Source organism: Phyllobates terribilis, unplaced genomic scaffold (genome assembly GCF_046119375.1).
Source record: "Phyllobates terribilis strain yellow unplaced genomic scaffold, ASM4611937v1 Scaffold_9__5_contigs__length_417890890, whole genome shotgun sequence".
Taxonomy (NCBI): domain Eukaryota; kingdom Metazoa; phylum Chordata; class Amphibia; order Anura; family Dendrobatidae; genus Phyllobates; species Phyllobates terribilis.
In genome coordinates, this window is record NW_027362769.1 from 385,791,193 (window position 1) to 385,858,986 (window position 67,794).

Here is a 67,794-nt window from a genome sequence, read left to right on the forward strand (position 1 = left end):
GGAGGACTGCTCTGTGAGAGACACCAGGGAGGGACGCTCTGTGAGAGACACCAAGGAGGACTGCTCTGTAAGTGACATACAACGAGGAGCGATCTGTGAGTGACACCAGGGAGGAGCGCTCTGTGAGAGACATCAAGGAGGAGCGATCTGTGAGGGACACCAAGGAGGACTGCTCTGTGAGAGACACCAGGGAGGACCCGTACTCTGAGCATTTGGATACGGGTTGGTCCTACAGTTCTTTCTAAAATGTCCTGGCTTTTTACATCCGTAACACAGTTTCTGTGCTCCTCCTTCAGTCCGTCCTCTGCCTCTGTTGTTTCTGGGGGTCGTCTCTACTATATGTATTCTGGCAGCTCTTTTTGCCTGCGCTATGTCATGCTGTGCCCCCTGAGCTATTCTAGCTAAATCTTCTGCCTTCACTGATCTCCAGTCTGGTCTACTTGCTTTTACCTTCTCTGCAATCTCTTTCTTTAGTCCATTCATGAAAGCACTTGCTAATACCCTCTCACTAGTCTTATTCCCGGGGTTGAACCCCATTTCTGACCAGGTTTTCTTTAGTGCATAGAAATAATCCTTAGGATCTTCCTCCTTCCCTTGCACTCTATCTTCTAGTGTAACTTGCTTTTCTGCTTGCCTGTCTTGACATGCTTTTACCAACGCTGCTGCGAATAGGACTCCAGCTGCTGCATCATTAGATTCTACATCTACGGGTCCGGTCCTATTGGCATACTGTTTTTTTGTCTCATCTATCAACCTATCATAGCGGGCTTCATCTGCCAATTTCCCCTTAATTACCCCTTGCAGATCTATTCTAGTTGCATTGTACGTATCCTGTATGGTGGTGATCATTCTAGCGAAACCCATAGGGGACTGGGATGGGTCTGGCAGCTGGGAGATCACTGACAACTGCTCTGAAGGACTCCATGGTCTATACATTAACATTGTACGAGCTTCCTGACCTGGAACCACTGCATCCCCCCCTGCTCCTGCTGCTGCTCCCGCTGCTCCTGGCACAACTACCGTCCTCATTGGGAATTGTCTAGCTGGGTGGGATCTCGGTCCTCCACATGCCACACAGATGTCTACTGTCAAGGGGTTCTGCTGTCCACATCTGGGGCAAACCCAACATTTAGGTTCCTGGGAATTCTGATACTGGGGTGGGGTGACGTCGGGGGCGGACAGGGAGGAAAATCTGTCATTCCGGTTTTTGTCAGTCTGTAAGGTCCGTCTCCAAGTTCTTCAATTCTTTCCTTCAAAATAAGCGCATGCATTCATCCATACATCTACTGTCCCTAACAGACCCTTATCTTTCAGCCATCCATGATAGGAGTTAAAGAAGGATTTCCATTTCTCTCCATTCATCTCTCCATTCTCATTCATTCCCGCTTTACACAATATTTTGTCAATTCCAATCAGTGCCTGTTTCCCTTCTCTGCGTACTACTAAGTCTTTGGCTATAATGCCTTCCTTGGCATTTTGGTTCCCCATTTTTTTCGGTTCTCCTCACCTAGAAGAGACTCCTCAGTCACTTAGACAATGGTCACTTAGACAATGGGCCACAAAGGTTTCTGAACCATTCCACTACTAGCCTCTCTAGGACTTATACGCCAGCCAGAAAAACAGACCAAAAACATCAATCCCGGGACACATCCACAACACAATCATTGGATCCATACTTTCATTCTTAAATTCTCCAAAGGATAGAAGGCAGGACTGATCTGAGGGGATTCTACTGGTTCAAAGGGACCTGAGCCAGACAACAATCTGTTGAATTACCTGGGGAGACGACCGCTCGGGGGTGAGGGAGTCTCTTCTATGCAGTGATATAATTAGGTAGAATATAACAGTTATTCTTACCTCAGCGCTGTATATATCACCAACAGAGAGCTTCACTCGTCCCACGTCTCGGACCGGTCGAGCACCCCTGGGTAGATTAACTCAAGGTCCCTGTTCGGGCGCCAGCTGTCGTCTCTGCATTCTTGGTCTTCTATCCTTTGGATTATGATATCGGAGAGAAGAAGACACAGGTCAGGATGTTTGTGTCTAAACATACTCTAAACTTTATTACAAAACACAGGGCTAATATACACCCAGAAGGCAGGAAACGGATTTGCCATATATGGTTCGATTATACAGTTTAGCTGAACAAGCGAAAAAAGCTAGTCTCTGTATGCTTTAAAATATTAAATTAGACGTATCTGGTTAGCAAGGCCATTTTATCTTCTTGCAAGAACACATTATTGCTACAAGAAGAAACATCTGGCCAGGGAGTACATGTTATCTTCTTAGCAAGGAAACGCTATTGATACAAGAAGGAACATTTCAGCTTGCTGTTGTTTTTACCTAAAATAACTGTCAGACTTATATAGCATAGATGGGGCCCTTAAACTTGAGGGACTCCATCTTCTGCTATAACAGAAACATCAAGGAGCACTGCTCTGTGAGAGACACCAAGGAGGAGCGATCTGTGAGGGACACCAAGGAGGACTGCTCTGTGAGAGACATACAACGAGGAGCGCTCTGTGAGAGACACCAGGGAGGAGTGCTGATCCTCTGCTGTGATTAGTATGTGTTATGTGATTGCTATTGTGAAAATTCATCTCCTTACAAGTAGTTACATTTTCTTTCTCATTACTCTTGTGTTGCACGTCGGGCCTACCAGTTGTGCCTTCTTGATGCTCTTTTCCATACCTCCCTGCAGCCTAATTGTGTCATTACCACTTGTAGATTGCAGAGCAGGAGATGCCCGAGAACCTCCTGGTGGGAGAAAGTACGACGACCCATCCTTCAAGTAAGAGTCTGGTGGAGGCACTGTGCAGGCGACACGTGAAATCATCTAAGCTCCCACAAACGCTGAGGTACCCACATATTATATGCACGTCCATTTTAGAGAAGGAATATGTTTGATTATTTGGTTAGAAATCTAATTTGAGGACGCAGCACCTGGGAATACTGCCTGCTTTACAGTGGTGTAACATGAAGCTTAAGGACCCCAGTGAAAAATCTCCAACATGGCCCCCATCTAACATGGGTCATTAATAATATTAGTCTTCTAATATCGACCAAAGACCTTTTGGGCCCCCCTAAGATCCATACCCCAAGTTCGACTGCAACTTCTGCACCCACCATAACCCCTGCTGCTACATCGATGCTTACTGTATATTCCAGAAGAGTGGGCAAGTCACCATATAATACTGCCATCTAGTGACAAAATAAAAGTGCCGTATAGGCAGTCAGCATCGCCAAACAGGATGAATGAATATCAGACTAATCAGGTGCAGTCAATGGCAAAAATATCAACAATAAAGTCAAATTACTCACCAGCGAGGTTGTCCCTGACTGCCTGTCTCGGGTGTGTCAGGTGTGTGACAGACAGTCGCTCTGGAGCCGGCTGTAGAAGATCACTGCGCTTCGCATTGCAGACGCCTTCTTGATTCCCTCATCTCTGTAGTATAGTTTTATCCTTCTTCCTTTAGGACCCATTCGGGACCTCCACCCTCTGCTGCTGATTGACACACCCTTGCTGGGTAGTTAAATGATCTCAGTTTCTCCAGAGAGTCGCTGATGATAGTTTTATGAACCTCTGTGTTGGCTTGGAGCACTACCAGTCGGCTAGTTTCTTCTCTGGTGCACTTGGAGGACAGTTGGCGTTACCTCTCTGGTGTCTGCTCAAGCTAAGTGCATTCCCTTTGTTTGTGTACCTTATTGTCTTTAGTTTGTAGTGGGACTTGACTAGTGCTCACCCTGTCCCCTCCCTATGTAGGGCCAAGCTCTAGTGACATTCAGGGCTTAGGTTCCTGCTCGGCGATTGGTGTGGAGCCTATATAGGGACAATAGGGTAGGCAGGGTGATATTAGATCTGCCTGGGGGTTTCCACTCCCCTTTTCCCTAGTGTTTGGGCCTTCTCCCCCTCTTCCCTTCATGTTGCACTTAGTCTTTCCCTCACCTTGTGTGACACTGCCATCACTATTCTTGACCTTTCATCTCCATCTGGCCCCAACCATCATGGTTGCTTCTTCTATTGATGGAATTTTTCACACTGATTTCTTTGGCTCCTCCCATTTCCTAACACATGACCCCATAAACAGTCCAAAATAAGACCGCCTGCCGGAAAATACCCCCATACACTACGCATATCAATTATCAGACCTTGGCGGATAGGGGGCCAAGAAAAATCCTCAAATCCCTTTTAGCCATCCTGGGATTCCCTAGTACTCACCATCCAGTAAGATGAGTGATGTGATAATTAGGAGAGGGGACATCGGAGCCCTCACTGGTCCTATAGGTCCAAAGGTGGTAATGGCTGAGCGTCCGATCACTCATGACTGAAAGTATAGAAGTTTTACATCAGGTCGTAAAGCAATTTCAGAAATAGTATCTCATTGATCATCTCCAGAAATTGGGTGAAAATATCATCATGATCATTTTATTATAAGTAAATGAATAAGAATGTAACAAACCAATAGTACAAAATCGACATTGATCTGGTAAAATCAGGATGACGCCCCCTCCCACCACCCGTTATATTACAGCAGCCAGACATAAACAGTACAATTCCTTTCATTCAGTATTCGTTAATAATATTCTGATATATCTGGCAATCACAGAAAAGTCTATAAAACTCATTATTTTTTTTTTTACTTAAAACAAAAAAACTTTGATCAAAAATGTCCTTTCGTTTTCTGCATACAGCTTCTATGCAAACCTATGTATCTCCTTGGTAACAGACAACAGACCCTGTGTAGTCAGATCCTGCACTTTTTTCCATCTGTCGCCTTATTCTTTCTAATCTTCACGTGGTAGCTCTGTATTACTGCGGGATCAGACTACACAGGGTTTTTCGCCTATTACTACAAATTAAACATTAGTTTTTAGTCCATTTTCCGTTTTATAGCCTCATTCCAATAGCCTTTATTATTATTATTTGTCTGTCGCTATAGCCGTATCAGGGCTTTTTACAATAGGACCATTTTACATACTTATAATAGATGGTATATCTTTCATTATTCTTTCAAGAGCGATCGGAGATAAAATAAAGCAGCAATTCCGCCATTTTCTTAAAATTTTCCTAATTTTTCAAAGTAGAAAATAGGTTTTGTGTAAGTTTATTACAAGATGCAGAACATTTATACATTTATATTATTCTGTTGTTGGAGAGGGGTGAGGGGGGAGGTATGTAGGACGACTTGTAGTTTTCATTGGTACATTTTGTTGCATATATGACTTTGATCACTTTTTATTCGTTTTTTTTTTTGTGTTAGGAAGCAGAATAAACAAAAGAACCATCAATGATTGTATCATTTTTATTTTATAACGGCGTTAAATAATCTCTTTATTTTACCATTATGGGGCTTTATGGCAATACCAATTATATTTGTTAACATTTGCATTATTTTTTTCAATAATAAAGGACTTTTTTTTATATATTTTTATTTTTCTAAACAAATGTTTACTTTTTTATCTTTTTTTTTTGTCCCAGTAGTGCATATGAAAGTGCTATTCTCTTATCACTCAACTGTCAGTGTGATGCTGATATGCCGCCTATCCGGCCCTGACTCTATTATGAGTACAGATTGATGAATATAAAAATAAAAGGATGATAGAGGTTGAACATTCCCTTTAAAGAGGACCTGTCACCGGGTCAAAAGTGACCAATTTTTGCTTTTATTTTCTCCCCGCTGCTCCCCTGAGTATTCCTTTTAATTTTATTTGTTAAAATCTGTGAAATCGAGACTTTCATATTTAGTGCTAATTTTTATGTTCTTTACCAAGAAGGTGTGTCTAACAGGGTGGTCATGTAGAGCAGTCTAAAGACATGCCCCCAAAGAATCCTATTAGCCACAGCCCCTTGGTAACAACCATAGAAATAAAAAGGCTCGTATTTCTAGAATCGTACAATGGATTAAAATAAATAAATTAATACCAACCAAAGAACAGAAAAAGAGCAAAAATTGGCCACGTTTCACCTTGTGACAGATCCTCTATAAGCTTTACAGTCACCATTTTGTTGTAATCATATCATTATTCTTATGAAACAGTTATCAAATAGATAAAAAGCGGCATAGAGCGGCTCGGAGAAGGAGGCGGTGAAGGTGTGTAAGTGTCTGATGGGGTCACACACCTTATAGAAAGACAGAAGCCTGGCCTCATAATCCAGATAGATCCCCACAACCTGCAAAGGAGAATATGATACCAGCTGTTTAAGAATATTGTTATGACTTGCATAAAGATTTTTCTCAGAAACAATGGCCCAGGATTTCTCATTTAAGCCGATATGAGATTCCTTACCATTCACCTTCCTCTCCAGACTTTCCCCGGCCACCCCTATCATCCAATTCCTCGCATGACTGACGTCCACCTCCCAGTAATGTCTCCCAGAGGAAAAGCTGAGGGAACTTAACACCTGACGGCATTTGAACCTCTTGGGCCCATCGGGTCTGTTCTGTGATAAGGCAGAATAAGAAGCAGATCTGAGATCCTGAGATATACTAATGTTATTATTAGCCGTGTCTATATCCAGTAATATGTCTGATTTCTCCATCACTGAGAACTTTCTCTTTATCTTCATATCAATCAGATCATTTGCAAAGTTCCCCAGTCCTCTGTGTAATATCTGTGAGACTAGGCCCTCGTCCACACACGGAGCATCTCTTACATCACCGATGACATCACCGCTTCCATCATTGATGTCACCATGGTTTACATCTTCTAGAAAGGACAATGGATCAGTGATATTACATAATCCTTCAAGACAATTAATGTCCTTGGTCAGTTTGTCCACGTGAAGCTCCACCTGTTCGACCAGGTCAGAGACTGAACGTAAGACCTGATCCTTCTGTCTGGAAATCTCTCCCTGGATTCTCTTTTCTAGTTCATCCAGCTTCTCCCTGACGTGAGTAAACAGACCAGAGACTCTATCAGCAAGTCCGGCTGATTTCTTTCCATGTTCTGTCCCATGGTTCTTCAGATTCTGGACTCGTTTTCCAGCTTCTTCTCTCTTAGACTTCAGTTTTTTCATAACAGACCTCAATTTCTCCTTCACCTTCTCAGAGGCCACATCCAGTGGCTCCACGTCATGTCCCTTGTGGTCTCCGGCCACCCAGCAGGACACACAGATACAGGCGGCATCTATAGGACAGTAATATTTCAGCATCTCCTTGTGTGTGGAGCATTTTCTTTCTTCCAGGGAAACAGTGGGATCAACTAAAGTATGTTCTGGAGACTTACTGTGTCTACTTAGATGCTCTTCACAAAAAGACGCCTCACACTGCAGACATGTCCTTACTGCCGGTACAGGAGACTTTGTACAGTAAGTGCAGAAGATTCTGATCTCCTTCATGTCAGGCTGAGTAGATGAGAAACGCTCCACTATATTCCTCAGCTTCCGGTTCTTCTTCAGGGCCGGACGTTCCGGATATTCTGCTCTGCAGTCAGGACAGGAATACCCTCCAGCCGCCTCCTGGGCATCCAGCACACTCACAATACACGAGCGGCAGAAGTTGTGTCCACATCTCAGGGATACGGGATCTGTATAGAGGCTCAGGCAGATGGAGCAGTTCAGCTCGTCCCTCAGCTCAGCAGACGCCATTGTAGTATTAAAGAACAGAAATCGAAAGATAAAAAGTTTTTCTACATAAGAAAGGCGGAGAGTTTCTGAGAATAAATAATTAAATCCTTCAGACACGGAAACGACTATAACACTATGTTGTCTATCAAGTTGTGACCAGGGACGTGACTGGGATTTCAGTCGCACCCGCACCCTGAAGCATAGGGAGACCAGAAAATAGCTTTGCCCCTTATGAGCTCAATACTCTTAAAAACCCGTGATAGTTGGAGGACCAGTTGTTCATTTTGCTTTGGGGACAGGATCTTCAAGTTACTCCATTGCCTTGTAACAGACATTTTTTAACTACACAAGTCAATGTTCGCCACGCCTAAATAGTTTTGGCTTGCATTCTGCACACAGAATACAAGGGTTGCCGATACTTTGATTCAGGATAAAGCAGAAAAAGAGAAATCACTGTCCTGCATCAATAACAAAAATAGAAAGAGCCTGGTGATTGTACCGAGAAGAGCGGCGCTCCACAGACGCCACTTATCTTATTATACATCTCCCAGTTCCAGTATAAACTCATTACACAAACTTCAGATGATGAATAAAATAATAATAAACTCCTCAACTGCTGCAGACCTTATTTATGGAAAGGCGTTCCCCTCTAACTCTTTAGTAAGAGGTTCTGCAGCAGCTGTGGTGTTTAGTATAAGCAGTAATTCACCCGTTCTAAAAATTATAACACAGAGTTCAACTTGTATAGATGGGCAGCCTTTATTCTGTTACACACGTGTCTCGTCTTCGGAGCCGGTACTCCCTTCCTCTATGGCTGCCACCCTTTGTTATGCTCCACATCAGGTCTTACAAGCGTCCTTGCGTTCCTTAGTGAAATTGACGTGCCCCCTGGGCCAGTGCTGTAGGGGGATACCCGGAGCCGGATCTCGATGGGGGTAGTAGTCCTTGTGGCGGTGACCCGGTCCGTGCCCAGGGTGTCAAACTAAGTGGCAGTCTATGGCAGTAGATGTTAACTTGATTGTCGACTACGCCACCCGTTGAGTGCGGCTTTGAAGCCGCCGCTGCAGAGCAGTCCGCTGAGGCCGGTGGTGTATGTGCAGCAGTGATGGTATAACCCCCAACGGGAGGGGTATGGCCTCAGGGCAGCAGGTGTGGATGATGGGAGTTGTTGTGGTGTAGAAAGGAGACTCCGAGACGGGAGGTGCAGTTCAGGGTTTTTACTTACTGATGTTCTTTTGGTCACTCTGGCCTTGAGTGACCACCCGAGCCGTGCTGCGTCCACCAGGTCCTGGACTCGGCCAACCCCCAAGCAATTCCGGAGCGTGGCCCTGAGCTCCTTTCTGACTTTCCCTTTTCTCTGGCCGTTCTCACCAGGGATCCACTTTTGGCCGGCTCCCTCGGGTCTCTTGGTGGGTAAGCCTTCTTTGGCTTCCCTGACCCTATACTTGGTGTGCTTTTCTAGTGGATTTGGTGAGGGTCGTGGCAGACTCTGACCACGACCTCCGGTTCCTGGCTAAGGTATGTTCTGGCCTCTGCCAGCTTGGGATCCGGTACCCTTATGCGCCAACCCTTCACCCTTCTGTCCTTATTCTGGGATCTTGGGGTTCCTTCTTCTTTCCTCCCTGGGTCCTTCTGACTCCTCTCTCTCTGCAGACTTGGCCTTGGAGCTGGGCCCAGCCGGAGCCACAGCTCCCTGTCAGCCCTCCTGGCTGAGCTTCTCTGCTCTGCTCCTCTGACTCTACAAAGACCCTGTTCTAAGATGGTGCCCACCTTATATACTCCCTCTATGTGTGAGCTCAGGTGACCAGCACCCAATGAGCTCCTATCTTTACCCAGACTACTCCCCCTATCTGCCCCTACACTACTGGGATGTTCCACCCCCCTCCCACTCCAGCCAGGGACAGACGCTGTCGTACCTGCACATAAACTGGTGGGAGTACCGTCGTTCTGTCCCCCGGAAATGGGATGTATGTAGTGCATGCAGCCTACTAGCTCAGTTCCACACTCCATCCTTACCCGGGAGTGGAATACCACACCTCTGGCTTGAGGTGTAATACCCCTGTAGCAGCCGAATCCTCAGGGTGCTACATTCCCCCCTGGTAAATCACAGCACGTCCTCGGGCTGTAAAAGAATAAAAACATCCACAAACATACAAATTTTTTTTTTAAAAAACATCATGAACATATAACACATATAAACATCATAAACCTATAAAACAATATATATATTCTCAGCATAAAACGTTTCATATAAACATTCTTGTTCCTCCGGCCACGGTGCAACTTGTGACCGGGTAAAGTGCGACAGTCTCTTTTAGAAAAAACACAGTTCCTTATAAAACCAGTAGGGGGCGCTTTAGAAAGCGCAACTATATACAAGGGGAGGTATGGCCGCTCTCAGTCCTCGGCCAGGTATTAGGAAAGGATGACCGCTCTCAGTCCTCGGTCAGTGGGAATAGGGACACACGGGTTTCAGTTCACACTTGTCCCAACGGGAACATATTTTAACTATTAACAGTTCTCTGTACCGTACTTCTAGTAACGGCGTCCTCTTGCTCCTGCCTGAGGGTAATCTTCAGACCCATCCGGGTCCTCTTGCTCCTCCTCACAGCGCAGCTCCTCCTCTGTCAAACGGTGTACATGAAGGGCGTAGGGTCCTTTGGCACATTGGTGCCGGGTAAAGGTGACCTCATCACCCAGGTACAGGTCACGACCTCTGTGTCCCTCCGGTAGGTGGGACTCGACATCTCTCCTGGTCACGAAGACGTCGCCGGGGGTGTGATGATCCCTGATGAAACCCCAACCGTGCTGCAGTTGGAATTTAATCACAGTCCCGGTGGCACGGGGACCATGAGCTGCACGGGGGTTCCTTCGGGTCCGACTCTTCTGTTCCGCGCTCTGTATCTGCATCTGCTGCTCACGGACCCGCCTCTCTCTCCGCTCTCGCTCAAAGACTTCCAACTGCTGGCGGCAGCACTCCGCACGCTCAGCTGCGGCCGCCCGAGTTTCTTGGGTGAACCCCATGAGGTCTCCTCCAGTGGGGTCCCACTCAAACTGCGCCTCCTCCAACGAGAGCGGGGTCCTCTTGACGGGCTTCGGAGTCGGAATCAGGGGCTCGCACAGGGGCCTTTCCTTTTGGAGTTGAAGTTGGTGATACTCCGGTGGCCATACAAAAGGCTGCCCATCCGGGCAAGTGTGTTGGGTAAATAGGTCTTCACCCAGGTGTGGCGCTGTGGAAGCTGAGGGCGCGGTGGTGGTGGCGGCGCCCGGGTTCACCAGGCCTTGCGACCAGGCCTGGGGCACCCTGAACGTAAAGGGCACTGTAAAGACGGCGGCGCCCTGGGTTACTTGGCCCAGCGACCAGGCCGGTGGCTCAGTGGAGGTAGAGGGTGCTGTTGGTACTGCGGCGCCCGGGGGCACTCGGCCTTGCGACCAGGCCGGTGAAGTCTCCTGCTTGGCCGCGCTCAGGGTTGAGGCGCGTGACGTCACAGGGGGCGTGGCCGCGGCTTCTGTTTGAGGCCTAGTCGGGAGCGGTGACGGTGCAACGACGGGCACGGCAGGGGAAATTTCGGGCTCTGCGACGGGGAGCTGGGGCAGTCTCACGGCTTCTCGGCTCGGGGTAGTGACGTCCCCTTTACCTGCCTCCGTTTCTTTAGCTCCTTCCTCGGCGTCGTCTCCGGCCTTGATTCCTCTTGCACCATCCTCAGAGGCGGTCTGACTCCTCGTCTCGGGTGGCGTGCTCCGCTGGCGGGTTCCTGCCTGCAGGGCCATCTCTCTGCTCCACTCCGTCAGCGTCTCTCGCTGCACCTGGGCCATCCTCCGTGCGAGGCGCTCCAGCTCGGTCTGCGCACACTCCCGGTCTCGGGGGAGCTGTGCCAGAATCTCCACCAGGCCTAGTGGGGTTGTTGCTTGCAGCAGGCTCCTGACCACAGGGTCGGTGCTGCCTGCCTCTTCCTCCATCTCCGGGTACGGCTTCTCTGGACTCCTCTCCAGACTTCTCATCTCCGGGTGCGCTCTCTCCAGACTCCTCCAGGCTGCACCCATCTTCTCTGTTTTGTTCTGTATCCGCCCATACTGAGGGCGGTCCTGGGGTAACTTGGTGATTGTCAGTTCCAGGGGCAGACCCCTCACGCTGATGGACATCTCTAACATCACAGTCTCTGCTGGTGGGGGCGGTTTCCGCTTTTGGCGCCATTCTTGGTCCTGGCCCACGATGGGGGGTGGCCTCTTGCCACCCTCCGGCACGCCCATAATGGCGTCCGCTTTGCCAGGGCGGGAAATCTTCTGAAATGGCGGGAAGAAGGCTGAAGATGGCGCCGGATGGCGGGAATCTTCACCGATGGCGGGAAAACTTCACGGATGGTAAGTTTTTAAAAGTCTCTTTTTCAGGCACGCAGTACCCGGTGGTTGCGGGCACGTTATCCTGCCGACTACGCCAAAAGTTGACGCGCCCCCTGGGCCAGTGCTGTAGGGGGATACCCGGAGCCGGATCTCGATGGGGGTAGTAGTCCTTGTGGCGGTGACCCGGTCCGTGCCCAGGGTGTCAAACTAAGTGGCAGTCTATGGCAGTAGATGTTAACTTGATTGTCGACTACGCCACCCGTTGAGTGCGGCTTTGAAGCCGCCGCTGCAGAGCAGTCCGCTGAGGCCGGTGGTGTATGTGCAGCAGTGATGGTATAACCCCCAACGGGAGGGGTATGGCCTCAGGGCAGCAGGTGTGGATGATGGGAGTTGTTGTGGTGTAGAAAGGAGACTCCGAGACGGGAGGTGCAGTTCAGGGTTTTTACTTACTGATGTTCTTTTGGTCACTCTGGCCTTGAGTGACCACCCGAGCCGTGCTGCGTCCACCAGGTCCTGGACTCGGCCAACCCCCAAGCAATTCCGGAGCGTGGCCCTGAGCTCCTTTCTGACTTTCCCTTTTCTCTGGCCGTTCCCACCAGGGATCCACTTTTGGCCGGCTCCCTTGGGTCTCTTGGTGGGTAAGCCTTCTTTGGCTTCCCTGACCCTATACTTGGTGTGCTTTTCTAGTGGATTTGGTGAGGGTCGTGGCAGACTCTGACCACGACCTCCGGTTCCTGGCTAAGGTATGTTCTGGCCTCTGCCAGCTTGGGATCCGGTACCCTTATGCGCCAACCCTTCACCCTTCTGTCCTTATTCTGGGATCTTGGGGTTCCTTCTTCTTTCCTCCCTGGGTCCTTCTGACTCCTCTCTCTCTGCAGACTTGGCCTTGGAGCTGGGCCCAGCCGGAGCCACAGCTCCCTGTCAGCCCTCCTGGCTGAGCTTCTCTGCTCTGCTCCTCTGACTCTACAAAGACCCTGTTCTAAGATGGTGCCCACCTTATATACTCCCTCTATGTGTGAGCTCAGGTGACCAGCACCCAATGAGCTCCTATCTTTACCCAGACTACTCCCCCTATCTGCCCCTACACTACTGGGATGTTCCACCCCCCTCCCACTCCAGCCAGGGACAGACGCTGTCGTACCTGCACATAAACTGGTGGGAGTACCGTCGTTCTGTCCCCCGGAAATGGGATGTATGTAGTGCATGCAGCCTACTAGCTCAGTTCCACACTCCATCCTTACCCGGGAGTGGAATACCACACCTCTGGCTTGAGGTGTAATACCCCTGTAGCAGCCGAATCCTCAGGGTGCTACAAAATCATCTCCCAAGGCCTTTTAAGGGCCAACTTTTACACATACCCCTATATCTGAGAATTAAAACAGTAATGTGTTCAGTTGTGGTTTGCTTATCACCATCCAGTGTCATCTGTTGCATTGCATCCAACGTTGCAAACTCCTATGATTTCTACAAATCCTTAGACCTGCTGGTTAACCTTCTACTTGCTACTTGCTAGTTAACCAATTGTTTGCTGTAAGTATCACAAACTGTTATCAGAGTCTGTTCTCATTATGTTGCAATCTGAGGTGGATTCTATAACTTGCATCTGCTTTGGTTAACCAATCATTTGCTATAAGCATCATAAACTGTCAGAGATTCTTTGCATTATGTTACAATCTGCTGTGGATTCTGCTACCTACTGTGCTGTTTCAGACCTGCCATTTTCTTTTTCATCTGCCCTTCTGGTTCTGTGGCTTCCAGTATATACCTGCCTTGCTTATTTGTCTGCTATCCAGCATAGCCTGTTGTCTGGGTCCTTAATGCTCCATGCTTTCCTGCTTGCTGTGTGAATGCCCTGGGTCCATGTACCCATCCTGACTTGCGGCTTCATGAATCCATCTCTCAAGGTGAGCCCTAAGATATTCCTAGTAGAGGGGCACATTACTACTGAGGCCAGTAATATCAGGGAGCTGAAAAGTCACATGAGGTATTACATGATGCCTCATTCTGTCTTGCTTGTTTCTGAGTTCCACACTCTACATGATCACTTGGACTCAGTTCAGACCAGCTGATTGGCTGAGAAGGATCCTGTGAGATATATAGGAACTTTTCCACAGAATCAGGCAAGCAATTGGGAAATAAAGGGGATAACGTTGTAGCCATTGTTATATTGGAGGCCTTTTTATCAATCACTAAGAAATTCTAATTAACCTCTTAATGACACGTTCTGTTTGGGACTTTAGGACAGAGACCATATTTCAGACATGACTCGTGTCACTTTATGTGCTAATAACTTTGAAATACTTCTTTCGATCTCAATGATTCTAAAACTGATATTTCATGACACATTGTACTTTATGTTAGTTGTAAATTTTGATCTATATGAATTTTTTTTATTCATAAAAAAATACAAAACTTACAGAAAAAAACAATTTTTTTTTAATACATTTAAGACCAATTTTTCACATTTTTAAAAACATTTCCAAAATCTATATTTTTAGGCACCAACTCAGATCTAAACTGATAGGCGCTTATCTACTATATAATCGGCTTATCCCGTCTGTCTGTCCTTCTGTCCAGGAAATCCCACGTCGCTGAAGGGTCAGAACAAGATGGCGGCCATTAGCGGCTCATCTGCCGCACGGACGTCAGCGGCGATGCAGCTGGGAGATGACCGGCACTAGCCAGTCATCTCCAGGCTGCTCGCAGCAGAAGTTCCCCGACAGGCGGCGCCGCTGACCTCCATGCGCTGACCTCCGATGTCAAGTGTGAAGGGGGGACCGGGGAGCGGCGCCGCCGGTCGAGGGTACTTCTGCTGCTCGCGGTGACGCTCCTCGGTCCTCACTAATACGGTTTGCTGATTGGTCCGTGTTAGTGAGGACCAATCAGCGATATTGGCGCCAAATTCAAACACCGCTCTGCACGGAGGTCAGCAGCAATGCAGCCGGGAGATGACCGGCGCTAGCCGGTCATCTCCCGGCTGCTCACAGCGGAAGTACCCGCGCAGGCAGCGCCGCTTCCGGTCCTCACTAACGCGAACCATGTTAGTGAGGACCGAGGAGCGGCACTGCCTGTGCAGGTACTTCCGCTGTGAGCAGCCGGGTCATCTCCCGGTCATCTCCCGGCTGCATTGCCGCTGACATCCGTGCGGCAGATGAGCCGCTAACGGCCGCCATCTTGTTCTGAAATCCTGTGTCGCTGATTGGCCGCGGCCGGACCAATCAACGACGCGGGATTTCCTGGACAGAAGGACAGACAGACGGGATAAGCTGATTATATAGTAGATTTTCAAAAAAAAGTTGACTTAAAATGTAAATAAAATTTTCCTCCAAATGAGGGGAACACGGCCCTGATTAGAGGGCGATATAAACTGTGTGGAGAACACCAGGGTACACGAATAAAGGGTTCATAAAATCAAAAATTCAAGGGATGTGTTATAAATTCAAACATTCATTTATACGAAATCCTGTTTTTTTTCAGAGCAGATGTCACAAGATAAGTGGGATCCTTTTCAATCCCCCTCTTGGCACACTTTACCTACTTTACGGTTTGAGGAACTTCACCTGGGAAATGTGGCAATGGGCCGATGCATGTGGCCTCACTTGCAGAAATCTTGGTTTTCCCACCTTCTTGGTTTCCCAAATATCAGGGTCACGATAACCACCTCTTGATATTCCTGGAAACATCAAAATCGTACGTCCACATTGTACAATGTCATCTGTATGATGTAGATCATACATGTCAAACTCTGGCCTGTGGGCCAAATCTGGCCCGTAGGGTGATTATATTTGACTTGCGACACCAGAACCACCACCCCTATGTGGGGGCCATTATACTGTATGGAGGACTTAGTAGGGCCCATTTTACTGCATGGAGGACTATGTGGTGCCCATTATACTGTATGGAAAGCTATGTGGGCCAATTATACTGTTTGGAGGACTACGTGGGGCCAATTATTCTGTATGGAGGACTGTGTGGGGCCATTATACTACATACTGGTTGGGCCTCGACTTTGTCCAAGTTTTTCATTTTGGCCTTCTGTGTTTTTGAGTTTGACATCCCTGATGTAGACGGACAGGTTTTTATAACGCACCAGTGATTTCCATATGGCTCTGTTCAGCTGTAGCTTATCTGATAGATCCACGCCGCTCATTACTTGTTGTAGACCTGAATGTGTCCTGGCTTGAGGGCTTCCATCCTGGTACATTGTGTTGGGGCCGGGTGCTGTCAAAAAAAGGAATTCTCTCCTGTTCTTATACTTGAAACACAATACATGGTCACTGCATAACGTCCAGCTCGTCTTTGCCCAAACAGCAATCTAGGGAGGCTTGGTTTGTTCTTCCATATGGTAAATCTTGCCACCATAGTTCTAGAAATGAGGAACTGGAATAGTGGGACAGTGGTGCAATAATTATTCATGTAGAGGTGGTAGTTGGTTCTGTAGTAGGTGAATGAACTCTCACTCAGTTTTCCCACCAACTTCCATGATGTTGGGTTATTTTGGTGGTGGAATTGTATACGAAATTTATTGGTTATGCTCTGATGCCCTCTCATATTGCTTGTATAATTTCACGCCATACCTTGCTGTGTTATTTGGTGGAATTAAAGCCTCCGAAGGTGAACCGAGGACTCATCAATGCAAATGTTTTACTCAAGGGTAAATGCTTCAAGGTTAGTCCTCCCCCAAAAAATCCTAACCCCTTTCACTTACCCGATTCTTTACCCATATAAAGTCTTATATGGAGCCTTTAATTTTCAACATTCATTAAAATGATGATGACTGCACAGTCCTCTCTGAACATTCAGAGTACGGACGCCGGGGCGCTCACTGATCCCATGAAAGGCAGTCAGTAGGTCAGTACTGGCTCTACGTCTGGTTACTCATTACTGAAATGAATGCTAGTTTTACATAAGATCATAAAGTAATTTCAGCGCTCGGATCTCATTGATTGTCTCCAGAAACTGAACAATATCATCAAGATTATTTTATTAGAAGTCAAGTGAACAAGAAAGCAACAATCCAATAATACAAGATAGATTCTGATCTGGTAAAATCAGAATGAGCCCCCCATAGTAATACATACAAAATATATAGGCAGTAACATTTTTTTTAATCCAGCATCAGACATATTCTGAATTATTATAGAATGATATAATGTGAGAGGTGGAGTGGACCTCCAGGGTCATCGTGTCCTACCCCCAGCTCAATGCAGGAGTCACTAAACCAGACATTATCGGACATAACAGTGTTAAATACTCTGTTCGTTTTAATTTTAGGTTGTTGCAGATATGGCAAAATATATATATTTTTTAATATTAAAATTTGTGTTACAACAAGTGATATTTCTCGAATACTCCAGGTAAAGACTTAAGAATTTAACATGAACAATTTTGTTATAGTAGATCTTTCACCAGGTTTTTTTCCGCATAAACCGTACACAGCAACAAAGAGACCCCACAAGCCCATCCATTCTGGCACACCGGCTCCACGGGCGCACACCAAGGAGGCCAAGGACATAAACGGGTCTTCTCTCTGAAGTCTGCACAAGGCTATTTAGCTGTGGCCATGTCACCTCTGCTGCCTCCAACAAAGATCTGAAGCAGCAGCGTACAAGCAGGACAAGAGTGGCAGGGGATGAGCAATGCTGATTTTATTATATTTACAAAAATAACACCTTCAAATAAAAAAATAATAAAAAATTAGGTGATGAAGAGACTGAAGTAGTCTTGAAATCTTGCAATTTGTTATCATCTTTTCAGCTAGCCATTAAAAAGTATCAACCACTGAGGACTTTTAAATGCCTGTATATCGGACTGCACTGGGATGACATTCCCCACCTCTTCCACCACATCCCTCCTACGTCTTCTGCTGTCCACCTTACCTGACACTACTTTCCCCCCTCGGCTGCCTTTGTCAGTGGAGCAGTCACTACACCTTACCTGACACTACTTTCCCCCCTCGGCTGCCTTTGTCAGTGAAGCAGTCACTACACCTTACCTGACACTACTTTCCCCCCTCGGCTGCCTTTGTCAGTGGAGCAGTCACTACACCTTACCTGACACTACTTTCCCCCCCTGGCTGCCTTTGTCAGTGGAGCAGTCACTACACCTTACCTGACACTACTTTCCCCCCTCGGCTGCCTTTGTCAGTGGAGCAGTCACTACACCTTACCTGACACTACTTTCCCCCCTCGGCTGCCTTTGTCAGTGGAGCAGTCACTACACCTTACCTGACACTACTTTCCCCCCTCGGCTGCCTTTGTCAGTGGAGCAGTCAGTAAGCGCTCTGCCTTCTCAATCACTGCTACACCTGCGGAGAGCAACAGTTGTGATGAGTTTGTCATCAGATTTGATGCTTCCTGCACAAGGAAGAGCAGAGGTGACAACATTCATTACACTGACCGCTTTACCATCTCAGCTTTTGTCTATGAAAAAAGCAGCAACCAGATGACAAACTCATCACAACTGTTGCTCTCTGCACTGGCAGCAGAGATTGAGAAGGCAGAGCACTTACTGACTGCTCCACTGATTCTGCTCCCAGCCTCTAAAGTGATGCGCCAATTCTGGGGCGGCTGCTGGCTGGTATTTTTAGGCTTGGAAGGGCCCAATATCCAGGGACCTTCCCAGCCTAATAATATAAGCACAGCTGTCTGCTTTACCTTTGCTGGTTATCAAAAATAGGGGGGACCCCACATCGCTTTTTTTCAATTAATTATTTGGGGATAGTATACCAGGATGGGGGACTTTATACCAGGACGGGGGACATTATACCAGAATTGGGAAATTATCCCAGGATGGGGGACATTATACCAGGATGGGGCAGATTATACCAGAATTGGGGATGATATACCAGAATTGGGGATATACCAGCATGGGGGCCATTATACCAGGATGGCAGACATTATACTAGAATTTTGGATATTATGCCAGGATGGAGGACATTATACTAGGATGGGGGATATTATACTAGAATGGGGGGCATTATACCAGAATTGGGGATGATATACCAGAATTGGGGATATTATACCAGCATGGGGGACACTATACCAGGTTGGGGGACACTATACCATGATGGGGAACATTATACCAGGATGGGGGACATTATACAAGAATTGGGGACATTATACCAGCATGGGGGACATTATACCAGCATGGGGGACATTACACCAGAATGGGGGACTGTAGCGCTGGCGTCCCTGCCCTCTGCTAGGCAGGGACGCTGCTCCCCTCACCGCTCTGCTCCGTGCCCGGCGTCCTCTCCCCGCTCTGCTGTCAGCGCGCGCTCCGTCCCGGCGTCCTCCTCCTGCTCTGCTCTCGGCGCGCGCTCCTTCCCGGCCCCTGTGCTTAGGGCGCGCGCGCGCTCCCCTCCTCTTAAAGGGGCCGCGCGCGCCGCCCTAAAGAGTCCCCGGCCAATGGCCGGAGGACTTCATCATATAAAAGGCACCTCCTCCAAAATGGAGGTGCCCGAGCAATGTTGTTTGCACCTGTGTCTCACCTGTGCTTCAGCCCTCAGGTCCCGTTGCCAGTTACCTGCCAGTTACCTGCCAGTTACCTGCCTGATTCCTGCCAGTTACCTGCCTGATTCCTGCCTGAATACTTGTTACCTGTCTGCCAGTCTGAGGTCCGACGGTCTGCCTTACTACTCCTGTCAGTCTGTCTAAGGACCAGCCTGCCCGCTCACCTGGGAGCGCATATCAGCTACCTGCCTGCTTGCCTGAGGTCCGACGGTCTGCTTTACTACTCCGGTCAGTCTGTCTATGGACCAGCTTGCCCGCTCACCTGGGAGCGCTTCTCCGTTACCTGCCTGCTTGCCAGCCCAGAGGCTCCGTTGTCACGTGCTGTGACCACCAGCTATCTCTGAGACTCTTGCCCGCTCACCTGGGAGCGCATCTCCGTTACCTGCCTGCTTGCCAGCCCGGAGGTCCCCTTGTCACGTGCGGTGACCACCAGCTATTCCAGAGACTCTTGCCCGCTCACCTGGGAGCGCTTCTCCGTTACCTGCCTGCCTGCCAGCCCGGAGGCTCCGCCGTCACGTGCCGTGACCACCTGCTATTCCAGAGACTCTCGCTTGCTCACCTGGGAGCACCCATCTACCATCTGCCTGCTAGCCTACCCGGAGGCTCTGCCATCACAGGTCGTACCTACCCCTTACCCAGAGACTGCCCTGATCACTTGCCGTATCTCCCTGTCCGTTCACCCAGAGACTGCCCTGATCTCTTGCCGTATCTCCCTGTCCATTCATCCAGAGACTGCCACCCGCTCCCTTACAAGGGCCGCCCCCTTGTATAGTAGCTCAGAGGTTCCGCCTCCCGGACCCGTTACAGGGATATTATATCAGGATAGGGAACATTATACCAAAATTGGGGACATTATACCAGGATGGGGGGCATCATACTAAAACGGGGGACTTTATACCAGAATTGGGGATATTATACCAGAAATGGGGATATTATACCAGCATGAGGGACACTATACCAGAATGGGGAACACTATGCTAGGATGGAGGCATCATACCAGGATGGGGAAAAACGTTTTAGCATTACAAGAAGGAGCCAGGAAGGGGGACATAATTATGGGGGGCGAACACATATGTCTTTATAAGATCTAGAATGCTATATGGGCCCATACATCTGACCAACGTGCAGGTGGGGGCCCAGGTCAAAATTTTACACAGCGGATCATCAGACTATAGTTACGCAACTGAATATATACACAGAGATGAAAATTATTTGAAGCATTAGGGGGAAAAAAATTGCAGCTAAATAATATCTTATCTTGGGGACTAAATATTTTTGTTTTTATTTTTCTAAAAAATTTTTACTTTTATAATTTTTTTTAGTTCCAGTAGGGACCGTAGAAGTGCGATCCTCTGATTACTGAAATAACAGACATACAAAACTTTGCCTGCCAGTGTCACACTGATATGCAGCCCATCGGGCCTAGCCTGCAATCAGGACGGAGTGACTCCATCAGACCTAAAAGTGTAAGGATGATAGAAGCTGAAGATTCACTTTCCTGTTGCAATTTTGTTGAAATTATTTTATGATTTTCATGATGCAATTATCATACAGATGTAAAGCGGCATAGAGCGGCTCGGAGAAGGAGGCGGTGAAGGTGTATAAGTGTCTGATGGAGTCGCATACACGATAGAAGGACAGACGCCCAGCCTCATAATCCAGATAGACTCCCACAACCCGCACAGGATAATCTAATACCATCTGATTATGGATATTGTTATGACTTGCAAAAAGTTTTTTCTCACAAATGACGGCCCAGGATTTCTCATTGAAGCCAATAAAATTTGATTTCTTATTCACCTCTCTTTCCAGACTTTCCCCGGCCACCCCTATCATCCAGCTCCTCGCCTGACTTACGTCCACCTCCCAGTAATGTTTCCCAGAGGAGAAGCTGTAGGAACTTAACACGTGACGGGATTTGAACCTCTTGGGCCCATCGGGTCTGTTCTGTGATGTAGCGGAATAAGAAGCAGATCTGAGATCCTGAGATATAATGATGTTATTCTGAGCCGTGTCTATATCCAGTAATAAGTCCGATTTCTCCATCACTGGGAACTGTCTCTTCTTCTTTACATCCATCAGATTATCGGCAAAGTTCCCCAGTCCTCTGTGTAATATCTGTGAGACTAGGCCCTCGTCCATACACGGAGCATCTCTTACATGACTTTTCACATCACAGTTCACACAACTGATGTCACCATATTTTAACTCTTCTTGCAGGAAGGTCAGTGGATCAGTGATAGTACATAATCCCTCAAGACTGTTAATCTCCTTGGTCAGTTTGTCTACGTGAAGCTCTACCGGTTTGACCAGTTCGATGACTGACAGTAACACTTGATTCCTCTCCCTGGAAATCTCTCCCTGGATTCTCTTTTCTAGATCATCCAGCTTCTTCCTGAGATCAGTAAACAGCAGAGTGACTCTGTCGGCAAGTCCGGAGGATTTCTTTCTCTGTTCTGTGCCATGATCCTTTAGATCCTGAACTCTTTTTTCAGCTTCTTCTCTGTTGAAATGAATTTCCTTCAAGACAAATCTTATTTTCTCCTTCTTCTTCTCAGAGGCCACATCCAGTAGCTCCACGTCATGTCCCTTGTGGTCTCCGGCCACCCAGCAGGACACACAGAGACAGGCGCCCTCTATAGGACAGTAATATTTCAGCACCTCCTTGTGTGTGGAGCATTTTCTTTCGTCCAGGGTAACAGTGGGGTCAACTAAGGTATGTTCTGGTGACTTACTGTGTCTGGTCAGGTGCTTTTCACAAAAAGATGCCTCACAATGAAGACATGTCCTTACAGCCGGTACAGGAGACTTTGTACAGTAAGTGCAGAAGATTCTGGTCTCCTCCATATCAGGCTGAGTAGATGAGAAACGCTCCACTATGTTCCTCAGCTTCCGGTTCTTCTCCAGGGCCAGACGCTCCGGATATTCTGCTCTGCAGTCAGGACAGGAATACCCTCCAGCCGCCTCCTGGGCATCCAGCACACTCACAATACACGAGCGGCAGAAGTTGTGTCCACATCTCAGGGATACGGGATCTGTATAGAGGCTCAGGCAGATGGAGCAGTTCAGCTTGTCCTTCAGGTCACCAGATGCCATTCAACTGTGAAAAAGTGGGAACCTAAACCTGAAAAGTTTCTTCACACAAGGGGGGAGGAGAATATCTCCAGAGCAATTAACCCCCGCCGTTCTGGAAGCAAGTCACATGATATACTGTATATATGTAGTAGAATGTCTCAGGTGCTCCAGAACCTCACAATGAAGAACCTCCACTGCTGCGGCAGCAATTGTTAATATACAGTTAGGTCCATATATATTTGAACAGAGACAACATTTTTCTAGTTTTGGTTCTAGACATTACCACAATGAATTTTAAACAAAACAATTCAGATGCAGTTGAAGTTCAGACTTTCAGCTTTCATTTGAGGGTATCCACATTAACATTGGATGAAGGGTTTAGGAGTTTCAGCTCCTTAACATGTGCCACCCTGTTTTTAAAGGGACCAAAAGTAATTGGACAGAATAAATAATTGTAAATAAAATGTTCATTTCTAGTACTTGATTGAAAACCCTTTGTTGGCAATGACTGCCTGAAGTCTTGAACTCATGGACATCACCAGACGCTGGGTTTCCTCCTTTTTGATGCTCTGCCAGGCCTTCACTGCGGTGGTTTTCAGTTGCTGTTTGTTTGTGGGCTTTTCTGTCTGAAGTTCAGTCTTTAACAAGTGAAATGCGGCTCAATTGGGTTGAGATCAGGTGACTGACCTGGCCATTCAAGAATATTCCACTTCTTTGCTTTAATAAACTCCTGGGTTGCTTTGGCTTTATGTTTTGGGTCATTGTCCATCTGTAGTATGAAACGACGACCAATCAGTTTGGCTGCATTTGGCTGGACCTGAGCACACAGTATGGCTCTGAATACATCAGAATTCATTCGGCTGCTTCTGTCCTGTGTCACATCATCAATAAACACTAGTGACCCAGTACCACTGGCAGCCATGCATGCCCAAGCCATCACACTGCCTCCGCCGTGTTTTACAGATGATGTGGTATGCTTTGGATCATGAGCTGTACCACGCCTTCACCATACTTTTCTCTTTCCATCATTCAGGTAGAGGTTGATCTTGGTTTCATCTGTCCAAAGAATGTTCTTCCAGAACTGTGCTGGCTTTTTTAGATGTTTTTAGCTAAGTCCAGTCTAGCCCTTTTCTTCTTGATGCTTTTGAGTGGCTTGCACCGTGCAGTGAACCCTCTGTATTTACTTTCATGCAGTCTTCTCTTTATGGTAGATTTGGATATTGATACGCCTACCTCCTGGAGAGTGTTGTTCACTTGGTTGGCTGTTGTGAAGGGGTTTCTCTTCACCATGGAGATTATTCTGCCATCATCCACCACTGTTGTCTTCCGTGGGTGCCCAGGTCTTTTTGCATTGATGAGTTCACCAGTGTTTTCTTTCTTTCTCAGGATGTACCAAACTGTAGATTTTGCCACTCCTAATATTTCTCGGATTGTTTTTTTCTGTTTTTGCAGCTTAAGGATGGCTTGTTTCACCTGCATGGAGAGCTCCTTTGACCGCATGTTTACTTCACAGCAAAACCTTCCAAATGCAAGCACCACACCTCAAATCAACTCCAGACCTTTTATCTGCTTAATTGAGAATGACATAACGAAGGGATTGCCCACACCTGTCCATGAAATAGCCTTGGGGTCAATTGTCCAATTACTTTTGGTCCCTTTAAAAACAGGGTGGCACATGTTAAGGAGCTGAAACTCCTAAACCCTTCATCCAATTTTAATGTGGATACCCTCAAATGAAAGCTGAAAGTCTGAACTTCAACTGCATCTGAATTGTTTTGTTTAAAATTCATTGTGGTAATGTCTAGAACCAAAATTAGAAAAATGTTGTCTCTGTCCAAATATATATGGACCTAACTGTAACTAATAAGGCATCCTAGTAAATTATGAGAATATTACAAATCACCAACTATGATCTATATGGATGATCTCAGCCTGGAGCCTTGTACTATTATATGATCATGGAGCCTTTTGATGACTTATAATATTCTTATCTTTTATTTTGTTGGGAAAGTGGCTTCACTAGCGGGAACAACATCATACAAACAACACACTCTGCACATTCTTCACTTTTTACCTACTTTACAGTTTGGGTAACTTCGCTTGGGAAATGTGGCAATGTGATGATGCATGTGGCTGTTCTTCCAGAAGTCCTGGTCTTCTCCCGTTCCTGGTCTTGATAACCACATCTTGATGCAATCCTGCATCGTGGAGTGGAGAGTGCAATCATGGAGTTCTTCCACATATATACGAAGGTTCTGGGTGTAACTGGATGCAATGTCACACTGCTTGTATCATTTCACATCATACCTTGCTGTTATTTGCTGGAATTGAAGCCTCCTGAAATGAACAGAGGACTCGCAAGCACAAATGTTTTGCTCGACGGTGAATGCCTCAACAGATTTAGTACAGAAGAATCAACTACATAACCGGTTGTTGGAAGCCAACATGGACAAAAAATGTATCCTAAGAACACGGAACTCACAATTGAATCCAAGAACTCTGTATAACACCAAAAGACTACACTTAAGGCTAAGTGATCACTATCAGTATTTGATCAGTATTTGCCTCAGACTACCTGATAGTAGCCAAAGAGATAGACCATAAGCTGTAAAGGGGGAAGGGGTCGCCAAACCTGTGAGGCAGGAAGACAATTGTGTGGCAGAACAAAGCGGCAGAACACTGCTGAACCTGTGCCGGAGCCTTGGGCTGTATATACTGAATGGGCGCTTCAGGGGGGACTCATTAGGGAGATCTACATTAAACTCCCACACGGGCAGCAGTGTGGTAGATTACGCCATAACAGACATGGACCCAGCAAACATGAATGCCTTTATAGTCACCCCCGAAAACCACTTGTCAGACCACAACCAGACACTGTACATGAGATCCACGGAAAAGCCACCCACACAAAAGCCCCACATGACTGGTCTCCACAACCTGCCACCGTCCTTCAAGTGGCCCAAACAGTTAGCCACCTAATACTCCTACATGACCATCAGAACCGAGATTCAAGAACTACTTGTAAACTTTAACACAAGTCCCTAAACACCAAACCAGCAATGGGTCAACCTGGCAGTGATCAACTTTAATAACATCCTATATACCATGGCAGAACTAGCAGGCCTCAGAAGGACTAATCTACGAAAGACAACTCCCTAACGGTAGCCTCAAACCAAAAACACAGAGACCCCAACAACAGGGACCAAAGAGCGGCCCTTGACATCCTCCAGAAGCAAATACAAGTGCATCCTCAAGGAATAAAAGCAGAGGCTCATTTCCCACAAGCTACAGCAGCTTGAAGATTTCCTTCAAGATAACTCATTCTGGGAGACCTGGAGGCATATCGGCACAAAGCCGAAGCAGAGCACCCTCCACATTCAGAACGGCAATATCTGGCACAGCTACAGGTGCATCTCACTAAATTAGAATATCATCAACAAGTTAATTTATTTCAGTTCTTCAATACAAAAAGTGAAACTCCTATATTATATAGAGTCATTACAGACAGAGTGATCTATTATATAGAGTCATTATGTGGCACCCCAGGGGTCTGGTTTCCACAGTAACAGCAGTGTTATGTCTGAGAGCAGGTGGGAGGTCTCTTGGTCAGGAATCCTATGCATGCCACACCTCCTGCCCGGTCCTGGGATGGGAAGGACTTCCCCTATATAAACCTGGGGCTGAGGCAGGGTTAGAGAAGAAGAGTTGAGAAGAAGAGAAGCAGCTATAGGAAAGAGAGATCAGGAGCTCTGTGGGAGCAGTGCTAAAAGGAATCAGGGGCTGGCAGCTGAAGAGCTCGCCCTGATTGAAGAGTTACCACCGGACCCGGAGTCCGAGGCTGTGGGGATTAACCCAGACCCAGCAGCAGAAACCGCCCGGCAGGGGATTTCAGGTCCTCTGGCCAAGAAACCCGAAGGCACGGTCACACGCGTGGGACCAGCACCGCCGTCGTGGAGCGGAAGCCACTAGAAGGCCCCGAGTCACCGGCCATACGGGTGAGCACCACACGGTACACTCAGGGACGTGGGCTACCTTTACCCGCCTCTAGCAAGGAAGCCAGAAGAGTACAATTAGTTGGGGAGGCCTACAACTCCGCCTGGCCAAGGGGGATCCCATCTGCTCAAGGACTGACCAGGCCCCGACCGCTAGCCAGTACTCCGGGAGGGTCTATCTTTGTCACCAGTAAAGACCCTGAACTACACCGCATCGTCTCTGAGTGGTTCCGGCTACCCCCATCATCCACGTCGGCTGCCCTGAGGCCATACCCCTCCCGTTGGGGGTTATACCATCTACGCTGCACTATCCTACCACCGGCCTCAGCGGTCTGCCCTGCAGCGGCAGCTCCATAGCTGCATTCAACGGGTGGCGTAGTCGTCCTACATCTACTGCTAATATACCGCCACTTAGTCTGACTCCCTGGGCACGGACCGGGTCACCGCCATGAGACTACTACCCCTATCAGATCCGGCTCCGGGTAGGCTCCCGCGTGCGCAACGCTACACTAAGTAGGCCCAGGGGCGCGTCAGCTTTTGGCGTAGTCGGCAGGATTACGTGCCCGCAACCACCGGGTACTGCGTGCCTGAAAAAGACTGTTCAAAGTTACCAGTGGTGAAGATTCCCGCCATCCGGCGCCATCTTCTACCTTCTTCCCGCCATCCGCGAAGTTTTCCCGCCATCCGGCGCCATCTTCTGCCTTCTTCCCGCCATCCGTGGAGTTTTCCCGCCGTTGGACGCCATCTTGAAGACGCCGCGCGGGAAGAAGAGGGGCGTGGACTCCGAAAGCGCGCGAGAACTGAAGCCCCGCCTCACGTCCGGACGTTGCGTAAGGTCCTGGAAGGAGCCCAGCAGACGCCGACGTCACAGGAGCTCGACGGAAGGTCCTCAACCCTGACGATCCACTGCGGAGCCGCGGCCTACGGAAGAGGATCATCGCAAGGTAGGCCACGGTCCACTAGGGGGGAGGAAGATGTCGGATACGGAGGAGAGCTTCACTGCCTCAACCCCCGCCAGCGCCACCGCTGCTGCAGTCATGCCTTTCACCATGCCCTATATCCCGGGAGCGGCCTGGCTACCCCAGTACTCAGGGGAGTCACATACTCTGCATGACTTTAGAGAAAAGCTGGATAGCCTCTTCCAGGTGTACCCCCTCACAGAAGAGCAAAAAGTGAGCATCCTGGTGGCCCAATTAACTGGGGCAGCCCAAAGGGAGGTAAAGTCCTGGCCACCTGGGGGAAGGACTGTCGCAGGGATACTAACCCGGCTGAAGGATACCTTTGATACCCGCACCTCAGCCGAGATCAAGCTTAGATTCTACGGGTGCAAGCAGCGAGCACAAGAGAGTATAAGGGACTATGCACTAAACCTACAAGAGGCCCTGAGAGCCATTAAGCAGACCGACCCTGACGGCGTGGGAGACGAGGACCGGCTGTTGACTGAACAATTTATAGAGGGTTTATATTGCAATGCCTACCGAACCCAGTTGCGGGCAATGGCCTTACAGGACCCTCATCTGGGATTTGCACAGTTCAAGGACAGAGCCATCCGGGTGCTCCGAGAACCGGCACCAGGTGGCGTTGTGACCCACAGACGCCCCACTACCACTTACCACCAAGAGGCGGCGCCCTTGTCGGTAGGGCCTGTGGGAGCTGATGCGCAGGCTTTGAACAATGACCCGGCTCCCGACCTGCACCATCAGGTCCAAGAGCTAGCTAAAAGCGTTGCTGCGCTAACCCGAGCTGTGCAGTCTTTACAGGTTTCTACTCCAGGGAAGATCCAGCTGGCATCCGGACCGGAGGACATCCCATGGCGCCGACCAAGGAGGACCCCACCGGCCAGAGGAAGACCCAGCGACCGATACAACGAGGACGGACAACCTATCTGCCGCCGCTGCAATCAACCCGGACATATGGCAAGGTACTGTCCTTTAAACTGGCACAACCTATGGTAGAGGGCCAACCCCTAGGAAAAAGATCATCAGGCCCATCAAACTGGCGTGACAAATATGTGGGAGGACGTCCAGTCTTGCCTGTGGTACTGGATGGCATTCCTATGAGTGCCCTACTGGACACTGGGTCACAGGTCACCACCATCCCGTACGTGCTCTTCAAGCAGTACTGGAATGACTCGGATATAACCCGCTACCCTGACGACGACTTGAGTATCATCGCCAGCAATGGTCAGCCCGTGCCACAGATCGGATTTAAAGAGGTGACCATTAAAATCGGTAGAGTCGAGCTGGCAGCCCAGGGACTGATCATTGTGGACATTGATAAGCGCGAGAGTCACCCTAAGATAACTCTAGGAACTAATGTAATTGAAAATTGTCTTGCAGAGGTGATTTTTATTTTACAGCAGGTTGCCAAGAACGCCAGCTCCGGCCAGCAGCGAGTGCTCCAAAAAGAGATCCGGGCACTGATGCGACGGCAACAGGTGGAACTCTCCGGCGGTGAGATTGGTAGCGTGAGAATGTGTGACCCTTTCCCTATTGCCATGCCCCCAAAAAGTGAAATGATGATTTGGTGCCGGGCGGCTATTGGTCTGAGAGGTAGAGATTACCAGGCAATGGTAGAACCAGTTTACTCAGACAGTAGGCCCACCATTTTGACAGCACGGGGGGTGGTCAATGTACGCCATGGGAGGGTGCCCGTTCGCATAATAAATATCGGGAAGAGGGAAGTGTACCTGCCCCGGTATGCCACGCTAGCCAAATTGTATACCATCAATCAGAATTCTATACAGTCCGTAGAACCCTTGCCTCCATCTTCTCCGGAGGAAGGTAACGGCTCTAAACAACAAATGGAGGATTGGTGTCAGCAACTACATTTGGGTACTGACTCCACTCCCTCCCACCAGAAACAGGGAGTCTACCGGGTGGTTCAAGAGTACGAGAGAGTGTTTAGTAAACACCCGTTAGACTTCGGGCGAGTCAAGGGGGTAGAACATCACATCCCCACGGGAGACCATCCTCCCATAAAAGAGAGGTATCGACCCGTACCCCCTGCACACTACCAACACGCCAAGGGGATGCTTAGAGACATGAAGGAGGCTGGGGTAATCAGGGAAAGCTGTAGCCCCTGGGCAGCTCCACTAGTCTTGGTCAAAAAGAAAGACAACACCATGAGAATGTGTGTAGATTACCGGAAAATAAACCGTATCACACACAAAGATGCGTACCCCTTACCAAGAATAGAGGAGTCTTTGGCTGCTTTAAAATCTGCTAACTTCTTCTCCACCTTGGATCTCACTAGCGGGTACTGGCAGGTTCCTGTAGCAGAGGCGGATCGGGAAAAGACCGCATTCACCACCCTGATGGGACTTAGTGAGTTTACCTGCATGCCGTTTGGACTCTGCAACGCACCAGGAACCTTCCAGCGATTGATGGAGTGCTGTCTGGGACACCGGAACTTTGAGACGGTCCTGTTATACCTGGACGATGTCATCGTCTACTCCAAAACCTACGAGGACCACCTGAAGCACCTGGCGGAAGTGTTTGAAGCTCTGGCAAGTTACGGCCTAAAGGTGAAACCCTCCAAGTGTCACCTCCTGAAGCCAAAGGTGCAGTACCTGGGACACGTGGTGAGTGCTGACGGAGTGGCTCCCGACCCTGATAAGATCACCGCAATTAAGGAATGGCCAAGCCCCTCCAGTGTAAAGGAAGTGAGGCAGTTCCTCGGGTTGGTAGGCTACTACCGAAGGTTCATACCCGGTTTCACCAAAAAGGCAGCTCCTATGCAGGACCTCCTGATAGGCCAGTCCAGGAAGGCCAAGAACCAGAAGCCGCCCTTCAGATGGGAGAAGTTGGAAGAAGAGTCCTTCCGCCAGCTGAAGATGGCCCTCACGGGGGATGAAATCCTGGCGTACCCTGATTATAGCCAACCCTTTATCCTCTACACCGACGCCAGTAACATCGGGCTAGGAGCCGTACTATCCCAGATCCAGCAGGGGAAAGAACGGGTAATTGCTTACGCCAGCCGAAAACTGCAACCCACCGAAAGAAATCCTGAGAATTACAGCTCATTTAAGCTAGAGTTCCTGGCAGTGGTGTGGGCAGTCACCGAACGCTTTAAGCACTACCTCGCTTCTTCCCGGTTCACCGTGTACACGGATAACAACCCGTTGACACACCTGGACACTGCAAGACTCGGTGCCCTAGAGCAGAGATGGATGGCCCGCTTGTCCAACTATGAGTTTACAATCAAATACCGGGCAGGACGCTCCAATACCAACGCGGACGCCCTGTCCAGGATGCCAAACCTACCGGACGAGGGTGAGGATTCAGAAGATTTGGAAGAGGTCGAACTCCCTGCGTTCCACCGTTATGGGACTATCCAGTATTCCCACCGTGTAAGGGGTAAGCAAGCCGCTACGTTCAACCCCTTACCTCACTACAACTGGGCGGAAACGCAAGACAGTGACCCTGCCGTCCGGCTGGTGAAGGAGATGCTGACTCAGCCAGAAGCTCGCCTTGACCCAGACGCTCCGGAGGAGGCCAAGCAACTGTGGGCAGAGAAGAGTCGACTGTTCCTTTACAAGGGGAAGTTGTGCCGCAGAATGGTTAACTCCCGGACACATGAACTGATCTGGCAAGTAGTGGTGCCAAGAAGGGACGCAGCTATGGTGATGGAGGCATACCACGACGGGGCTGGGCACTTCGGATGGAAGAAGCTGGAGTTCCTGCTGCGCGGGCGGTTCCATTGGGTAGGCATGAGAGGAACCATCGAGAGGTGGTGCAGAGACTGTGGCCCATGCAACCTAAGAAGGAAGGACCGTGCCAGCCAGAAGACCCCCCTTCAGTCCATCGTCACCCGGCAGCCGTTGGAACTGGTAGCCTTGGATCATGTAAAACTGACCCCAAGCAGAAGTGGCTACGTCTACGCATTAACCATCGTGGATCACTACTCCCGGTTCTTGGTTGTCATCCCCGTCAAGGACTTAACGGCTCAAACAGCAGCTAGAGCCTTCCAGCAGCACTTCTGCCGTCCACACGGCTACCCAGAGCAGGTGCTGACGGACCAGGGACCTGCCTTTGAAGCGGAGGTCTTCCAAGAGTTCTGTACTCTGTATGGCTGCCGGAAGATCAGGACGACACCCTATCATCCGCAAACTAATGGACTTTGTGAGAAAATGAACCAGGTGGTGATAGATCTTCTAAAAACATTGCCCCTGGAAGAACGCAGTCTGTGGCCTGAGAAGCTGCCCGACCTGGTGGACCTATACAACTACATCCCTGTAGGTTCCACCAACTGTACCCCGGCTTACCTAATGAGGGCAAGACCCGGTAAGATACCTGTTGACCTGGAGATGGGAGTCCTGACACCCGAGGACGCTTCACCGGAAGCAGACTGGGACACAGAGAGGCAGCAGCAGTACCGGAAAGTACAGGAGAGCGTGGAGCGAAGTCTCTGTCTAGCTAGGGAAAGACAAGAGAAAACTTACAACCAGTATGCTCCCGCTGTTCCCTTGGTACCCGGAGAGCAGGTCTTGAAGAGGAAAAGACGGCTCCACAAGTTGGACGACCAGTGGGAGAAGGACCCGTACATCGTACTGCCCTCAAGCCACGACAACCCGAAGGTCTGTACCATCAGTAAAGACGGAGGGGAAACCACAACCATTGTATCCCGGGATCACCTGAAGAAGTGTCCCGAACAGCTACGGACTCCTGAAGAGGAACAAGAAGACCCTCGACCCGTAGAGGAAAGGGAAGATGTGGTTAGTACTGTGCTCGGAGACTTCCCTCGGTCCTGGACTCAAGTCAATAGTGCAGTTGTGGTACCCGTCCTCACGTTCCTCCAACCAGCATCCCAAGTACTCACGGAGCAACCGGTAGAGCTGGAAGAACAGCCGGTCCAGGAGGCAGAAGACTCCACACAAGCAGATCAGGAGGATCAACCCTCTGCTTATAGTGAGCCTGCCATACCCCTAGTGAGCCAAAGAGCCTGTAGACAGCTGCCCAGTTTACCCTTGACAGCTCCTACACCCTGTAGTTCAGGGCCAGACAGTCAGCTCCGTAGGTCCACTAGGGCCACTAAAGGCCAGCTACCCGCACGTTGGAGAATTTGAAGTGTTTAAATTGTTTTATTTGTGGTCACCTGTCTGTTACTTGTAAATAATTATGTGTTTCTAGTTATTTTTAGGAGTCCTTGGTGGATTTACCGGGAATCCTTGTACAATTGGCTGGAGCGTAACTTAGGAATGGACTAAAGACTGTTAAGGACTCGGGGCAGGACAGACCCCTACCTGGTTACGTCTCCCTGTTTTGGTGAAATGGACACCTTGCTTTTCTTCAAAAACTGCACCCGGTTGCGGACACGCCGTGACCATTCTAATATGTTTTTTTTTTCTATTGTACCGTTTCTGTTTGTATTGGTTATGTTTTTCTAAAATATGTTTAGTCCCGGAGTACTAAATTTCACTAGGGGGGAATGTGGCACCCCAGGGGTCTGGTTTCCACAGTAACAGCAGTGTTATGTCTGAGAGCAGGTGGGAGGTCTCTTGGTCAGGAATCCTATGCATGCCACACCTCCTGCCCGGTCCTGGGAGGGGAAGGACTTCCCCTATATAAACCTGGGGCTGAGGCAGGGTTAGAGAAGAAGAGTTGAGAAGAAGAGAAGCAGCTATAGGAAAGAGAGATCAGGAGCTCTGTGGGAGCAGTGCTAAAAGGAATCAGGGGCTGGCAGCTGAAGAGCTCGCCCTGATTGAAGAGTTACCACCGGACCCGGAGTCCGAGGCTGTGGGGATTAACCCAGACCCAGCAGCAGAAACCGCCCGGCAGGGGATTTCAGGTCCTCTGGCCAAGAAACCCGAAGGCACGGTCACACGCGTGGGACCAGCACCGCCGTCGTGGAGCGGAAGCCACTAGAAGGCCCCGAGTCACCGGCCATACGGGTGAGCACCACACGGTACACTCAGGGACGTGGGCTACCTTTACCCGCCTCTTGCAAGGAAGCCAGAAGAGTACAATTAGTTGGGGAGGCCTACAACTCCGCCTGGCCAAGGGGGATCCCATCTGCTCAAGGACTGACCAGGCCCCGACCGCTAGCCAGTACTCCGGGAGGGTCTATCTTTGTCACCAGTAAAGACCCTGAACTACACCGCATCGTCTCTGAGTGGTTCCGGCTACCCCCATCATCCACGTCGGCTGCCCTGAGGCCATACCCCTCCCGTTGGGGGTTATACCATCTACGCTGCACTATCCTACCACCGGCCTCAGCGGTCTGCCCTGCAGCGGCAGCTCCATAGCTGCATTCAACGGGTGGCGTAGTCGTCCTACATCTACTGCTAATATACCGCCACTTAGTCTGACTCCCTGGGCACGGACCGGGTCACCGCCACGAGACTACTACCCCTATCAGATCCGGCTCCGGGTAGGCTCCCGCGTGCGCAACGCTACACTAAGTAGGCCCAGGGGCGCGTCAATTACACACAGAGGGATCTATTATATAGAGTCATTACACACAGAGGGATCTATTATATAGAGTCATTACACACAGAGGGATCTATTATATAGAGTCATTACACACAGAGGGATCTATTATATAGAGTCATTACACACAGAGGGATCTATTATATAGAGTCATTACACACAGAGGGATCCATTATAGAGTCATTACACACAGGGATCTATTATATAGAGTCATTACACACAGAGGGATCTATTATATAGAGTCATTACACACAGAGGGATCTATTATATAGAGTCATTACACACAGAGGGATCTATTATATAGAGTCATTACACACAGAGGGATCTATTATATAGAGTCATTACACACAGAGGGATCTATTATATAGTCATTACACACAGAGGGATCTATTATATAGAGTCATTACACACAGAGTGATCTATTATATAGAGTCATTACACACAGAGCGATCTATTATATAGAGTCATTACACACAGAGGGATCTATTATATAGAGTCATTACACACAGAGGGATCCATTATATAGAGTCATTACAAACAGAGTGATCTATTATATAGAGTCATTACACACAGAGGGATCTATTATATAGAGTCATTACACACACAGGGATCTATTATATAGAGTCATTACAAACAGAGTAATCTATTATATAGAGTCATTACACACAGAGTGATCTATTATATAGAGTCATTACACACAGAGGGATCTATTATATAGAGTCATTACACACAGAGGGATCTATTATATAGTCATTACACACAGAGGGATCTATTATATAGAGTCATTACACACAGAGTGATCTATTATATACAGTCATTACACACAGAGAGATCTATTATATAGAGTCATTACACACAGAGGGATCTATTATATAGAGTCATTACACACAGAGGGATCTATTATATAGAGTCATTACACACAGAGGGATCTATTATATAGAGTCATTACACACAGGGATCTATTATATAGAGTCATTACAAACAGAGTGATCTATTATATAGAGTCATTACACACAGAGGGATCTATTATATAGAGTCATTACAAACAGAGTGATCTATTATATAGAGTCATTACAAACAGAGTGATCTATTATATAGAGTCATTACACACAGAGGGATCTATTATATAGAGTCATTACACACAGAGAGATCTATTATATAGAGTCATTACAAACAGAGTGATCTATTATAGAGTCATTACACACAGAGGGATCTATTATATAGAGTCATTACACACAGAGGGATCTATTATATAGAGTCATTACAAACAGAGGGATCTATTATAAAGAGTCATTACACACAGAGGGATCTATTATATAGAGTCATTACACACAGAGGGATCTATTATATAGAGTCATTACACACAGAGGGATCTATTATATAGAGTCATTACACACAGAGGGATCTATTATATAGAGTCATTACACACAGAGTGATCTATTATATAGAGTCATTACAAACAGAGTGATCTATTATATAGAGTCATTACACACAGAGGGATCTATTATATAGAGTCATTACACACAGAGGGATCTATTATATAGACTCATTACACACAGTGGGATCTATTATATAGAGTCATTACACACAGAGGGATCTATTATATAGAGTCATTACACCCAGAGGGATCTATTATATAGAGTTATTACACACAGAGGGATCTATTATATAGAGTTATTACACACAGGGATCTATTATATAGAGTCATTACAAACTGAGTGATCTATTATATAGAGTCATTACACACAGAAGGATCTATTATATAGAGTCATTACACACAGAGGGATCTATTATATAGAGTCATTACACACAGAGGGATCTATTATATAGAGTCATTACACACAGAGGGATCTGTTATATAGAGTCATTACATACAGAGGGATCTATTATATAGAGTCATTACACACAGAGGGATCTATTATATAGAGTCATTACACACAGAGGGATCTGTTATATAGAGTCATTACACCCAGAGGGATCTATTATATAGAGTCATTACACACAGAGGGATCTATTATATAGAGTCATTACACCCAGAGGGATCTATTATATAGAGTCATTACACCCAGAGGGATCTATTATATAGAGTCATTACACACAGAGGGATCTATTATATAGAGTCATTACAAACAGAGTGATCTATTATATAGAGTCATTACACACAGAGGGATCTATTATATAGTCATTACACACAGAGGGATTTATTATATAGAGTCATTACACACAGAGGGATCTATTATATAGAGTCATTACACACAGAGGGATCTATTATATAGAGTCATTACACACAGAGGGATCTATTATATAGAGTCATTACACACAGAGGGATCTATTATATAGAGTCATTACACACAGAGGGATCTATTATATAGAGTCATTACACACAGGGATCTATTATATAGAGTCATTACACACAGAGGGATCTATTATATAGAGTCATTACACACAGAGGGATCTATTATATAGAGTCATTACACCCAGAGGGATCTATTATATAGAGTCATTACACACAGAGGGATCTATTATATAGAGTTATTACACACAGGGATCTATTATATAGAGTCATTACAAACTGAGTGATCTATTATATAGAGTCATTACACACAGAGGGATCTATTATATAGAGTCATTACACACAGAGGGATCTATTATATAGAGTCATTACACACAGAGGGATCTATTATATAGAGTCATTACATACAGAGGGATCTATTATATAGAGTCATTACACACAGAGTGATCTATTATATACAGTCATTACACACAGAGAGATCTATTATATAGAGTCATTACACACAGAGGGATCTATTATATAGAGTCATTACACACAGAGGGATCTATTATATAGAGTCATTACACACAGAGGGATCTATTATATAGAGTCATTACACACAGGGATCTATTATATAGAGTCATTACAAACAGAGTGATCTATTATATAGAGTCATTACACACAGAGGGATCTATTATATAGAGTCATTACAAACAGAGTGATCTATTATATAGAGTCATTACAAACAGAGTGATCTATTATATAGAGTCATTACACACAGAGGGATCTATTATATAGAGTCATTACACACAGAGAGATCTATTATATAGAGTCATTACAAACAGAGTGATCTATTATATAGAGTCATTACACACAGAGGGATCTATTATATAGAGTCATTACACACAGAGGGATCTATTATATAGAGTCATTACAAACAGAGGGATCTATTATAAAGAGTCATTACACACAGAGGGATCTATTATATAGAGTCATTACACACAGAGGGATCTATTATATAGAGTCATTACACACAGAGGGATCTATTATATAGAGTCATTACACACAGAGGGATCTATTATATAGAGTCATTACACACAGAGTGATCTATTATATAGAGTCATTACAAACAGAGTGATCTATTATATAGAGTCATTACACACAGAGGGATCTATTATATAGAGTCATTACACACAGAGGGATCTATTATATAGACTCATTACACACAGTGGGATCTATTATATAGAGTCATTACACACAGAGGGATCTATTATATAGAGTCATTACACCCAGAGGGATCTATTATATAGAGTTATTACACACAGAGGGATCTATTATATAGAGTTATTACACACAGGGATCTATTATATAGAGTCATTACAAACTGAGTGATCTATTATATAGAGTCATTACACACAGAAGGATCTATTATATAGAGTCATTACACACAGAGGGATCTATTATATAGAGTCATTACACACAGAGGGATCTATTATATAGAGTCATTACACACAGAGGGATCTGTTATATAGAGTCATTACATACAGAGGGATCTATTATATAGAGTCATTACACACAGAGGGATCTATTATATAGAGTCATTACACACAGAGGGATCTGTTATATAGAGTCATTACACCCAGAGGGATCTATTATATAGAGTCATTACACACAGAGGGATCTATTATATAGAGTCATTACACCCAGAGGGATCTATTATATAGAGTCATTACACACAGAGGGATCTATTATATAGAGTCATTACAAACAGAGTGATCTATTATATAGAGTCATTACACACAGAGGGATCTATTATATAGTCATTACACACAGAGGGATTTATTATATAGAGTCATTACACACAGAGGGATCTATTATATAGAGTCATTACACACAGAGGGATCTATTATATAGAGTCACTACAAACAGATTGATCTATTATATAGAGTCATTACACACAGAGGGATCTATTATATAGAGTCATTACACACAGAGGGATCTATTATATAGAGTCATTACACACAGAGGGATCTATTATATAGAGTCATTACACACAGAGGGATCTATTATATAGAGTCATTACACACAGAGGGATCTATTATATAGAGTCATTACACACAGAGGGATCTATTATATAGAGTCATTACACACAGAGGGATCTATTATATAGAGTCATTACACCCAGAGGGATCTATTATATAGAGTCATTACACACAGAGGGATCTATTATATAGAGTTATTACACACAGGGATCTATTATATAGAGTCATTACAAACTGAGTGATCTATTATATAGAGTTATTACACACAGAGGGATCTATTATATAGAGTCATTACACACAGAGGGATCTATTATATAGAGTCATTACACACAGAGGGATCTATTATATAGAGTCATTACATACAGAGGGATCTATTATATAGAGTCATTACACACAGAGGGATCTATTATATAGAGTCATTACACACAGAGTGATCTGTTATATAGAGTCATTACACACAGAAGGATCTATTATATAGAGTCATTACACACAGAGGGATCTATTATATAGAGTCATTACACACAGGGATCTATTATATAGAGTCATTACACACAGAGGGATCTATTATATAGAGTCATTACAAACAGTGATCTATTATATAGAGTCATTACACACAGAGGGATCTATTATATAGAGTCATTACACACAGAGGGATCTATTATATAGAGTCATTACAAACAGTGATCTATTATATAGAGTCATTACACACAGAGGGATCTATTATATAGAGTCATTACACACAGAGGGATCTATTATATAGAGTCATTACAAACAGAGTGATCTATTATATAGAGTCATTACACACAGAGGGATCTATTATATAGAGTCATTACACACAGAGGGATCTATTATATAGAGTCATTACACACAGAGGGATCTATTATATAGAGTCATTACACACAGAGGGATCTATTATATAGAGTCATTACACACAGAGGGATCTATTATATAGAGTCATTACAAACAGAGTGATCTATTATATAGAGTCATTACACACAGAGGGATCTATTATATAGAGTCATTACACACAGAGGGATCTATTATATAGAGTCATTACACACAGTGGGATCTATTTTATAGAGTCATTACACACAGAGGGATCTATTATATAGAGTCATTACACACAGAGGGATCTATTATATAGAGTCATTACACACAGAGGGATCTATTATATAGAGTTATTACACACAGGGATCTATTATATAGAGTCATTACAAACTGAGTGATCTATTATATAGAGTCATTACACACAGAGGGATCTATTATATAGAGTCATTACATACAGAGGGATCTATTATATAGAGTCATTACACACAGAGGGATCTATTATATAGAGTCATTACACACAGAGGGATCTATTATATAGAGTCATTACACAGAGGGATCTTTTATATAGAGTCATTACACACAGAGTGATCTATTTCACGTGTTTATTTCTGTTAATGTTGATGATTATGGCTTACAGCCAATGAAAACACAAAAGTCATTATCTCAGTAGAATCATAGAATCATAGAATGGTAGAGTTGGAAGGGACCTCCTGGGTCATCTGGTCCAACCCCCTGCTCAAAGCAGGATTCACTAGATCATCTCAGACAGATGTCTGTCCAGCCTCTGTTTGAAGACGTCCATTGAAGGGGAACTCACCACCTCTCGTGGCAGCCTGTTCCACTCATTAATCACCCTAACTGTCAAAAAGTTTTTTCTAATATCTAATCTGTGTCTCCTCCCATTTAGTTTCATCCCATTGCTTCTAGTCTTTCCTTGTGCAAATGAGAATAAAGATGATCCTTCTACAATGTGACAGCCCTTGACATATTTGTAGACAGCTATTAAGTCTCCTCTCAGTCTTCTTTTTTGCAAGCTAAACATTCCCAAATCCTGCAACCGTTCCTCATAGGACATGGTTTGCAGACCAGTCACCATTCTGGTCGCTCTTCTCTGAACTTGCTCCAGTTTGTCTATGTCTTTTTTAAAATGTGGTGCCCAAAACTGTACACAGTATTCCAGATGAGGTCTGACCAAAGAGGAGTAAAGACCGATAATGACTTCACGTGATCTAGACTGTATGCTTCTGTTAATACATCCCAGAATTGTATTTGCCTTTTTTGCTGCTGCATCACACTGTTGACTCATGTTCAGTCTATGATCTATTAGTATACCTAAGTCTTTTTCACATGTACTGTTGCTTAGCTCTATTCCTCCCATTCTGTATATGCTTTTTTCATTTTTATTGCCCAGATGTAGTACTTTGCATTTTTCCCTGTTAAAAACCATTCTGTTGGTTGCTGCCCACTGCTCCAGTTTATTTAGGTCTTTTTGAATCCTCTCTCTCTCTTCTCTAGTATTAGCTATCCCTCCTAGCTTTGTGTCATCAGCAAATTTAATCAGTTTACCCTCAATTCCTTCATCTAAATCATTGATAAAGATGTTGAACAATACAGGTCCCAGGACGGAGCCCTGTGGTACCCCACTTGAGACATTCATCCAGCTGGATGTGAAGCCATTTACAACCACCCTTTGAGTCCGATCACTAAGCCAGTTATGAATCCACCTAACAGTTGCCTGGTCCATTGCATACTTGGTCATTTTTTCAATAAGGATGGTGTGAGATACTTTGTCAAATGCTTTGCTGAAGTCAAGATATACTATATCTACAGCATTTCCCTGATCCACCCAGTCAGTGATTCTGTCATAGAAGGAAATTAAGTTAGTCTGACATGACTTGTTAGTTACAAACCCATGCTGACTCTGGTTAATCACTTCATTCTTATCCATGTACTTACATACATGTTGTTTAATAATTTGTTCAAAGATCTTTCCTGGTATAGAAGTCAGACTCACCGGCCTATAGTTCCCTGGGTCCACCTTCTTCCCCTTTTTGAAGATAGGAACAACATTTGCTCTTCTCCAGTCTTCTGGGACTTCTCCTGTTCTCCAAGAATTTTCAAAGATTATGGAGAGTGGTTCTAAAATTTCTTCTACGATCTCCTTCAGTACTCTGGGGTGTAATTCATCTGGACCTGGAGACTTGAACTCATTTATGTTAGCTAAAAATTCCCTCACAATCTTTCTGTTTACAGATAACTTGGATTCCTCTATTCCTTTAAAAGGACAGTGAAGATCAGTTGATGTTACATTTTGTTTCTGAGAGAAAACAGATGCAAAATAGGAATTAAAAAGTTCGGCCTTCTCAACATCCTCTCTTACCATTTCTCCATTTTCATCCTGTAAAAATCCTATAGCATCTTTGACTTTTCTTTTACTTTTGACATACCCCCAAAATCCTTTTTTATTGCTTTTGACATCTCTTGCAAGCCTTAATTCATTGTCAGCTTTAGCTAACCTGATACGTGCCCTGCAGGATCTGCAGACTGCATTATAATCTTCTTTAGATATGCCTCCCTCTTTCCATTTAATAAACATTTCTTTCTTTCTTTTTAGCATGTGTTTAAGTTCTGTGTTCATCCATCCTGGTTTCCTTAAATGCTTCCCATTCTTCCTACTTTTCGGGATTGTTAACGATTGTGCTTTGAGAATCTCATTTTTAAAAATTTCCCATCCTTCCTGGACATTTTTGTCCTTAAGGACATCCAGCCATTGGATCCCTCCTATTCTCTTTCTGAGTCTCTTAAAATCTGCCTTTCTAAAATCTAACCTTGAAGTTTGAGTCTTCACATGTCTTCCTCCTCTAGTTATCCAAAATTCTATAATAGCATGATCGCTGCCTCCTAGGGTCCCAGCCACCTTTACCTCCTCAACCATTTCCTCCCTGTTTATAAGGATTAGATCCAAAGTAGCAGATCCCCTTGTTTTCTCCCCTACCTTTTGGAAGATAAAGTTGTCAGCAAGAGAGGATAAGAATTTGCTTGACCTGTTAGTTTTACTTGAGAGAGATTCCCAACAAATGTCTGGATAGTTGAAATCTCCCATGACCACTACGTCATATTTTTTGGAGAACTTGGTCATTTGATGCATAAAGAGTTCATCCATATCTTCAGCTTGCCCAGGTGGCCTGTAGTAAATGCCTACAATGGTGTCCTTTCCGTTGTTCTCTCCTTGTATTCTTACCCAAACAGTTTCCACAGAACTCCCAGTCTCTGAAGCTTCAATCTCTGTGCAGATATACGCTTTTCTAACATACAATGCGACACCTCCTCCTCGTTTATCAAGTCTGTTTCTTGCAAATAAGTTGTATCCTTTTAGCCTTTTATTCCAATCATGTGTATGGTCCCACCAAGTTTCAGTGATTCCAATGACATCATATTCCTTTTCCTGCATTAGTAGTTCCAATTCTCCTTGTTTGTTGCCCATGCTTTGTGCATTTGTATAAAAACATTTTAGTTTGTGATTGGTTTCTCTTCCTCCCATATTTTTATTATTTAAATTGTTTTGTCTTTGTTCTTTCTGTCCACTTCCAGTAGCAGAGATCTCAATAGTATTTGTCAGCTGTATGGCTTTTTCTGGCCTTTTGCTTCCCTTCCCACATTGTTCTAGTTTAAAGCTCTTCTGATGAGTGTAGCAAGGCGACTTCCAAATACATGTTTTCCAGTCTTCGTAAGGTGCACCCCATCTCTAGCAAGTAGTCCATCGTATAGGTAATTCATTCCGTGATCCAGAAATCCAAATCCTTGTTGACGGCACCATCGACGTAGCCAGTTGTTCACCTTTAGAATCTTATTCCACCTCATTGTTCCATGGTCATCCACTGGGAGGATGGATGAGAAGACCACCTGCGCTCCCAATTCTTTCACTTTCTTGCCTAAGTCTTCAAAGTCTCTGCAGATGGTTTCCAGGTCCTTTCTTGCGGTGTCATTTGTCCCCACATGTATTAGCAGGAATGGGTAGTGATCTGTAGGTCTGAAGAGTCTTGATATCCTGTCAGACACATCTTTAATTTTTGCTCCTGGAAGACAGCACATTTCTCTTGAGGTTATGTCTGGTCTGCAGATAGCGGCCTCTGTTCCTCTTAACAGGGAATCCCCCATGACCACCACTCTCCGTTTTTTCTTAACAAAATTCTTCTTTCTCCATCCAGGAGGATTCTGAGGGCTTACAAGGTTATTCATTGCTGGCAAAGTCTTATTTTGCTGTCATTACACACAGAGCGATCTATTATATAGAGTCATTACACACAGAGGGATCTATTATATAGAGTCATTACACACAGAGAGATCTATTATATAGAGTCATTACACACAGAGGGATCTATTATATAGAGTCATTACACACAGAGGGATCTATTATATAGAGTCATTACACACAGAGGGATCTATTATATAGAGTCATTACACACAGAGGGATCTATTATATAGAGTCATTACACACAGAGGGATCTATTATATAGAGTCATTACACACAGAGCGATCTATTATATAGAGTCATTACACACAGAGCGATCTATTATATAGAGTCATTACACACAGAGGGATCTATTATATAGAGTCATTACAAACAGAGGGATCTATTATATAGAGTCATTACACACAGAGGGATCTATTATATAGAGTCATTACACACAGAGGGATCTATTATATAGAGTCATTACAAACAGAGGGATCTATTATATAGAGTCATTACACACAGAGGGATCTATTATATAGAGTCATTACACACAGAGGGATCTATTATATAGAGTCATTACAAACAGTGATCTATTATATAGAGTCATTACACACAGAGGGATCTATTATATAGAGTCATTACACACAGAGGGATCTATTATATAGAGTCATTACAAACAGAGTGATCTATTATATAGAGTCATTACACACAGAGGGATCTATTATATAGAGTCATTACACACAGAGGGATCTATTATATAGAGTCATTACACACAGAGGGATCTATTATATAGAGTCATTACACACAGAGGGATCTATTATATAGAGTCATTACACACAGAGGGATCTATTATATAGAGTCATTACAAACAGAGTGATCTATTATATAGAGTCATTACACACAGAGGGATCTATTATATAGAGTCATTACACACAGAGGGATCTATTATATAGAGTCATTACACACAGTGGGATCTATTATATAGAGTCATTACACACAGAGGGATCTATTATATAGAGTCATTACACACAGAGGGATCTATTATATAGAGTCATTACACACAGAGGGATCTATTATATAGAGTTATTACACACAGGGATCTATTATATAGAGTCATTACAAACTGAGTGATCTATTATATAGAGTCATTGCACACAGAGGGATCTATTATATAGAGCAGGGTTCCCCAACTCCAGTCCTCAAGGCCCACCAACAGGTCATGTTTTCAGGATTTCCTTAGTATTGCACAGGTGATGGAATTATTGACTGTGCAGGTGATGCAATTATCACCTGTGTAATACTAAGGAAATCCTGAAAACATGACCTGCTGGTGGGCCTTGAGGACTGGAGTTGGGGAACCCTGATATAGAGTCATTACATACAGAGGGATCTATTATATAGAGTCATTACACACAGAGGGATCTATTATATAGAGTCATTACACACAGAGGGAATGTATTATATAGAGTCATTACACACAGAGGGATCTATTATATAGAGTCATTACACACAGAGGGATCTATTATATAGAGTCATTACACAGAGGGATCTATTATATAGAGTCATTACACACAGAGGGATCTATTATATAGAGTCATTACACACAGAGTGATCTGTTATATAGAGTCCTTACACACAGAGGCATCTATTATATAGAGTCATTACACAGAGGGATCTATTATATAGAGTCATTACACACAGAGGGATCTATTATATAGAGTCATTACACACAGAGGCATCTATTATATAGAGTCATTACACACAGAGGGATCTATTATATAGAGTCATTACACACAGAGTGATCTGTTATATAGAGTCATTACACACAGAGGGATCTATTATATAGAGTCATTACACACAGAGGGATCTATTATATAGAGTCATTACACAGAGGGATCTATTATATAGAGTCATTACACACAGAGGGATCTATTATATAGAGTCATTACACACAGAGGGATCTGTTATATAGAGTCATTACACACAGAGGGATCTATTATATAGAGTCATTACACACAGAGGGATCTATTATATAGAGTCATTACACAGAGGGATCTATTATATAGAGTCATTACACACAGAGGGATCTATTATATAGAGTCATTACACACAGAGGGATCTATTATATAGAGTCATTACACAGAGGGATCTATTATATAGAGTCATTACACACAGAGTGATCTATTTCACGTGTTTATTTCTGTTAATGTTGATGATTATGGCTTACAGCCAATGAAAACACAAAAGTCATTATCTCAGTAAATTAGAATACTTTATAACAACAGCGTGAAAAGTGATTATTTTTTGTCATGTAGGCCCCTGAAAGTCACTTCAGATGTGATGTGTTGCCTAAAAAATTGTTTTTGTGAATGTTGTTGAAAAAATAAGAAATTGCTGATTAACTTTTAACCCTTCAAACTTCCTAACAAAAAAAATGAAAAGGTAAAATTTTGAAAATTGCGAAATTATCAACATTTTTAACAAATTTACGATATTTTCAGAAATAAATGCAAGTCATATCAAACAAATTTGACCACACTAACGAAGTACAATATGTCACGAAAAAACAATCTCCGAATCACTGGGATACGTTGAACCATTCCAGAGTTATTGCATATTTAATTTCGCAGAGGAGCATTGCATGGTGAATAAGCCTCCTTACATTGGCATGCCAGGACTCGTATGTCACTCTCCACAAGGAGAAACCTTACCTCTTAGACCTCAGTCCAGAGCTTCTCACCTAGCCAAATCAGGCCCAGCCTTCAATCAGGACAGAGTGTTAGACCGAAAAGTATAAGGATGATAGAAGCTCAAGATTCACTTTACACTTCACTGTCGTCATTTTGTTATAATTATTTTATTATTCTGATGATGCAATTATTATATAGATAGAAAGCGGCATAGAGCGGCTCGGAGAAGGAGGCGGTGAAGGTGTGCAAGTGTCTGATGGGGTCACACACCTGATAGAAAGACAGACGCCCGGCCTCATAATCCAGATAGACTCCCACAACCCGCACAGGAGAATCTAATTTCAGCGGTTGATGAATATCATTATGACTTGCAAAGAGATTTTTCTCAGTAATAATGGCCCAGGATTTCTCATTAAAGCCAATAAAAGTTACGTTTTTATTCACCTTCCTCTCCAGACTTTCCCCGGCCACCCCTATCATCCAGCTCCTCGCCTGACTCACGTCCACCTCCCAGTAATGTCTCCCGGAGGAGAAGCTGCAGTAACTTAATACCTGACGGGACTTGAACCTCTTGGGCCCATCGGGTCTGTTCTGTGATGTAGCAGTATGAGAAGCAGATCTGAGATCCTGAGATATACTAATGTTATTATTAGCCGTGTCTATATCCAGTAATATGTCCGATTTCTCCATCACTGAGAACTTTCTCTTCATCTTCATATCAATCAGATCATCAGCAAAGTTCCCCAGTCCTGTGTGTAATATCTGTGAGACTAGGCCCTCGTCCACACACAGAGTATCTCTCACATCAGCGATGAGATCACCGCTCTCAGAACTGATGTCGCCAGAGTTTACGTCTTGTAGAAAGGTCAGTGGATCAGTGATAGTACATAATCCTTCAAGATGATTAATGTCCTTGGTCAGCTTGTTCACGTGAAGCTCCACTTGTTCGACCAGGTCAGACAGTGAACATAAGACCTGATCCTTCTGTCTGTAAATCTCTCCCTGGATTCTCTTTTCTAGATCATCCAGCTTCTTCCTAAGATCAGTAAACAAACCAGAGACTCTATCACCAAGTCCGGCTGATTTCTTTTCTTGTTCTATCCCATGATCCTTCAGATTATGGACTCTTTTTTCAGCTTCTTCTCTCTTGGACTTTAGTTTCTCCGTAACAGGCCTCAGTTTCCCCTTAACGTTCTCAGATGCCACATCCAGTGGCTCCACGTCATGTCCCTTGTGGTCTCCGGCCACCCAGCAGGACACACAGATACAATCGGCGTCTATAGGACAGTAGTATTTCAGTATCTCATTGTGTGTGGAGCATTTTCGATCCATAAATGACACCGTAGGTTCAATTAGATTGTGATTCACTGACTTGTTATGGGCTTCGAGATGTTCTTTACACATGGAGGTCTCGCAATGCTGACATGATTTCACAGCCGGCACAGGAGACTTTGTACAGTAAGTACAGAAGATCCTGGTCTCCTCCACATCAGGCTGAGTAGATGAGAAACGCTCCACTATGTTCCTCAGCTTCCGGTTCTTCTCCAGGGCCGGACGCTCCGGATATTCTGCTCTGCAGTCAGGACAGGAATACCCTCCAGCCGCCTCCTGGGCATCCAGCACACTCACAATACACGAGCGGCAGAAGTTGTGTCCACATCTCAGGGATACGGGATCTGTATAGAGGCTCAGGCAGATGGAGCAGTTCAGCTCGTCCCTCAGCTCAGCAGACGCCATTGTAGTGGGTAAGAGCAGGAACCGAAAGTGAAAAAGTTCCTTCACACAGCAAGATGGAGAGGGCGGACTGTTTCTGAAGTAAGATTAACCCCTACACCTCTGGAAGTGACAGTCACACTGTCTATACAGTAGTGTCAAGTGCCACCTCACGATGCAGAATCTCTGCTGCTGTGGCTGCTGCATGGAGTATAAATAATAAATTCCTTACATGACACAGATGTTGCTGCTGTTTTATATAACACCACAACAGCTGCAGATCTCGATTCGGTCGCCCTGCTCACACATACCAAAGCTCGCACATTCAATAGTCAACCCTGGCACACCAACCTGACTAAAGAATTGCGACAGGCCTCCAGGGTTTCTGAGCGGAGATGGAAAAGGTCCCACTCCAACGAGCACTTCATCGCATTCAAACAATCCCTTACCATTTTCAAGTTCACACTCGCTGCAGCAAAACAAACCTACTTCTCATCTCTCATATCCTCCCTGTCTCACAACCAGAAACAGCTATTCAACACTTTCAATACTCTCCTCCATCCCCCGGCGCTTCCTCCCTCTCCTCTCATCTCAGCTGAAGACTTTCCCTCATTCTTCAAGCAGAAGATTGACAACATCAGACAAAGCTTTTGCCTAAATTCCCCACAGCCCCTCCTCATATCTACTCAATCTTCCTCCTCCAAAAGCAACTTCTCCACCATTACAAAAGATCAAGTTTTCTCTTTACTCTCCAAATCACACATCACCACCTGCGAACTGGACCCAATCCCATCCCACCTCATCCCCAACCTTACCACAGTCTTCATCCCAACCCTAACCCACCTCTTCAACCTGGCACTAACAACCGGCGTCTTCCCCTCATATTTCAAACATGCCTCGATCACACCCATCCTCAAAAAGCTCTCCCTTGACCCATCCTCTCTGACTAGATATCGCCCCATATCACTTCTCCCCTATGCCTCAAAACTACTGGAATAACATGTCCACCTTGAACTGTCCTCCCACCTCTCCTCATGCTCCCTCTTCAACCGCTTACAATCTTTCTTCCGACAGCACCATTCCATCGAAACTGCCCTGACTAAAGTCACCAACGACCTACTAACGGCCAAATCCAAGCGACACTTCTCCGTCCTCCTACTCCTGGACCTGTCATCTGCCTTCGACACAGTGGGCCATTCTGTCAAGGGTGTATCAGAGGTGAAAGACAGTTGCCCTGCAGTTGGTTGCAGGAGATCTCTACGTTTGGCATTACAGACATTTTCTTAGATGAGAGGCTGTTTCTAGGACCTAGCGGCTACCTCCCTCTGGTTAATTAATACCTAGTGTGTCTGAGAGGGAGGTGCCGGCTATATTCATTACCACTTGTAAGGCTTTAGCAAAACTAGTACTTCGTCCTCTCTGGAGCTTGAGGCCGTGTGCACATTTGGAGTCGTCTAAAGCTACACAATGCCCCCCTGTTTGTCTACCCTTGTTCTCTATAGAATTTAGTGGAGATCAAATAGTGCTCATCTCCTCCCATCCCTAGCCTTAGCCATACGTCAGGGAAAGTCAGGGCGAGGCACACGTGCAGCAATTGGTACAGAGCCAATATAGGGACGGTAGTTAAGACAGGGTGACACTAGACAAGACTAGGAGGTCTCCACTCCCCCCTTTCCCTAGTGTCTGGGCTCCCTTTCCCTTTTCCCTCTGTGTTGTACTAAGTCTTTCCCACACCTTGTGTGACACATTCCCTCTTACTACAGACTCTTTCTCTTGGCATCACAGACTTGGCCCTATCTTGGATCTCTTCATACCTAACAGACCGCACATTCAGCGTCTCACACACCACCTCCTCACCTCACCCCCTATCTGTTGGTGTCCCCCAAGGCTCAGTTCTAGGGCCCCTGCTCTTCTCTATCTACACCTTTGGCCTGGGACAGCTCATAAAGTCTCACAGCTTTCAGTATCACCTCTATGCTGATGACACACAGATCTACCTCTCTGGACCCGATATGAACTCCTTACTAACCAGAATCCCACAATGTTTGTCTGTTATTTCATCCTTCTTCTCTTCTAGATTTCTAAAACTTAACATGGATAAAACGGAATCATGATCTTTCCCCCACCTCACTCAACCCCACCATCTGACCTATTCATCATAGTTAATGGCTGCCCACTCTCCCCTGTCCCACAAGCCCACTGCCTCGGGGTAACCCTGGACTCTGAGCTCTCCTTCAAACCACATATCCAAGCCCTTTCCACTTCCTGCCGACTCCAACTCAAAAATATCTCCCGCGTCCGCACATTCCTCAGCAAAGACTCTGCAAAAACACTAGTGCATGCCCTCATCATCTCCCGCCTCGACTACTGCAACCTCCTGCTCTATGGAGTCCCTTCCAACACTCTTGCACCCCTCTAATCTATCCTAAACTCTGCTGCCCAACTAATCCACCTGTCCCCCCGCTATTCCCTGGCCACTCCCCTCTGTCAATCCCTTCACTGTCTCCCTATTGCCCAGAGACTCAAGTTCAAGACCTTAACCACGGCATATAAAGCCATTCACAACCTGTCTCCCCCATACATCTGTGACCTAGTCTCCCGGTACTTACCTACCTGCAACCTCCGATCCTCACAAGATCTCCTGCTCTACTCACCTCATCTCCTCGTCCCACAATCGCATACAAGACTTCTCCTGTGCATCCCCCTACTCTGGAACTCTCTACGCCAAAACATCAGACTCTCGCCTACCGTGGAAACCTTCAAAAGGAACCTGAAGACCCACCTCTTCCGACAAGCCTACAACCTGCAGAAACCACCGCTCCACCATTCCGCTGCACGACCAGCTCTACCCTCACCTACTGTATCCTCACCCATCCCTAGTATATTGTGAGCCCTCGCGGGCAGGGTCCTCTCTCCTCCTGTACCAGTCACCTTCATGTTGTATTCAAGACTATTGTAAATGTTTTCGCTATGCATACCCCCTTTTCACATGTAAAGCGCCATGGAATAAATGGCGCTATAATAATAAATAATAATAATAAGGTATACTAGTAAATTGTGAGAATATTACAAGCCACCAAGCAGGTCTATGACCTGTGTGGACGAGCTCAGCCTGCAGCCTCATATTTTTATATAATTATGGAACCTCTTGGTGACCTGTAATATTCTTCTTATTTATATTGGGGGAAAGGTGGCATCGCTAGCTGAGTCAATAACATCACACATACATTATGTGGCGCCCCTGCGGGTTCAGTCTCCACAGAGGTACTGTATCTCACCCAGAGGTGTGGTATCTCACGCTCAGGTAAGGAAGGAGTACTGCCCGGGACCCTAACACCTGCATCCAACACTACACTACTCCAGACCAGTAGGAGGGACAAGATACGTTGCTTCCCTGCTGAGCCCTGTCCCTGGTTGGAGTTGGGGGAACAAAAGTAGTGGGAACCATGTAGTGGGTGAGGGTAGAGGAAGTAAATCAGGGGAGCACTTGTTAGGAATAGTATAAAGAGAGAAGCCATCTTGAAAGGACAGATCAGTCAGAGGAGGACAGTGAGAGGAGCAGGAGCTCTGTAGGAGCTCTGCTCAGGAGGGGGCCTAGCCAGAGAGGCCCAAGACTGAGGAGAGAGAGGAGCAGGAGAAAGGCTCCAGGAACGTGGAAGGGACCCCAGGGGTACGGGTAGTGCTGGAGGCCACCCATACGCCCGAATCTACCAGGAGGCGGAGGGGTCAGGTCGCACAGAGGGGACCGGTCCCTAAACTAGCAGAGTTATTTAAGCCTCAACTAGGAAACCGGAGGCTGCAGCCACAAGCCACATCTAATCACCAGAAAGGTGGCCATAGAGGACCCAGGGGACAGTGAAGACGTCGCCCGGCAAGGTCCGGGGCCACTGGACTGAGACAATAGGTGTGAGGTGCAGGGAGACGGCCAGAAGGAACACACAGAAGGGGATCCCGTTGCGTACTCCGGAGAGACCTGGGAGTTTGCTGAACCCCTCCTTGAGTAAGCACAGAGCGCCGTGGGAAGTTACTCTAGTACTGGTAACTGGAAGTCTAAGAAACCGTGAGTAAACCCTGAGGACTGCACCTTACTGTCTCTGTGATCATTATCTGCGCCATCCTCTGCACTACACCATAACAGCAACATCTACACTGCCCTGGAGCTAAGCTCTACCTGTTTAGAGCTAAACCAACTCTGCTGCATTCACACCAGCTCCAGAGGACCTGCTCCGCAGCGGCGGCTCCCTTTAGCCGCATACCACAGGTGGCGTCACAAACTGTATATATAAAAACTATAAATCCCTTGTAAATATTCCCCTTTGGATTGACCGCCCTGGGTCACGGACCGGGTCACCACCACTGTGCAACGACCGGCCCGGCACCGAGTACCCCACGGCCCAGGGGGCGCGTCATCTTTGGCGTCACGAACAGGATATGAACCCACCCGTTATCACTGGGTATTGTGTGCCTAGAGACTGTGTTCTATACTGAATGTGGCGCCCGCCCCAGAAGAACGGGCGCCATTATGTGTGAGACCAAAGACAACAAGAAACCACCTCCCATCGTGGGCCGGGTTGCAGAATGGCGCCAAAAGCGAGACCCGCCCCGAGCAGCAGTGACCATGTATATGGATGTGTCCATCAAGCTGGGGGGGCGCCCCAAGGTGTGTCCGACAGCAAGCTGCCATGGAACTGCCCCCGAAAGGGGAGAGGCGAGAAGAAACCTGGGAGACAGGGCGGAGTCTCCAGGAGTCTAGACAGACCGCACCCGGCAGGCAACATGGAGGAGAGTCCGGAGCAAGCTCCCGTCCATGGCCTGCAGCAATCAGAAATGCCTCTCACCCTGGAGGAGGCAATGGCAAAATTATCCCTGGAGGATACCGAGTTCCTCCATGCCGAAATCCAGGAGCTAGGCCGGAGGATGGAGAGGGCCCAGCAGGATGCCATCGCCAGCTGGAAGGAGGAGCTGCTGGGGAAGATTGTGACCCGGCAGCAGCCAGCGCTGTGTTTCACCAGCAGCGCCCCAGCCCCGGAGGAGCCTGAACAGAGTCAGGAGGCAGAGAACGGCACAAGTGTGGCCGCAGGAGCAGGTAAGAGGAGTCTCTCTGTCACGGGCGCTGAGAGTGCTGACCTGTTCCTGGGCCCCCTGGCGGAACCTCTGATCCCGGGCGCCTGCTCCGCCGACCTGCTCCTAGGCCCCTTACTGGAGCCACCTGCCCCCGTACCCGAGTGTGTGTACGGAAGCCCCGTCTACGACTGGTCTGCCAAATTTGAAGACCAGCAGGGACTCCCCCTGACGCCCACACCTGCATCCCCGTTTACCTGCCAAGGAGTAGAGTCGTTTCGGTGGGACAACCAGGAGGGGGACCTCATGGGGTTCCCGTGGGAGACCCAGACCCAGGCCCTCAGGAGGGAGGACTACTGCAGATGGGAGCTCCTGCAGCTGGAGAAGGAGCGTCATGACCGGCAGTTGCGGTGGGAGCAAATTGAGGCCCGGAACATGGCGCCCAAAACACGAGCCCGCAAGACAAGATCTGACACACCCAGTCTGGAGGGGACAGTGGTGAAGTTCGACCTGGACGCCTTGTGGGGCTTCGTCAGAGAGCCACAGACGGATCGGGACGTCTTTGTAAATCGGCGGGACGTCGAGCCCCATCTCCAACAGGGGCATCCCGGCCGAGACCTCTACCCCGGTGACCGTGTCACCTTTACCCGACACAAGGGAGAGCGCGGGTGGTATGCCCTCCAGGTGTGCAGAGTGATGAAGGAGAGAAAGGACATGCCCCCGCAGTACGAGGCTGATGACCCGGCTGGGTCAGCCTGCAGAAATCAGGTGTTTCCCCGGAGGGAGCACCACTGTTGAACTGTTTAATTGAAAGAAAAAGTTTAAAGACTGTATATAGTTACCCGGGAGGGTACAACACTGCTCAAGTTCAAGTTTAAAAAGTTTGCTTTTGTGTGCATAATTACCCGGTAAGGGTACCAAAAAGAACTGACAGGCTGAGGACTGTGAGCAGCCAAAAACTTAACTGTAAATAGTTGCACTTCTTAAAGTGCCCCTTATTGGTTTTATATGACAAGACTGACCGCAGAACAAAAACCCGTTTGGCGTGGCCGAAGACGTGGTCCAACACCTGGATCATCTATGCCCTGCAGCCACGCCCAGGGCATACGTTGAGGGTTTTCTGACGGGTCCCTCATGTTGCTCAAATTGCACCTTATCCAGTGAGATGGACACCCGGTTACAGATCTCAATAGAGTTTGCTGAACTTACTTGAAAAGTGATAAAAATGTTTTATATGTGAAGAAGAATGTTATTGAAAATGCTTTTATAATGTTTGATATGCTAATAGAAACCAGTAACGTTTAAGAAGTGTGCCTCCCATAAAGGGAAGAAAAGTTTTGTTCATTATTTTCTATCTGAATGCACTAAAAAAAAATTGCATGTCTAAACTGTGTTTTTACTCTGTTCCAGCCCGCGGACATGCTGTGTTTTACCAGGGGGTATGTGGCGCCCCTGCGGGTTCAGTCGCCACAGAGGTACTGCATCTCACCCAGAGGTGTGGTATCTCATGCTCAGGTAGGGAAGGAGTACTGCCCGGGACTCCAACACCTGTATCCAACACTACACTACTCCAGACAAGCAGGAGGGGCAAGATGCGTCGCTTCCCTGCTGAGTCCTGTCCCTGGTTGGAGTGGGGGGAAACAGTAGGGGGAACCATGTAGTGAGTGTGGGTGGAGGAAGTAAATCAGGGGAGCACTTGTTAGGAATAGTATAAAGAGAGAAGCCATCTTGAAAGGACAGATCAGTCAGAGGAGGACAGTGAGAGGAGCAAGAGCTCTGTAGGAGCTCTGCTCAGGAGGAGGGCCTAGAGAGAGGCCAGAACAGACTGAGGAGGAGAGAGGAGCAGGAGAAAGGCTCCAGGAACGTGGAAGGGACCCCAGGGGTACGGGTAGTGCTGGAGGCCACCCATACGCCCGAATCTGCCAGGAGGTGGAGGGGTCAGGTTGCACAGAGGGGACCGGTCCCTAAACTAGCAGAGTTCTTTAAGCCTCAACTAGGAAACCGGAGGCTGCAGTATTTCAGGTACTGCAGCCACAAGCCACATCTAATCTCCAGAAAGGTGGCCATAGAGGGCCCAGGGGACAGTGAAGACGTCGCCCGGCAAGGTCCGCGGCCACTGGCCTGAGATACTGGGTGTGAGGTGCAGGGAGACGGCCAGAGGGAACACACAGAAGGGGGTCCCGTTGCGTACTCCGGAGAGACCTGGGAGTTTGCTGAACCCCTCCCTGAGTAAGTGTGGCACCCCAGGGGTCTGGTCTCCACAGTAATAGCAATGTTATGTCTGAGAGCAGGTGGGAGGTCTCTTGGTCAGGAATCCTATGCATGCCACACCTCCTGCCCAGTCCTGGGAGGGGAAGAACTTCCCCTATATAAAGCTGGGGCTGAGGCAGGGTTAGAGAGAAGAAGAGTTGAGAAGAAGAGAAGCAGCTATAGGAAAGAGAGATCAGGAGCTCTGTGGAGCAGTGCTAAAAGGAATCAGGGGCTGGCAGCTGAAGAGCTCGCCCTGATTGAAGAGTTACCACCGGACCCGGAGTCCGAGGCTGTGGGGATTAACCCAGACCCAGCAGCAGAAACCGCCCGGCAGGGGATTTCAGGTCCTCTGGCCAAGAAACCCGAAGGCACGGTCACACGCGTGGGACCAGCACCGCCGTCGTGGAGCGGAAGCCACTAGAAGGCCCCGAGTCACCGGCCATACGGGTGAGCACCACACGGTACACTCAGGGACGTGGGCTACCTTTACCCGCCTCTAGCAAGGAAGCCAGAAGAGTACAATTAGTTGGGGAGGCCTACAACTCCGCCTGGCCAAGGGGAATCCCATCTGCTCAAGGACTGACCAGGCCCCGACCGCTAGCCAGTACTCCGGGAGGGTCTATCTTTGTCACCAGTATAGACCCTGAACTACATCGCATCGTCTCTGAGTGGTTCCTGCTACCCCCATCATCCACGTCGGCTGCCCTGAGGCCATACCCCTCCCGTTGGGGGTTATACCATCTACGCTGCACTATCCTACCACCGGCCTCAGCGGTCTGCCCTGCAGCGGCAGCTCCATAGCTGCATTCAACGGGTGGCGTAGTCGTCCTACATCTACTGCTAATATACCGCCACTTAGTCTGACTCCCTGGGCACGGACCGGGTCGCCGCCACGAGACTACTACCCCCAACAGGCCCGGCTCCGGGTAGTCCCCGCGTGCGCAACGCTACACCAAGTAGGCCCAGGGGTGCGTCATAAGCACAGGACGCCATGGGAAGTTACTCTAGTATTGGTAACTGGAAGTCTAAGAAACCGTGAGTAAACCCTGAGGACTGCACCTTACTGTCTCTGTGATCATTATCTGCGCCATCCTCTGCACTACATCATAACAGCAACATCTACACTGCCCTGGAGCTAAGCTCTACCTGTGGAGAGCTAAACCAACTCTGCTGCATTCACACCAGCTCCTGAGGATCTGCTCCGCAGCGGCGGCTCTCTTTAGCCGCATACCACAGGTGGCGTCACGAACTGTATATATAAAAACTATAAATCCCCTGTAAATATTCCCCTTTGGATTGACCGCCCTGGGTCACGGACCGGGTCACCACCACTGTGACATCTCCCCTAGCAACGAGCGGCCCGGCACCGAGTACCCCACGGCCCAGGGGGCGCGTCACATTACACCAGAAGGACAAACACGGGCTCATAACATTTCTTTCTTCCCATAGAGAAACATTCAAATCACAAAGTTTCAGTATTGCAGTAATTTATCAAGACTTGTGGGGGACACCATGTCCTGATGAAGGACAAGACTAACTTATAGCCATTGCTAAACACCAGGGCTGGGTTAGGCACCTGTTTAGGGTACTATATCATGCCTACCTGAGGGGGGCGCACTTTGAAAAAAAAATTGCTGAATGCCTACTGCCGCCTGGCACCATCCTCCGACTGCAGGCACAGTGACGGCCGGGTGCGGGCACAAAGGAGAGCAGTGTCAGTCACTGACACCGCTCACCTCTCTCTCCTCCTGCTCCCATGACTTTGCTCCCTTACCGCACTTAATTGTATTCGCATCTATCAGACACGAATACAATTGATGTCAGTGCACAGGAGAAGAGGAGCTGTAATCTCCCATGCTTGTTGGAGAAGGCGCATGCAGGGGACGCTGCATGGTGCTATGGAGTGACGTCATCCAGTGCCCACTGCTGCACTTCATAGAAAAGAAGACGGTGGACGGTAGCCTGGGAATTTTTTGAATGCTTATATTACTGTGCAGGGGAGGGGGGAAAAACTGAGGGGCTGTGCAGGGGGGGGGCATAAAATGAGGGGCTGTGCAGGGGGGGGCATGAAAAGAGAGGTAATGTGGGGGAGGGGCCGTGAAATAAGGGGTTGTGCGGGGGACAGCAAAGTATATGAGGAGCTGTGGTGATCATACTGTATATGGGGCTGTGGAAGTCTTTATACTGGGGGCTGTGGTGTCCATACTGGATTTGGGGCTGTGGTGAATATCATACTGTTTGGGGTGCTGTTTGTAGGCCATAATATTGTATCAGGTGTTGTGGGGGCCATCATGGAATACATGGGGACTGTTTTGGACATCATACTATTTATGGGGGTCTGTGGAGGAGATTAGTGATGAGCGAGCATGCTCGCTACTGCTCGGTGCTCGCCCGAGTATCTCACTACTCGGGATGTTCGGCGAGCACCGAGCATTTCCGGGGTTGCTCGGCAGGAGCTCGGGTCCCCTCCCTGCATGTTTGGCGCTCTTTACAGAGCCAATGAACATGCAGGGATTGTCTGTCACTCGTTGTAATGCCGCAGCCCAGGTCTCAGGGGCCAGGAATATTTTTTTTTTGGATCTTAATCCTCATTATTTGATTAAAAAGCAATCCAGAGAACACTGTTTTTCTGCACCATTTGCTTGTTGGCACTGCAGAATACAGCCAGGTCCTTTCCATATTACAGCGCTAAAAATCCAGCTATTTAAAACTGTGGTTTGTCCGTCACACCGATCACATATAATTGCGCTGAAAATATTGCCATTTCTGACCTCCATTGAAATTTTGTTTCAGTGTGTCAGTGAAGCTATTGACACAAGTTTGCTGTTCAAAATAGTTACCTACAGGCCAGGTATTTAAAACTGTGGTTTGTCCGTCACACGGATCACATATAAGTTCGATCCAAATTCAGCCATTTGTAGTGAGCGTGGAAGATATTGTCCTCCATTTAAAATGGGCAAGGCACGTGGCAAGGGACAGGGAACTGGACGTGATGGTGATGGTGCATGCAGAGGCCGAGGCCGTGGGCAAGCTGAAAATGTGCCACCCACATGTTCTCGCTCGACCTTCCTGTCTCAATTAATAGGGGACCGCAGAACGCCACTATTGAACACAGAGCAGTGTGAAAAGGTTATTGGTTGTATAACAGATATTGCTTCCAATCACTTAGCCACCACCACCACCACCCTGTCTTTCACACGGTCAAGTCTCAGTAGCCGTGAGTCTGGACCGCATATTCCTCACCCTGAACCTCCTTCCTCCCACCATGCCGAGTGCCCAGAGACAACTGATCCCACACTTGGACACTCCGAAGAGCTGTTCACTTTTCCATTTATAGATTCGGGCCTCTCGCCCGGTCCACTTGAAGCGGGGCAAGAGGAGATCACATGTAGCGATGCCCAAATATTTGAGCAGCCACAGTCACATGAAGGAGACCGTGGGAAAGTGTCACAAGAGGTGGACGATGATGAGACACAATTGCCAGAAAGTCAGGAGGAGGACCAGGGTGCGAAAGTGGAAGACGAGGTGGTGGATGATATAGTAACTGACCCATCCTGGCAGGAGGACATGCAGAGCGAGGACAGCAGTACACAGGGGGGAGGGAGGCAGAGCACCCCAATAGGCAGGAAGAAGCAGTGCGGTGGCCGCAGACAGAAGGCAGGCAACCTTTCCCCATAACACCAAAACAAAGGAAGTTGCCAGTACAACTGTTAGGTCTTTCCGAGTGTGGTTGTTTTTTAAAGACTCTACAAATAACCCCAAAAAGGCCATTTGCACCACCTGCCAGGCCAGCATCAGCACAGGTGGCAAAACTACCAGCCTGACCACCACCAGCATGATCAGGCACATGGCAGCAAAGCACCCGACTTTGTGGGCTGAACCCCAGGGTCCAGGAACAATGTCTGCGGGTGGCACCACTGCTTCTTCCGGTGTTGTGCATGCAAGCCAATCCCCTGTCCATGGTGCATGCGAAGATGCCTCCTGCCCTGCACCTGTCATTGCACACTCTCAAGAAGCAGAATCAGGAAGTAATTCCATGTGCTTGTCCCAGCGCAGCGTTCATTTGTCCATACCCCAGTCCTTGGAAAGCAAGCGCAAATACGCAGCCAGTGCCCCACAGGCCACACTACTAAATTCCCACATTTCGCGACTTATTGCGCTCAAAATGTTGCCTTTTAGGCTCGTGGAGACAGAAGCTTTCCGCAACCTGATGGCGACGGCCGTCCCTCGATACTCGGTCCCCAGCTGCCACTATTTCTCCCGGTGTGCCATCCCCGCATTACACAAGCACGTGTCCCACAATATTAGCCGTGCTCTCAACAACGCAGTTACCGGGAAAGTCCACCTAACCACGGACATGTGGACAAGTGATTGTGGGCAGGGACGGTACATCTCGCTGACGGCACACTGGGTTAACATAGTGGAAGCCGGGACCCAGTCGGACCTTGGGACGGAACACGTCCTCCGGACGCCAAGGATTGCAGGCCCTAGGTCAATCAGGGTTGCCCCCACAGTCTACAGCTCCTGCACGTCATCCTCCTCAGCCTCCTCCTCCTCTTCAGCCTCCATCTCCGAAATGACCACATCAGTCACAAGCTGGAAGCACTGTAGCACTGCCACGGCCAAGCGGCAACAGGCTGTGCTGAAGCTAATATGCTTAGGTGACAAACCGCACAATGCTGAAGAGCAGGTAGATCTGTGGCTTACACCGCTGAACCTACAGCCAGGCATGGTCGTGTGTGACAATGGCCGGAACCTGGTGGCGGCTCTGAGGCGAGGCGAGCTCACACACGCATCATGCCTGGCCCTTGTGCTTAACCTCGTGGTTCAGCTTTTTCTCAAAACCTACCCGGAGCTGCCTGATCTGCTAGTTAAAGTATGCCGCCTGTGTGCCCATTTTAGAAAGTCACCTACAGCTTCTGCCACCCTTGCCGTGTTTCAGTAGCATTTGCAGCTTCCGGCTCACAGACTGGTGTGTGATGTCCCCACGCGTTGGAACTCTACACTGCAGATGTTGGGAAGGATTTGTGAGCAGAAGAGGGCAGTTGTTGAGTACCAGCATCAACAAGGCCGTCGGTATTCAGTTCAGACTCCACACATAAGACCTCAGGAGTGGACATGGATGTCAGACATATGTACCATCCTCCAAAACTTTGAGGACTCCACCAAGATGGTGAGCGGCGATGATGCTATAATTAGCGTCACCATCCCGCTTCTCTGTCTTTTGAAACACTCTCTGCTCACAATCAAAGAGAATGCATTTCAGGCAGAGCACGATGAGATGGAGCAAGGAACCATTCAGGGTGATTACACACAGCCCAGCCTCATCTCATCCCAACATGGATTGGGTGACAATGAGGAAGAGGAGGAGGAGGAAGAACAGGAGCTAGTTTAATGCGCTATAGACAGTACCACCTGCACAACTGTCATACCGTCTGTTCAGAGTGGATGGCCTGTGGACAGAGAGGAGGAGGAGAGCATGGTCAGTCGTCCTCTTGGTGAGGACACGGAAGTCTTGCCTGTTAGCAGTCTGGCACGCATGGCTGAGTTTATGTTACGCTGCCTTTCCCATGACCCTCGCGTTCTCAAAATTTTGGGTGACAGTCTTTACTGGTTGGTGACACTTCTACACCCACGCTACAAGGAGAACTTTCTATCTCTTATTCCTGAGGCGGACAGGTCTAAAAAAATGGGGCAGTACCAGAAGGCCTTTGTTGCGGAACTATTAAAAAATTTCCCATCTGAAAACGCTGGCGGCAGAGGTCACAGTTCGTTGGACAACCAAGGACTACAGGCGAGAGAGACACAACTCCAATCCAGTAGAGGCAGGGGAACACTGTCAAAGTTCTGGGAGAATTTTCTCAGACCCTCCCATCGCACAGGCCCTGAGGCGCGGGGTACTCTCACAAGGATTGCAAAGTTTGGGAAGATGCTGAGGGAGTACCTTGCCGACCGTACCAACGTCCTCCGTGATTCCTCTGTGCCTTATAATTATTGGGTATCCAAACTAGATACGTGAAATGAACTAGCTCTCTATGCCTTGGAGGTCCTGGCCTGCCCTGCCTCTAGCGTTTTGTCAGAGCGGGTTTTTAGTGCCGCTGGTGGAATTATAACTGATAGGCACATCCGCCTGTCAACTGAAAATGCTGACAGGTTGACTCTTATAAAAATGAACAAGGGCTGGATTGGGCCAGACTTCTCAACACCACCGAATGATAGCAGCGTAACATAAACTCAAATCCAGTGTCTTTTCTTGGGAGGTGTATTCCCATGCACCTCTTTACACCCACACATGGATATACGATTCCTGATTTTGAATATTTGCTCTTGTCCTCCTCCTTCTCCTCATTCTCATCCTCCACCACCATATCACCAGGGTGACCGTGGTCTGTGATGCAACACCCACATAATTTTTTTAAAGGGTGTTTATGATGCCCGTAAAAAAAAAATAATTATGCAGTATGTTCATGTATACCCCCCTGGGGTAAATGTTTGTCAGCCCATACACTTAGTGCATGGACATTACAAGTATAGGAGGCCCGCTCCTTTCTAATGGGAACATTTTTTTATGAGGCCCTCCTCCACATCTCTTCAAAGGGGCATTGGAGTGCCTCTAAATTTTTGGCAGCCCTTGCATTCACTGCATAGGCAAACACAATGGGAAACCAACTTCCTAATAATGGGAACATTGTTTTCAGGAGGCCCTCTGACCTCCACGTCTCTTCCAAGGGGCATTGGAGTGCCTCCAAATTTTTGGCAACCCTTGCATTTACTGCATAGGCAAACACAATGGGAGACCCACTTCCTAATAATGGAAACATTGTTTTCAGGAGGCCCTCCTCTAAGTCTCTTCAAAGAGGTATTGGGGTGCGTCCAAATTTTCAAAGGGGTATTGGGTGCGTACAAATTTTGGGCAGCCCTGCCACTCACTACATACACAATAACAGTATAGGAGACCCACTCTTTAGTAATGGGAACAACAAAGCCTAGCCGGCTGATGGCTCTCTAAGAATAGCGAGGGCCGACTGCTGGCCCTTTAAGAATAGTAAAGGCCGCCTGATTGCCCTATAAAAATAGGCTTTATGACTTTCAGAGTTCCTCCTTCATAAATGAAACAGGATGTGTCTGATGATATCTCACACACCTCATGGCCAAATAAGGTTGTACAATGTTAAAATGACATTTCCCAGTGAATGCATTTGTCTTGGTTGAAAGCAATGCAAAAGTGCCAAAACGCATCAAAAACACTACGTGTGAACATAGCCCAAGGTGTGGAGGAGTATTTTTGTTTTTGGTTATTTATTTTGCCTTATATACAAGTCATTACCCTGGAAAGGATGTTCCTTAACATACTGTATTTCCCAGGAAAATCCATTTTGGTTTTGTTTTTGTATGTTTTATTGTGAGTCCGTAAAAGTGGCGTAATACATCTGACAACATTGTTCACAGCAGTGACCTGGGAGTCAGAAATGCTTCCAGGGGTCTTCCCCATGCTGTTCCCATGCCATTTGAGCACAGTTCCCATAGTTTTGGGCAATTTTTAGGCCCTCTGCAGACCGCCGGGGGGAGCCGCCTGAAAAATGCTCAAGTTTCCCATAGACTTACATTGGACTTGTTGCTCGGGTCGAGCACCCGAGTATTCCAATTTGCTCGACCCGAGCAAAGAGTACCCGAGCATTTTAGTGCTCGCCCATCACTAGTGGAGATCATATCATATATAGGGGGCTGTGGTCAGGGTCGGACTGGGGCACCCGGACACCAGAGAATTCTCTGGTGGGCCCGGGTCCTCGGAGGGCCCCCGAGCAGGACGCACGGGGGCCCACTGGTTAGCATGGCCGCCAGTGCACCTGCACCGGGGCCGAAGGTGGAGGGTAGATTGGTAGAATGTGGAGCTTTTATCCCCATTAGACTGGAGCTCATGTGCAACTTGACCACTGATCCATCCATTCCCTCAGTGGCTGTTCTTGTTTTTTTCTGGAAGCCCCAAAGAGAATGAATGAGGCTGCGGTCAGACGTCCCACCTGCCGCTGCATTTTAAAATGGGGATAAGTGTCCTGACAGGGAGAAAACTTCCCCATTCTTCCGATGTTCGGACCCAAACGATCAATAAGGGATCACCCATACTGTGGAGCCCATGGATCGGTGATAACTTGTATTAAAGAAAAGAACCTCTTTAATGCAAATTACCATAATTGTACATCCCAGTTATAGTGTGTGCACAGTAGATGTGCAGGAGCCGCTTGTGATATACAGTCGATGCTCCACTATAAAGGGGATATCGGCTAACAGTTATTTGCATATTGCTGTACGGTGGGCCCTGAGGATCAATTCCTCCTGTGGGCCCCAGACACCCCAGTCCGACACTGGCTGTGGTGGTGACCATCCTATATATTGGCGGTGTGTTATGGATATCATACCGTATGAACGGCTGTGGTGATCATACTGTGTAGGGGAATAGGGTGAGGAGTGGCTACAGTTTGAAGAGGACAGCGTGGTGGGCAGTATGAGGGCATAGTGTGAAAAGGGGCACAGAATGGATATGGAGAGGAGACAGCGTGAAATGGAGACACAATATGGAGAAGGGTTAGCATAGCGGAGGGACAGTGTGGAGATATAGAAAGTGTAATGGAAAATTAGAGAGGGGACAATCATGGTATAGGTCGTGGTTCATAAGGGCGGCCAGTGTGGCGGTTATAGCTGATAATGGTAGACAGTGTGGCGGTCATGTACCATAGGAGGCTTATTTAAGTCATAATATGAACAGATATTTTTATGCAGAGGGCATTTTAATAACACTCTTATTTTTAAGGGCACAGTGTCGGGAAGTGCTGCAGAAGACCGGAGAAGAGGGAGGTCTGCAGAGACCAGATATGGTTGTGAAAAGTCATCAAGATGGAGATGAAAAGAAAGAGATGACTCCAGAGAAGATGTAATCTATAAGGTACCTGCATGTAAATGTTTGTTTGTGATACTGACAAATTCTCATCAGTACTGTGGTTCCTGTATGGTTCGCAATCTGATCATCACTGTTAATAACAACTCCCAATATCTCCTTACCATTGTTAAGGACATATTGGGAGTTGTAGGATTGTAGGTTCATGCGATATAATTGTTTACGGGATTGACTTGATGTTACAATTGATTGTTGTACTAAACTTGGTACTTCTATTCAAGTACTCTTGGTTCTGGACATGTATTCATGTATGAAGGGTGGTTCTGGTGACATTCATGTAATGATGGAGGCTCTCGTGACGTATTAATTTACTGATGGTGGTTTTGGTGACGTAGTCATGTACTGATGGTGGTTCTGGTGACGTATTAATGTATTGATGGTGGTTCTGGTGACATATTCATGTACCGATGGTGTTTCTGGTGATGTATTTATTAGTTCATGATGTTTCTGGTGCCATATTACTGTACTATTGATGGCTCTAGTGCTCTAATTATGTACTAATGATGATTTTGGCTTTGTATTCATGTACTGGTGATGGTTCTGATACATATTAGTATTAGATATGACATCCACACAATAATACAGCAAATTATGAAACCAGATATCTCCACCACAACAGGGTCAATGACACCCATAACAAAACTAAACTTAGGCCTAGACTGTTTCGAACAATTCAGAAAATAACAGTGGAGGTTCAGGAAACAACAATTATCAGTTTTTGCAAGAGGGTGGACCACCCATTATCAGTCACTTGCAAGCTGGAAAGTGACCATATACAGTAATACCACAATACCATGACCAAATAACAGTGCCATACAGGCCGTCAGTAAGATATCAGAAAGGATAAAGGAATAGGGTACTGACTGGAGGCAGTCAATTGCAGAACTATCAACAAAGACAAATAATACATTTTTTGGCTGATGTCAGTAATATTCTCTTTCATCTTCATCTAGTCCCAACCATCATGGCCTGTTCTTCCATTTACAAAGTTTGTCACATGAACATCTTTGGTTCCTCCAATTTGCAGCGCATTTCCACCAACATTCCCCCCTAAATGGCTAAGATATCACTGTCTGCCAGAAAATGCCCCCATACAATACACACCTGTCAAGTACCACTATTACTAGACAACTCCAAGACAAAATCTAAAGCATCTTCCTCTGTTTGTAGATAATTAGATTAGCTAATGGCCAAAGTCTCAGGAACACCAAATGCTCTCCTTGTATTTCCTCATTATCAAGGACGTGCTAACCATCCACAGACACCTGATGTCAGACCCTGGAGAAACAACCATTTTAGAGAAGTCCAAATTTCTGTGGTGTCTCTCACCGATCTAATCCTTAAGAGCTTACATTATTTAACCTTTATTTTTTTAAACTGTTTTGCCTTTTGCTTATGTCTTTTTGTTATTTCATCTTTTTGTAATATTTTGAAGTACTGTACCTTTTAGTGTATTAAATCTAAAATTTAGGAAGTTTGTTCTTTGCTGCTTTAAACGTACCCACAACCTCAAAGAGGGAAAGTAGAGCCTGGCTATATTACCTTGTGTATACCAGACTGCTAGAAGTGTAGATGTTTGGTGGTAGTAATCTGGATGTGCGTGTGTACTATTGTGTCATACAAGGCAAGTGTCACACTGGCCCAACAAAACAGCGAGTGGTGGAAGCAAGAAATGTGGTGTGGACACATGGACAGCAGTGGGATGGACTTAGCTCATTGTTAGTCTATTGAGATAGGTGAGTAGATTGGCGAGTGTGAGGAGCACATTATCACTTCACAGTCACATAAGCTGTTTTAACATTAACCCTTCTATATCACATCCGAATCACATGTGCAGTGAGCAGGCGGTAGTCGTGATACCATCGTAGTTCTGGACGTGAGACGCTGGAATAGTCGGTTGCTTGAGTAATGTTTATCCATGTAGAGGTGGTAGCCATTGTTCAGTAGTCAGTGCACAATATATTATCACCAACTCCAGGGAGGGAGGGAAATATTGGTGGCACAATTGTGGAGTACTTCCCCTCCATATATACAAAATGTACTCCTGCACAGCTTTCATACTTTCACACCATATCTTGCTGTTTTTGGAGGAGTCAAAGCCTCTGGAAGTGAACCGAGGACTCACCAATATAAATGTTTTGCTCAAAGGTGAATGCTAAACTAAATAAGTGGTCAAATCTGGGGTCATTTTGGGGTTTGCCCTGAGCATTATCATTAAAGTACAAAAGTACTGCCTCAAAACGAGTTCCTGGCATGGCGGGTGTGATGTAATAAATTCACGCTTCAGTATGCAGATATAGAAAATTCTCCAAAAATTTCGCATCTCCACTGCTTTAATAGGTGTCACTCTATGGTGCTTGGGAAATAGAAATGTGGTGTTTTCTGAAATAAATTTCACCAGTTCATCAGAGAAATAGACTTCTCACTGCGATGCAAGGAATATTAGTGACTGTGTTACTAACATTTCTTTAATTTCTGTCATGGCGCTTCTTCCATTTACAGGGTTTATTATATGGACATTTTTTGGCATTTGTAGCACATTTCCCCCTTGTCTTACTCATATTATTTTTTCTCCTACAGATTCATCCAGTGAGCCCCTAATCTTCACCATCCACTGAAATGATGATGACTGTACAGTCCTGTCTGAATATTGGGGGAACGAACGTCGGGGCCCTCACTGAGGCTATGAAATGCAGTCAGTAAGTAAGCACTGGCTCTAAGTCTGGTCATTTATTACTGTGTAAGATGCAGGTGGATAGGAGACAATGACTCAGGGATTAATACAGATTTACTGTTAAAAGGTGTTGTCCAGGATTATATATTTTTTTTTACTATGGACCTAAAAACTAAGAGGCGATTTAGCTGCTCCACATCAGCAGAGCAGCTCTTCTTCTGAGCCGCTCTGTCAAGGTGGTGTGACTGCCCCCATAGTTAGGTAGCGGGGAGTCGGCTGTCACTCAGCATGTTGTTGGTAGTCATGTCCCATCAATAGAGCAGAACACAAGAGAAGCCGCTGCTCTGTTGACATGAAGTTGGCGGAAGACACTGTATCGCCAGCAGTGACTGCTCAGTGCCTGCGGAGATCTGCACTAGGCAGAACAGGTAGGTTGTTGGCAATGGATCCCTGATGTCCTGAATGCAGTCTTTTTCTGGAGCAATCTCATCTGTCTCCTGTTTCTACTGCTCTCTGACACTTCTGGAGTGGCCGATGTCCCCACCAGACGCTGTGATACAGCCATCACCTATCGTTCTCCTTTCTGCCCGTTCTCCATAACTCACATCTTGACCTGTACACTTTACACAATCTTTCCCCAGGATTCTAGAAAATAAAAAGTTCCTAGCTTCTTTGCTGAATACTACATAGAGGTTTTTGCTCCTCTATCTACTGGTCACTGAAGGTCCATTTCTTTTGCTTGTTGTCCAGTCTCCTCTATCTACTGGTCACTGAAGGTCCATTTCTTTTGCTTGTTGTCCAGTCTCCTCTATCTACTGGTCACTGAAGGTCCATTTCTTTTGCTTGTTTTCCAGTCTCCTCTATCTACTGGTCACTGAAGGTCCATTTCTTTTGCTTGTTTTCCAGTCTCCTCTATCTACTGGTCACTGAAGGTCCATTTCTTTTGCTTGTTGTCCAGTCTCCTCTATCTACTGGTCACTGAAGGTCCATTTCTTTTGCTTGTTTTCCAGTCTCCTCTATCTACTGGTCACTGAAGGTCCATTTCTTTTGCTTGTTCTCCAGTCTCCTCTATCTACTGGTCACTGAAGGTCCATTTCTTTTGCTTGTTTTCCAGTCTCCTCTATCTACTGGTCACTGAAGGTCCATTTCTTTTGCTTG

The 67,794-nt window shown here is 46.6% G+C and overlaps 3 protein-coding genes across 3 annotated transcripts; all 3 read right to left on the minus strand.

Annotated features, from left to right (window-relative positions):
• Nucleotides 1-3,414: 3,414 nt before the first annotated feature.
• LOC141161211 (E3 ubiquitin/ISG15 ligase TRIM25-like) lies at nt 3,415-7,612 on the minus strand. Its single transcript, XM_073645996.1, has one exon. It carries the CDS (start codon nt 7,586-7,588, stop codon nt 6,014-6,016), a length of 1,575 nt encoding a protein of 524 aa, XP_073502097.1. The 5' UTR covers nt 7,589-7,612; the 3' UTR covers nt 3,415-6,013.
• Nucleotides 7,613-16,875: 9,263 nt separating this feature from the next.
• LOC141162454 (E3 ubiquitin-protein ligase TRIM11-like) lies at nt 16,876-22,564 on the minus strand. The gene has a single exon (XM_073648591.1). The coding sequence runs from the start codon at nt 22,516-22,518 to the stop codon at nt 20,941-20,943; it is 1,578 nt and encodes a 525-aa protein (XP_073504692.1). The 5' UTR covers nt 22,519-22,564; the 3' UTR covers nt 16,876-20,940.
• Nucleotides 22,565-45,555: 22,991 nt separating this feature from the next.
• On the minus strand, nt 45,556-47,778 carry LOC141161212 (E3 ubiquitin-protein ligase TRIM11-like). Its single transcript, XM_073645997.1, has one exon. It carries the CDS (start codon nt 47,720-47,722, stop codon nt 46,148-46,150), a length of 1,575 nt encoding a protein of 524 aa, XP_073502098.1. The 5' UTR covers nt 47,723-47,778; the 3' UTR covers nt 45,556-46,147.
• Between the last annotated feature and the right edge of the window lie 20,016 nt (nt 47,779-67,794).

What these genes read in the sequence shown, in the direction of transcription:
- LOC141161211 (XM_073645996.1), bottom strand. Translation starts at nt 7,588, where the DNA reads ATGGCGTCTGCTGAGCTGAGGGACGAGCTGAACTGCTCCATCTGCCTG.
- LOC141162454 (XM_073648591.1), bottom strand. Translation starts at nt 22,518, where the DNA reads ATGGCATCTGGTGACCTGAAGGACAAGCTGAACTGCTCCATCTGCCTG.
- LOC141161212 (XM_073645997.1), bottom strand. Translation starts at nt 47,722, where the DNA reads ATGGCGTCTGCTGAGCTGAGGGACGAGCTGAACTGCTCCATCTGCCTG.